Source organism: Melanostigma gelatinosum (genome assembly GCF_949748355.1).
Source record: "Melanostigma gelatinosum genome assembly, chromosome: 19".
Taxonomy (NCBI): Eukaryota; Metazoa; Chordata; class Actinopteri; order Perciformes; family Zoarcidae; genus Melanostigma; species Melanostigma gelatinosum.
Genome location: NC_136652.1, coordinates 248,729 through 315,217, shown reverse-complemented (window position 1 = coordinate 315,217; position 66,489 = coordinate 248,729). Strand labels below are relative to the sequence as shown.

The 66,489-nt window shown below is 42.0% G+C and overlaps 3 protein-coding genes across 6 annotated transcripts; 2 read left to right on the top strand and 1 right to left on the bottom strand.

Moving 5' to 3' along the window:
* Positions 1 to 7,488: 7,488 nt before the first annotated feature.
* LOC306793457 (uncharacterized protein) lies at positions 7,489 to 9,727 on the top strand (the record flags this gene model as incomplete). Its single annotated transcript, XM_079291103.1, has 4 exons — positions 7,489 to 7,545; positions 7,700 to 8,223; positions 8,315 to 9,516; positions 9,645 to 9,727. The coding sequence occupies exons 1-4, from the start codon at positions 7,510 to 7,512 to the stop codon at positions 9,725 to 9,727; spliced, it is 1,845 nt and encodes a 614-aa protein (XP_079147229.1). The 5' UTR covers positions 7,489 to 7,509.
* A 1,796-nt stretch (positions 9,728 to 11,523) lies between these two features.
* On the top strand, positions 11,524 to 25,053 carry ak7b (adenylate kinase 7b). Of its 2 annotated transcripts, XM_079291022.1 has the most exons (18): positions 11,524 to 11,623; positions 11,802 to 11,939; positions 14,427 to 14,535; positions 14,970 to 15,064; positions 15,949 to 16,050; positions 16,143 to 16,226; positions 18,979 to 19,067; positions 19,240 to 19,330; positions 19,875 to 19,952; positions 20,372 to 20,521; positions 20,671 to 20,799; positions 21,483 to 21,588; positions 21,966 to 22,094; positions 22,185 to 22,250; positions 22,430 to 22,627; positions 23,326 to 23,543; positions 24,134 to 24,292; positions 24,384 to 25,053. In XM_079291022.1, the coding sequence occupies exons 1-18, from the start codon at positions 11,525 to 11,527 to the stop codon at positions 24,420 to 24,422; spliced, it is 2,079 nt and encodes a 692-aa protein (XP_079147148.1). In that variant the 5' UTR covers position 11,524; the 3' UTR covers positions 24,423 to 25,053. The 2 variants fall into 2 exon arrangements, with proteins under 2 accessions (XP_079147148.1, XP_079147149.1); XM_079291023.1 differs by lacking the exon at positions 11,524 to 11,623 and having other exon boundaries at positions 11,850 to 11,895.
* Positions 25,054 to 36,186: 11,133 nt separating this feature from the next.
* On the bottom strand, positions 36,187 to 60,269 carry gopc (golgi-associated PDZ and coiled-coil motif containing). Of its 3 annotated transcripts, XM_079291524.1 has the most exons (9): positions 59,750 to 60,269; positions 49,111 to 49,275; positions 47,561 to 47,584; positions 42,567 to 42,742; positions 41,751 to 41,916; positions 41,572 to 41,667; positions 38,379 to 38,543; positions 38,146 to 38,290; positions 36,187 to 38,002 (listed from the first exon to the last, which is right to left on the bottom strand). In XM_079291524.1, exons 1-9 carry the CDS (start codon positions 60,008 to 60,010, stop codon positions 37,887 to 37,889), a joined length of 1,314 nt encoding a protein of 437 aa, XP_079147650.1. In that variant the 5' UTR covers positions 60,011 to 60,269; the 3' UTR covers positions 36,187 to 37,886. The 3 variants fall into 3 exon arrangements, with proteins under 3 accessions (XP_079147650.1, XP_079147651.1, XP_079147652.1); XM_079291525.1 differs by lacking the exon at positions 47,561 to 47,584; XM_079291526.1 differs by lacking the exon at positions 47,561 to 47,584 and having other exon boundaries at positions 42,567 to 42,736.
* Between the last annotated feature and the right edge of the window lie 6,220 nt (positions 60,270 to 66,489).

The window sequence follows — 66,489 nt, the reverse complement described above, 5'->3', positions numbered from 1 at the left end:
TTGAATGTGAATGCAAACAGTGTCTGTGAATTTTTGTCCAGAGGGATGCTGAAGAAGGCGTTAGCGAGGTCAATCACTGTGAAATATGAGTGCTGTGGGCTGAGATTTGTCAAGGCAATATGTGGGTCTGGAACTGGATATGACGCAGGTATAGTGGCATCATTGATTGGTCGAAAATCTTGTACCATCCGCCAGCCTGTGTTGTTTCCGGCCTTCTGCACTGGCAATATTGCTGTATTGTATGGTGATTGAGTTTTCACCAACACTCCAGCTTGTAGCAGACCTGCTATGGTCGGGGCGATGCCTGCAATTTGTTCTGGCTTTAGTTTGTACTGTGGATGCCAGATAGGAGGTGCAAATGGATCCAGCAGCGCCACCTTCACAGGTTTGACCGTTGCCAATTTTCCCACATCATAAGGGCCTGTCGTCCATAGCTTCTTAGGTACGCCGTCCAATAGAGCTTGAGTTGCTGGATGGTCAGTGCATGGTTTACCATGATGTCGTGGCAGTGGTAAATGCTCAGGCAGTGTGTGTTCTTTGGTAGTGATGACCCATCGCCACATATCTTCTTCTGTTGCCTTCAGCAGTCCTGCTGTATCTGTGTGTATCCATGACAAAGTATGTGCTCTTTTTATCATAGGGCCGAGTCCTCTGGCCTCTTGTCCAAATCCAACCGCTAGGGTGACATGTGGAGCCGATTCTTTGCTGAGACCATACCACTTGGTCTGATAATCATCCAATATCACTGCTGCAGCCACTCCTTCTTTTCCACAATACACATCATGACATATGATTATTGGAGTTAGGTGTGCCATATTGTTGTCCCAATCTTCAGCATATGGGCAGTCTGGATCGTCCGTGACATTCATAGTGCAGTGCACATATGGCAGAGGAGTTTTATATGGATGCAGTCTTTGAATTTGTTCTCTGTGTATGTTGAACCAGAATTGAATTGTTGGTGTGCTTGGTCCTGTGACTAGACATCTCAGCCAGTACACTTCTTCATCCAATGATTCCACATTAATGGATGTTTGTGGCATTGATAGTATTCGCACAGGCATTGATAGTGTGCTCGCAGGGGGAGGGTCCAGTGAGACCTGGACCCCGTCGTTGTTTAGCCATATTGTTAGGCCTAATTTTGACATCAGATCTCGGCCCAGTAGGTTTACTGGGCAGTTTGGAGCTGATAGGAAGCTGTGTGACCATTGTTGACTTCCTATTTGGACATTTAGAGGTTTAGTGCACCACTGGCGTTCTGGCGCGCCTGAGACCCCAACCACTGACACATATTTAGATGACAGGACCTGTGGAGACGTGAGGCTAGAATATGTTGCCCCTGTGTCCACCAAAAATGTGTGTTCCTGTCCATTTATTGTGCAAGTGAGAGTTGGCTCACTCGCTAGTCCAAATTTCATGATGCCGGTGCCAGGTGGTTGTGGGGTGTCCTAGTAGGGTTGATTGTTATTCTCCCACTGAGCTTGTAGTGCCTGGTTGACATGTTCTTCAGAGTGAGGATCATTAGGCGTCCATGGCTCAGTGCTTCCCAGTGGCGGCTGATATGCCTGCCCAGCTTGATTCTGGCTTCTTGGATCCTGATAGCCTCTCCCTCTCTGATAATTTCCTCTTCCTCTGGGTCCTCCTCCTCTTCCACGTGGTGGGCCCTGTTGTTGCGGCTGACCACGTGAGCGGCAGTCACGTGAGTAGTGACCTGGTTTTCCACAGTTGTAGCAGTAGAAAGTTCCTCCTTGGCCACCCCCTTGGGCGCCTCCTCTTTGTCCTCCTCGTTGGTTTTGTTGCCATGGTTGCTGCACCATCATTACAGGGACCACTTGTTCTGCCTGTGTTTCCTGTTGAGCCATCTGCTTCTTTTTGTCTTTAGCAGTCTTTTGAGCCGAGTCCAGGTCAGCCAGCTGTCTCTTCATTAGTGCCACTTGCAGTGCCTTGAGCTCCACATCTGATCCTTCTACTGCTGCTCTGTGTTTATCATAGTGATGCAGTACATGTTCTCTCCATGCAGGTTGAGTGAAGGAGGCGATGGCCACGGTGTTTTCAATCGCCTCTCTTACCTTTGCAGGCAACCCTTTGGTCACCATGCTCCTCCAGAGTGCCAATGATGTCTGAGATGCATCTGGGGATTCTCTAAATGTTGTTCTCCATACTTGCTCAGCGCGAGCTAGGAGATCTGCTGCAGCCTCCCCAGGCTTGGCCATGAAGGTTGACATTTGGCTGTGGTCTATTGGGGTAGGGTACTCTCTCCTTATGGCCAGATGTAGTGCCTGCCTGACACCGCCTATGGGCGTGGGGTCCGGCACGTTTGTGGTTCCTGCTACGGCTTCAAGCTTTAGCAGTGTGTGCGGGTCTGATGCTCTGGCCAGCAGGCCTCTGTAGTCACCAAGTGCCAGTTCGTAGGTCGATGTGTATTTATCTAGCTCGTCTAGCCATGGCTCTGCTCCTGAAGTCAGTGAAGGCAGTGCGGCCAGCAGTGTTGTCATGTCCATGAAGGAGAAGGGAGTAAATGCCATCTGGCGAGGGGCTGCAGCTGTTGGAGCTGCTCTGAGGGGCATCTGACGTGATGCAGGCCGATATTGTTTTCCACTGCGCGTTGTTGATGGGTCTGTGGCATATCCTGTGAAATCTCCATTCAGCGTTAGCCTCTGTACTTCATGTGTTTGTGGCCATGCGTGTTCGTGGGCTGTCTGTGCAGCTAGTTCGATCCGCTCCTCCTCTTCCTCTGAACCAGGAACCCACAGGTTCGTTTCTGGTATAGCACGTCCCCTAGCCTCCTTGTAAGGCGCATAGGGCGCTGCTGCTGCACGCTCTCTTTCCAGCTTTGTGAGCTCCTCCAGTTGTTGTTCCAGGATTTCAATTTCGCCTTGTGTGTCTTCTTCTTGTCTTTGTTGTTGACGGTCTCTGATTGAGTTGCTCACTCTGTGCAGAGTTTCGAGTGTTTCTGTCAATTCGAAACCATCGTTGTTTGGCCCGATGTGTGCTTCGACAGTTGGTCTAGGTGTAGTTGCGGGTCCGGGTGTGTTTGCCAGTACTAGGGCGCCAAGGTGAGTCATCAGGTGTCCCACAGTCTTCTCGACTTGCTTCGCCCTTTTTCTTCTCTCCTTTTCCTCTACTGAGACAGGTATCTGCAGCTCTCCTCCTTCTACTGCGAAGATTCCTTTCAGGAACCCCTTTGTTACTGGTCTTACTGGAGCCTGCACGAAAGGGTTCGTGGGCACATAATCTGGAGGTGGAGGTGGCAGGTCAGGGTACAGTTTGCTTTGTTCATGCTCATGCTTGTCTTTGTGTGGAGGTGGCAGGTCAGGGTACAGTTTGCTTTGTTCATGCTCATGCTTGTCTTTGTCGATTGGGGCGAACGGATTGTTGTCATATGGGGGAGGGGCAGAGGGTGAAGGTGCTAGGGCCGGAAACATGCCTCTGCTGTGTTTGGCGGCCTCTAGTGGTGAACTTGCTGCTTCAGCTTCCAGCTTCATCTTGTCCCATGCATCTTTGCCAGCCTGCTCCATCCATTCCTTCTGTTTTTCAATGGGAATCAGCTTCCTGTCCATCCTTTTGTTGTCATAGTCGAAGCACCTTTTGATGTATGGCCACACCCCTTTTTCTTCAGCCGCTTGATTCGACGCCTTTCGTTTTCCCATGTTTACACATTTAGGATTTCTGTCCTCCCAGTCTTTCTTCTTCTCTTCATAGTGTTTCACCACTTCTTTGCTTATCTGTTGCAGCTCCTCTTCAGTGGGAGGACAGTTCAGCCGTTCTCCATCCCAAATATCTTTAGCCTTCCATCTTTTTATCATTCTTTTGTACGCTTGTTGTTCCACCGGCCAATGCTTGCTTCTTCCATTCATCCTGCTCTGATCCTGGACATCATTCTCCAAATTGCACAGATAAGTGCTCACTTTTGTTGCCATGACTTCCTCCTCTGCAATGTCTTCACTGATTTGAAATATGTGATGTTTGGAGGTAGTATTCCCAAATGTCCACCAGATGGAGCCAAAGCTCCTGTCAAATGTTCTGTGTGCAGTTCGTGAAGTACCAACAGAGGGAGCCAAAGCTTCTCCCAAATTTTCTTCAGCTCTCTGACCTCGCAGTGGACACAATCCACCTCGCAGTGGACACAATCCAAGGCCGCACCTGTTCTTCTTATCAGGAAAGCTCACACTCCTTAATTTTCTCAGCGTCTGTCTGGCTGAATGAATGCCTGCTCTGTTTCCGCTTTAAACTTTGCTGACGGTCCCTATGGAACACAATTTCCAATAAATCTGTAGTCTTTGTAACTACACCAGTGAAACAGACACTTATATGAACTCTCAGCTGTCTCTCAGTCTATTCTAGTGTTTTATGTTTGTGTGTAAGTGCAACGCTTGTGTGTCTAATGCGTGTTTTCTGCTCAACTGACCGTCAATTTTGAAAGGCACACGAACATGTGTATCAACTCAGCTCTGGAAAACACACGAACCTGTGTAACAACTCGACTCCAGCTCTCAACTGTCTCTCTCTCATATGTACGCTTCAAACATTCACTTTCATTCAAACAAAATTGAAACATACACTGCCGGCTCTGAACACGCGACAGTTAATCCACTTTCTCAAACTCAGCAAACAGACTGTCGTATCGCTGACCTCTTGACCACGACACAAATGACAAACTGCTTTTTCAGCAAACAAATACAGTCAAATAATAATCAATTCTTTCCCTATCCTACACACAAAACAAACAGCGCTACTTTTAATGCATCAACACAACCGCTGCGTATTGTAAAATACAAGTACAGCTGGGGATCGAACCCAGCGCTACCGCGTGGAAGGCCTATATACTAGCCACTACACCACAAGCGCAGTACATCAACAACACAATTTAACACAGTTAAGTAACCAAGGCCTCTGCTCTGGACCTGTTCTCTGGTTACTTCATTACACAACGTCCGTTATCAACGACACATCGATTAACTTAAATTCTGCGCTCTCGTACAGAAACTACGTCTAGGATACTCTAAGCAGAGATATCATGTTTTTACACTGCACGCCACTCACGAATTTAGTGTCCTGGGATTTGATGGTCTCAATACGGTAATTTTCTCTCTTCGTCTGCTATCAACGATACATCTGTTAACTTAAAACCTGTGCTCCCGTGCAGAAACTATCTAAAGGTTACTCTACGCAGAGTTAACTTGGTTTTACACCACACGTAACACACGGATTTAGTGTCCTGAGACTTGACGTCTTGATACGGTAATACTTCACGGTCAACTCTCTCAATACAGTTTATCAATGACATCAATGACATATACATATATCCCCGTCATGTTATACAATGTCTTCGTAGCCCAAAACGTCTTATAAATTTCGTTAAAGATTACGCTATTTGTGGCATGAATTCGAGTGCTTCGTGCGAAGCGCGTGACCGCGACAGAAGAGGCGCGTGGCACGGCTCACATTACTTCACATCTACGTTGTCACAGGAGCGCAATCTTTCGTCTTTATTTTACGTTTTCTGCTGGACTCATTCACGCATGTGTACAGACCCCCCAAATGGCTGTATAACAACTCTGTTGCAGTGTGATTACTCTTTACAAGTACTCTATGACTATGCAATACTCACAGTTCGGACAGTCTGATCAAATTTGGATTATGTCTATGAATACAATATGCAGAATTCAGTTAAATAGGCTTCTGCTCACCTTTAGATGATGTATGTACCGGTACAATCAGACTCCCCCGAACTGCAGGCACGCACCGATGGCAAATATCGGGCTCCCAGCCCCAGGGGAGAGATACACCTTTGTCTGAAATCACAGAGAGAGGCCTGTTATCATTCCAATCCGATGTGCTCTGTATCAAGTTGCCCGCATTCTCCACCAATTTGTTGTGAAAATAAAGCTATCTTTCACACTTAGAGCGGATTTAAGAATGAAACAGAAGCTCTCAAGAGGCGTATAGTTATATCAAAAGCAATAGTTTATTTATCAACAGAGTTATTCAGCCCAGCAATCAAACATGCATGGGTTAATAGAGCTTCACTCGCATTGAGATCAGCCATAAAAACGCTTGAACATTGCAGCGTGATAATTCATATAGTCACCCCTTATGGAAGCCCATTGGTCAAATTCAAAGATGCAGGCGTGGCACGTTTGTACGTGTATGACACCTGGTTGGAGGCCTGAACGTCCGTTCACATTGGCCCCTCCCAGAAGGCGTTTCTTCTGTCAGTGTGTAATGAGATGTTGAGGCGAGAGGACCTGGGAAAAGTGTGAAGAGGGGAGTCTGCTGGGGCGTTGTCCCTGTATCTCACTGTCTATTGTTCCTCCCTTATCTATCTAAAGATGGCGGCCTATTCCTTGTGGCGCAGTTAAATCAGTAGTCTCCCTCCTGCTTCTTCCTTGCCCTAGCGTGTACTGTGTGTATTGTATGAGTGGTTAATAGAGCTGCATAAGCTAATGGTTATTAAAACTGCAAATAAGCTAGTGATTAATTAAAGCTATATATAAGCTAGTGGCTGATTAAGCTGTATATAAGCTAGCTGCTAATTAAACTGTATATAAGCTAGCTGCTAATTAAAGCTGCATATAAGCTAGTTTTATCAACAATATCAAATAATCTACGTGCCAAATTTCATGAATATATATGGACGTTTATATGTCTAAATACTATAGGAAAGTGACTTTGATGAGAGGAAGCAGAAAGAACGCTCGGGCGACGCTCTTTACTCTGAGAAGTGTCTCTGTATTTTCTCCGTATTGCTAATATAAGTTAGCATACGAGTGTAGTTTGTAGCTAGCTTTACACTACTTTGTCTAGCCAATGAAACTATAGCATTGATGTGTGACATAATCTGTCGTCGAGGGGAGGGAGGCAGAAATGTTGTGTCTGAAAAAAACAGTTGTGGCCGCGGAAAAAAACGATCAAAGAATCATAGCGCGAGTTAAAGGTAGGCTGCTGTTTGTTTGGTCTTAGCTCTAAAACATAACAGCATACATGTCAAATAAAATGCTTTTCTTGTTTATCATAAGCCAGGCTACATCAAGTATAATGATGCACAATGATCTGATCAATTATGCAAATAATGTTGGTGTGTGTGTGTGTGTGTGTGTGTTTGAGAGTGAAAGAGTCTGTACATTTATTGAAAGCCAGCAGTGGCTCTTATGATTAGAACTATTTATCTAGATAAGCCTCCAATATAACACAGTGCTGTTATACAGTATATAAGGTTAACCAAAATGTAATGTTTTTGACTTAAATGTCTCTCTTGTGGTTTATGTTCCTGCCTGAAAAGAACAGAGAACAGCGACAGAGAGAAGGAAGAGAAGACAGGCAAAGGGAGACCGCAATAAGCAGAAGAACAGTAGAAAGCAGACTCAAAGAAGCAGAAAAGAACAGAAAGAAGACAGCAATAAGCAGAAAAAGAGTAGAAAAGACAGGAAGAACCTTTAAAGTAAGAAAGGTAGGTAATGTGTGTCTGTATGAGAGTTTTTTTTCTTTACAGGAGGATCAAGAAAATAAGAGATGGATATAGAAATTGTAAATCTACAATGGTTTAAGGTAAATATATGTATGTCTATGCATGTGTTAAATATGCATGAGTCTATACATGGTAATCTGGCAATTTATAGAACTATTCAATTCATTGAGACATGTACTGTGGCTTTAAAACAAATTTTGTATTTAATTTCTTACTGTAAATGTGTACTTGCAGATGCCAAACATGCGGCAAGTCAGGAAGAGGGAGAGGAAGACGAGGAAGTGGACCCAGGAGGCCATGACACAGGCCCTACTGGAGGTGAAAGCAGGCAGGCTTTCTCTACGGCAGGCAGCCCAGCAGTTTGGGGTCCCTAAGTCCAGCCTGAGTGACCGAGTCAGTGGAAGGGTGTCCTCTGACTGTGTCTATGGTCAGAGGACACTCCTCACCCCTGAAGATGAGGATTCCCTGGTGGAGTACTGTTTGTATTCTGCCAGTCACGGGTTTCCACTGACGAAGCCTCAGGTCCTGGCCCACGCTCTGGCCATCTATAACCTCCGCCACCGGGACGCACAAAGAACCGTGCTTGGCCAGACGTGGTGGATAAACTTCCGGGAGCGGCAACACCATCGCCTTACTGCCCGGACCCCAGACATCATTGACCGTGGGAGGGCATCCTGCGCCAAGAGGGGGCCAATTGAGGAGTATTTCGGGCTCCTCACCCTCAACCCTGGAGGAGCACGGGTTGAGGGAGAAACCTCGTCAGATATACAACTGCGATGAGACGGGGTTTCAGCTGGACTCTACAAAAAGGAAGGTCATCGTGCCCCGGGGGACTAAACATGCTTACAGGCAGGCCCAGGGAACCAGAGACCACATCACCGTCCTGGCCTGCCTCAACGCGGCTGGGGAGGATGTCCCCCCATTCATCATCTACAAGGGGGGATATCCTGGGGGCCCCTATAACAAGGAAGGGGTTCCCGATGCCCTCTACGGGAAGTCGCCAGCAGGGTACATTGACAGTGAGCTGTTTAGGAAGTGGTTTGTCGGGCATTTCCTGAAGTTCGCCGTGCAGGAGCGCCCACTGCTGCTCATCATGGACAGACATCAATCCCACCTGGATCCAGAGCTGGTCCGGGCGGCACAGAGGGAGGGGGTCATTCTCTTGTGCCTGCCACCACATACGTCTCACATCCTTCAACCTCTGGATATGAGTTTCTTCGGACCCTTGAAGGCAGATTTCTCTGGTGTTACAGGAGATCTGTCGGCAGTGAGCCACTCCTTCTTGGTTTCTAAGAAGGAGTTTTCAAGGGTCCTAAGAGACTCCTACCAGAGGGTGAAGGATCGGAGACTGGTGGTGGCTGGGTTCAGGAGGTGTGGCCTCTACCCTCTGGACCCAATGGCTATCGACTGGTCACGGGTCATGCCGTCCGGGCCGCGGCGTGGGGCCTCCTCACCACCTCCGCCAACCTCATCGGCATCTTCCTGGGCTGCGCCTGATGTTGCCCTCCCCTCCCAGCATCCCCTTTCTCCAGCCCCTATCCCCAATCCCCAGAACCAACCCCCACCTGCCCCTCCTCCCAATCCCTACATGACCCATCCCCTGGTAACATCAGGCCGGATAACAGCAGACCTGGCCCACCTCCTGGCCGAAATAAACTACAACCGCAACACCGGCAAGGTCAGGAGGAACATCACCAAGGCCAGGTTACTGACAGCTCAGGAGATGTCTGACGTCATCGTGGAGGCAGAGGACCGTGCTGCAAGACGGGAGGCCCAAGCTCTGGCCAGAAGAGACAGAGAGCAGCAGCGGGCCGGAGACACCGGCCCGGCAGCCACTTCCTCTACCCTGTCTGGCGGCTCTCGCCCCAGCCGCAGAAGACCAGTGTCCCTCGGGGCTACTACAGCCACCACCTCCGGACTTTCCATCGCCGGTCCCTCATCCCGCTCTGCCCCCTCTTGTGCCTCCCACGGTCCCCGGCTGCCTGCCAGCAGCACATCACCACCACTGAACCTGCCTGCTGAGGAACACCGCCACCTTCCCCCGTCTCCTGGTCAGCGCATACCTATTTTGCATTTGAATTCACGTATAAATCAGAATTTATTAACTATTGTTACGCATAAACATTCTTATAAGTATGTATTTTAGAGTTGTAATAATAAAATATGATTATTATTTCAGAGCCTTCAACATCGGCTGCGGGACGTGGCCTCTATGGGTCCCAAACTCCTTCCTCTCCCTCCCACTGTAAATCCTTTAAATAATCTGAAAAAAACCACAATATTATAACACGATGGTGACATTAGCCATGATGAAGAGTAAACAAAGCATGGTTATGCTTTTTCTGTTATTTATACAGCCTCCCAACCTGCAGAGACCCGACCTTCATCCAGCTCCTCGTCTGCTGGACCTACGACATCCACCGGTACTTCATGTTAACTTGCATTGTATGCCAACCCATGAAAATCTGATCATTGTCTTTAATTCAAAGTCATTTTATTTTTATTTTAATAGGTCACATTTCTGAAGAGATGGAGCAGACAGTTTGGGAGTGTGGCCGGTGCCAGGAACCTGACCCTCCAGAGAGCTCGGAGGGATTGGTGTCGTGGGTCCAGTGTGACAGCTGCCACACATGGTATCACACGAGGAGCTGGATGATGAAGATGATTATTTCAAATGCCATGTGTGTCCTGATTTATAATTTCATTTTTGATTGGTTTGTTTTTCAATAAATGTTTGCACAGAACTTTTCAATCATTTGCACAAGTTATTTGTCTTTCACTTTAACAATGTAGCTTTTTAATCATGAATACTCGTGTTTTTAGTTGTAATATAACTCTTACTCTGCACTGTGTGTTATGATAATAATTGTTATATACAATATGTGTACATAATTGTTAAATTCCAGACATCAGCTGGTGTTTTGCCAGTGATTGACATGAGAAGAGTTTAACAAAACATCCAGCAGGTGGTGGTATACGCTCAAACGGAAATTAAGGAGCTTTTATTGCATCATTTGGAGTTGTTGAAGCGTGATATCTTATTGTGAAGGACAGAACTACGGTCCCGGATGTGTTGACAGCATTGATGGTCATTTTTGCGACCCTGTAACATGAGAATATCCCCGAAAAACCAGCAGCAGCCAGTGTTTACAACGAGGATAGAAGTCCGTACGGATTAGGCCAAGAGCAGTGCACGGCTAATTCACCCGTGTTAGCATCGTTTTAACGACTCTGGTAAAGGCAAAGCTAACTGTAATAATTACAACAATATTTCGTTTGAAAGGTACGAAGTTTAACTTCAGTTTAACACCATTAAATCAACTGAAAACATTACACGATCATTTTTATCAACATTGTAAGTGAATTGTATTGAAACATTAGCTAAAAACTGTCCGGTTTGGGGTACAATTCCGTTAAATTGCCTACTTACCGAAAACTGAGACCTGTGGACAGACAGCAGTGCACGAACTGAGCATCAAACACTGCATCAATGCACCGATTAATCTAACGTTAAGAGTTGATTATTGCTGTGTACATAGATAAATGAATATTAAACAGCATATAAGTTAGTCAACTACTGATGCCAACACACTCCCATCGGCCCAGATTAATTAATGAATGTATTAATTTCTTGCATACTTCACTTTTATTTTGAAATATTCTTCTTTCGGGTGACCTGCTGTGATCTGCGTCTCGTTTTAAAGGAAAAAACAAAAAAGGGATTTGCAAAAACGAAAAACGAGAATACCATGGTATTTCCGTATTTCCGACTGAATGGTAAAACAGATGATTTAAACGTACACGGACCTTGGGGGACTTTGGTTCTTGGTTTTTCCGTTTTTGAATTCAGAACGAAAAACGGAAATACGACCGACCATTTCAGTTTTCCCGTTCTTGGTTTGAAACGAAAAACGAGAATACCATGGTATTTCTGTATTTTAGGTTTTCCGAATTAACGGTAAAACAAATGACCAAAACGTACACGGACCCCAGTCGCTGGCGCAAGAGGGCCTTCTCCATGGCAACAGTCCACCAACAACACTTTTGAGACAGGCTAATATGGCGGAGCCCAGGATGGAAAAACTCAAAGTGTCACCTCACGTTAGAAGAGTTTTTATCAACAACATAGACTCGTACGCGTCCAAATGTATTGCTCAGGTGAATATATTCAATGTGGAGTTAGTCAAGCTGGGAACGTTATCTAGCGTTAGATGAATTCAGCAGTTAACGCTAACTTTAACATGGTGTGTAGCCATGTAATTCACGTAGCACACACGTTTGTGGACAACTTTGGCCAGCAGCACTGATTAGTTCACGTATTTGTCTTTCTCTGTAGTGTTTGTCTGAACGTGTGGCCGGACAGACGGAGACTGAGGAAGAGGATGAGAGGGTGAAAACGCGAGCTTTTCACGTTGTAGGAACTGTTTCTGGTAAATATGACGTGGACATTCCATATGTCCTGGAGGAGTATTTAGTAAGTAACAGTTAGGCCTGTCCCTTCTTATAAACTGTGTACGTCTGTCCACTAGTCACTGCCAATCAATATTGTTGATGATAGAAGTAATAATATGTCATTTTGAAACACAGGGGCGCACAGCGAGATGCAGAACGAAAAACATGACAAAACATGTGTTTTTGAATGTAAACAACAACTAGAAAATGCATTTCCTGCTGAAAATGCGTTGAAATGCTGAAAGCTGAAATAAATTGCAAAAACATTGCTGAAAATAGATATCCAATTAAAAAAATTGCAAAAAGCTTAATAATTTAAAAAGTTGAAAGATTACAAATATGACAAGTCATATCACACCTCTCCTGAAAGAGCGGAACATTTTGATATTCGAACGGTTTCTGTGGCTTAAAAAATTTCATCAGTAGTGATATTTGTAGTCGTAGAAGTAGTAATTGTAGTAGAAGTATTATTAGTAGTAGAACTATTAGTAGCATTTGAATAAGTACTAGTTGTAGCAGTAGTGATATTTGTAGTAGTAGTAGTAGTCGTAGAAGTTGTAGTTGTAGTAGAAGTATTAGTAATTAGAAGAAGAAGTAGAAGTAGTAGTATTCATAGTCGTAGTGATAGCTGTAGTATTGGTCGTAGTAGTTAATATAACAGTAGTAGTAGTAGAAGAAGTAGCAGTGGTAGTAATAGTAATGGCAGTAGAATAAGTAGCAGTAATAGCAGTAGTAGTAGTACTAGTAGCAGTCATACTGATAGCTGTAGTAGTATTACTACTGGTAGTAGCATGACTAGCAGTAGTAGTAGTAGCAATTGTAGTATAAGTAATAGTGGTAGTGGTAGTAATAGCAGTAGTAGTAGTAATAATATTGATGGTAGCAGTAATAGCAGTAGCAGTAGTAGTAATACTATATTTGCAGCAGTAGTAGTTGTCGCAGTAAGATCATTCATTTTTTCAACAAAAAAACAAATTTTGAGCTTAATGTTTAAATACAGTTAACCCATGGGGCTTTTATTGTCAAATACATTTACACGACATTTGACCCATCCCTGTATAAAGGGAGCAGTGGGCTGCCATTGATCGGCAGCCGGGGAGCCGGGGGTTCAGTGTATTGCTCAGGTACACTTCGACACATGACACGTCCCAGTCGGGGATCGAACCGTTGACCTTCCGGTTCCCAGACGAACCTCTTAACTCAGGGAGCCACGGTCGCACCTTGAAAGGGGGTGGGGGGGAGAAGGTTGGGGGGGGGGGGAGGTTATTAAATGACAGGCTTCATCACATTTTAGAGTCCTCTAAAAGTCTCCAAGACCTGAATGACTGTATGAGAGAGAGACACACACACACAGTGAGAGAGAGACAGACAGAGAGATAGAGGGAGAGGAGTGTATGTGCGTGTGTGTCTGTGTTTATCAACATCACTAATGAGCTCATATAAACACCTGTGTGCTTGGGTGCACGTGTGTCACTGGTTGGTGATTGGAGCACATGTGTGTTAGAGGCTAATTTAAGAGAGATTAGAGTGAACAGTGATTTTCAACAAAACTACCTGTCAAACATATGCCTAAATACCAAAACCATGAGACTCATCAATAAAATATGGATACTGTGAGAGAGATAAGACTCTGCCAAATGCGGTAATGTGGTTTTTATGTTTGTGTTATTAAAAATCTGAGCTCCAGAGCAATATACAAAACTGGTACCGTCTGCTTTCTTTGAGTGGTCAGATTTAACATGGAGTCTAATGGAGCAGTTGGTTGGAGTTCATGTCGCTCTGCGACTCCTTGAGCCAAATGTGTAAGTCTGTGGGATTCGACAGTCATTTGTCTACGACAAGGACAAGATTAGCTACTTTTCCATCCACAAATTATGCATGAAGAGTGACGATTGTGGAGTCAGTGGCAAAAGACAAATATTTTTTCACAAGGATCTCAAGCTCCCCTTCACTCTAGCGGTGACATCACGCACTCTAAGCTGCGCAATACACACCCATTATAAAGTCAGAAAAGGACTGAAAAAATCATAGAAGTTCAAATGGGACATTTCAAAAACTTTAAAATATATCAAAAAGCTGAATCATGTGGCAATAGCTCAGGGTTTTCTCAACATTTTAAAGTTGAAATGGTGTCTGTACCTGAAAGTATGAGGAAGTAGAAGGATTTGAACATTTTCTCCATAGAAACCCATTAAAAAAACAATGTGCAAAAAGCTTAATAATTCAAAAAGTTAAAAGATTAGAAATATGAAGATATATAACGTAGCCGGCATGAGCTGAAAGAGCTGAACATTTTGATATTTGAACGGTTTCTGTAGCTTAAAAAATGTGGAAGGAGAAGAGTGCCCAAATATGTACGGAAGAAATAGTCGGAAGTTGAATAAAGATTTGAAGAACAATAGTTGGAATGCTTAACAGCTTTCCAACAAGTAAAACCATTCAAAATGTGTGCTTTGTGATGGTGGGCTTCAGAAATAAAATTGCCTTGACTGTCTTGTTTGCATTCAAGCAACCGAACAGGGATGAGCTACTTGCAAAGCTGATGGACTGCGACGTTGTCATCTACAACATTACCCAGTATGCTGAGCAGGTGGACGAAGCCCTCTGGGCCGTTTCAGGTCAGTTCTCAGTCTGGGTTTACAGGCTCGTCATTGTTCGTTATCTTACGAATGTTCACACTTTTTCAATGGGTGACTACAACTGCACCTACAGTATGTAGGCCAACATAGGTTTGGTCTTTAATATTCAATCAAAATTAATATTATCTATCCTTTCATGATTCATTGAGGTACTGTTTGTCTTTATGAGAGTGAAATTTCTTTGACTTTGACTTTTTTAAAGTTCTTAGTTTATATTTTGATACTTACTAAACTGTCTGAATTAAATAACTCTCATACCTGTACAGTGTCATCAATAGTAGGAACTGCAGGCATGGTAGCTACTCTCTTTTTTATTTGCCCATAGTGCTACATGACATGCATATCTGCATGTCGTGACAGAATAGTTCCATAATTAATTATTTCGGTAATGACCTCTTGTGTTGTATTTGTAGCACTCCACAATGAAATGGGCCGTTTTTCTGGATCAAAGATGTTCATCCTCGTCTCCACAGTGATGACCTGGGCTTGCAGCAAGCCAGTCGATCCTGTAAGTGGACACATACAGCACCTCGAGCTACTCTAAAATCGTATCTGTTTGTGTAACATGAATCACGTTTTATTCCTCTTTACAGATTGTAATGGAGGTATTTGTGCATTCATGCATTTATTTGGTTTTATTCCTCTTGATTAAAATTGTGCTATTATCTCCAGTTCCATATCATGTAGCATGTCGTCTTTAAACATGTAAGAGACACCACAGAGTATTTTCCTCACATTTGTTTCTGATCAAACAGCCAAAAAATGTTCACCTTATTTAATTATAGCAGCAGATCTGATTTCTCATGCTATAACAGCTAGTGTTTGGTATTTGTATTTGATAAATTGTTAAATACATTCATATGTTTTTCTGTCAATAAAACGCATGATTATTTTGCAACAATTTGTGTTAAAAATACTAAGTCTGCAAAGTGAAAGTGAAACTACGTGATGTGAACACAAAGACAAACAACAGGTTGTTGGTTTCACATGGGACACAAACAGATGTCTCCTGATTGAAAGTCCTGTGTTTGTTTGATCCTCCCACCCTGTGTGGCTTTTTTGGTCTTTATACTACGTCATCACACTCCCGGCGCATTTTTATCTCCACGTCTAATAATGACCCGGATGGGTTTACATCATAGTTACTTGAAAGCCCAGTGCGCCCCATACAGACGCTAACAGGTCTCTTGTGGGCTGTAACATCTGAGTAACTTCAATATGTTTTTTATATATCTATTATTTTTACAGCAACCCCAATGAATGCATTACAGTTCCTTTTAACAATGTCCCAGCTCTGTTTACTCACTAGCGCTGGTAAAATCAGATGTATGTTGAAGTTGGATACTTTTGGTTTTTAGCAGCATCATTGTTGTTGTCTGCGTTGTGCTGCAGGATGTCCCTTTCACTGATGAGATTTTCTGGGGAAGAAAAGCACATCCCAACTTCAAACCACACATTGACCTGGAGAAGAAGGTGGTCAAAATAGGAAAAACTGTGAGCATCAACTTCCTTGGCATTTTGTGCAGGAGACACATGTGATTGACAGGTATGGCTCTGACTGTCACATATATGGCTGTTGCTTTTAGAACAGGACATTGTTCTCTACATACGTGGTGGCGTCAGGACTTCAGTACGGGATGGGAGAGCATGTCTTCCACTACTTATTCAAGGTGAGATTAGAAGACAGCTGTAGACTGTTGCTTTAGTTATCAACAAGATTTGTTTTATCTCCTCATTATACAGACGTGTCTGTCTATTTATCACTGAAACTGAAACACAATCAGGGAGCTGAGTCTGACCAGATCCAAATTATACTTAGCCTTATTGAGTCAAGTACATTGTTAACTGAGAACTGATTTTAATTTAGATTTAGTCTTTTGATGAAAATTTAGCTTTCCTCACATTTTAGTTATTTTTTGTCTGTGACAATGTGATGTCATTTTTCTAATCTTTTTAATTTACGTCCTGCAACTAAGCCGACAGTGTCAACAGAACAACTACGTGCCCGTGGTGTCCGTTTGGATGTATAACCTAACCGAGGCTCAACACTCGTCAAGTAGGGTCCCGTTGTATTTCCTCAGGTCTGTTGTCAGTACGTCTAATATGAAAAAGCCACTAGTGATGGGAACTACGGCTCTATGAAGGGAGCTGGATCTTATGGCTCCAATCCTTTTCGTTCTTTTCATTTTGCCATAGTGCTACAAAGGGCAGCAATCTTTCATTTAGTCAAGATAGAAAAATAAAACTGAAAATAAAACTTTCGATTTTGATAAGCAGTGTGACATATATCATTTCAATCAGGAGAGACATGTGAATGATTAGTAGTTAACATTTATTATGATAGATGATGCGTTCATGAGTTACACATAAATTCTTTGGCGCTTGAATTCGACGGGGAGATTTGAGATCGAGTTGTGATTGCCCTGAGCGGCAACAATATGAATGCCCCCGAGGAGTCCAGACACTGGTTGGGGTGGCTGAGGGTTCTGGTGGAGTTGGCTGGAGATGCTGATGGAGTGCTGAATCTGCGAAGACAGATGGTGCTGGAGAGGAGGAGGGTTGCACAAAACTGCAGCTGGACAACTGAAAAAGGAGACAGCAGCAAGCTGATAGGCTTGAGGGAGCGCCCAGCTGTTAAACAGCTGATAGCGTGTATGATGCCTCTGACAGTGACAGCCGGAATTGAAAAAGTGCAGCTAGTGATGGAGTCGTATTGAGAGAGAGAGAGAGGATTACAAGTCTAAGCATGCAAGGATAGTCTTCTTGACTGTACTTACACTAGAACTTCATTTCTGGCTATCGTCTTTGTTCTGATTAGGAATTAAAGTCACAACATTTCCTAATGGTGCAAGAGACAGAATATTCTTTACTCAGATGGTGAGAAGAGTCTTTGAAATACCTTCAGAACAGCAGTATACTGCTGGCTATTTATGTTTCATAAAAACAGGCTTAGCTGTGTGACTCAAATATAATGAGAGTAGACACAAACAGTGGTGAAAACGTGTTCTGCTGCTCTTTCATGTTGCTGCCAGTGTTGGCAAACCTAAAACTGTTCAGGTTTATTTTGGATCGGGATCTAATTAGCAGCGGGTCCCTTTCAGATTCGGTCTTTTTCTCTAAGTTGATGTTGCAAATGGAGGTGCTTGGATTCAAGACAAATTCCAGACTTGATCTGAGAGTAAATAATCACCTCCATTATCATTTTTGAAAATTCGGTACATTTACACCGAACATGTTTTCCATAAATATGGCTATTGTGACTCTATAGGGTTATTGTGCTGACTTTGCACTCACCACCTCCATTGTTGAAGTACGGGGAAGCCTCTCACGCAAAACAACGTACATCGGGGAGACCTGTGCAAGCCTCCTACAGCATTAACCTGACTTTTACATGATTCATTTCCCAAATCATTACGAACGTTTGTCTCTGAGTCTGACCAAAAGTAAATACCGAAAGAAGCCCGCTGGAATGCTCATTATGGCTAACTGTGTCACGGGAGTTCACAGGTAGGACCCAAACGCAAGACCACAGGAGACAGAAGTGAATATTAACAGGTTTTATTTAGACTGTGCGTGCAGGTGTGGAGCCCGTGGTCCGACACCCGAGCGGCAGATCGACGGTGTGAGGCCCGTGGCTCGACACTGGAGGGCTGGTGGGTTGACGGCGTGAAGTCCCGTGGCTCGATACCAGAGAGTAGCCAGATCGACGGTGTGAGTCCCGTGGCTCGACACCGGAGGCCTGGCAGCTTGACGGCGAGTGTAGTCCGTTTAACACACGGCGGGTAGAGCGGCGGAGTGTAATCCGTGGACCACAAGGAGGGCAGAGGATGCCACGGGGTTTCAGCGGGTGAAAGACGGTACGACCTGACAACCCCAGACTGCAGGACCAGAGCTTATGTAGTGACATGAGACTCATTAGTGGGCCCTGAGTCTGGTGTGTCAGGCTGCAGGAGGTGATCGGCTGGAGTGTCCTCAGCTGTGCACAATCACGGGTGCGGCCATGGGAGGTGTCTGGAGGCAGAGGACAAACAGAGCACATGGCACACAATAACAAACAGGGGAATGACAGGACACATGAGGAGAGGAGATCACCGGGTCAGACAGGGATCCTGGATCCTGACAAACTGCATAGGGAGCTACATCCAGGGCACGTTACCATTGTAATGTTGGATCAAAGTGGGGCAAGGAAAATGAAAAACCAGATGCTGGTGTTTATTCCAGGTGGGAACAACTTTTAAAATGTTGTTAATTGCTTTATCTCACGACATGGAGGGTCGACCTAACCTCAGTATTTTCATCGCAAATGTTTGTCCCGTGAAGACTTTGAGCCTGAATACCAACTAGCAGGCCCCATCACAAACAATGTGATATGTGTGAATTGGCTTCATATGTGTAACTAATTATAACAATCTGTATTATTAGGCATCATGGCTATGGCAAGAATATGAAATACCTGTCTTTGGAGACGGGACGAACATTGTCCCCACGATTCACATCAGTGACCTGGCAAGGTTGGACATATACGTTTTTTTTCTTGACAGCTTTGAAAAATTATGTATAGATTCCACAGAGCCCTGCTTTGCAAAAAGTTTGAATAACTCTGATCCTTATTGACTTAATTCGGTGACATATACATTAGATATAAAGTAAATATTTATACAATGTGATTTATTTCTGTTTAAGTGTGATTCAGAATGTGATTGAACATCAGCCCGAGCCGTATTACCTTCTAGCTGTGGATTCTTCCAACAATACCTTGGAGGACATTGTGAAGGTGTGTATAGCAACTGATTAGACACGGATTAAAAGCTGGTTATGTAAAAACAGAATTAGTTTATTCCATTCCATTATCCAAACCGCTTATCCTATTCAGGGTCGCGGGGCGCTGGAGCCGATCCCAGCTGACATTGAGCGAAGGCAGGGTTCACCCTGGACAGGTCGCCAGTTTATCGCAGGGCACATGTAGAGACAGACAAACATTCACGCTCACTTTCACACCTATGGGCAATTTCGAGTGTCCAAATAACCTAAGCTGCATGTCTTTGGACTGTGGGAGGAAGCTAGAGGGAACCCATGGGGAGAACGTGCAAACTCCACACAGAAGGACCACCCGGGATCGGGGATCGAACCCTGGCCCCTCTTGCTGTGAGGTGACAGTGCGAATTAGTTTACAATAAACTTTATTGTTTTACACATATGACAAATCTATTTTACACAAATATCAGGTTTTATTACATTTGTGACAGTGATAGAGTAAACTCAAACGCTTGATCTGACTTCATGGTGATATAATGATATGTGAGTTTTCTCTCCAACAGGAAGTTGCCTCAATAATTAGACCAGGGAAGGTCCAGAAAAGGCCATTTGAGGAGGCCTTTCTCACTAAGGACTTGAGTGTATGTCATACTAATTTAAAATACACTTTACTGCAATGCTCAGGAGATTTTGTTTTTATGTAATGTTTGATTGCTATTGACCTAGAAATGAGAGCTGACTTCTTCCCAGCTCAAACTTGTATAAAGCCTTAAAAAAACAGTGCAGCATTTATAGAGATACAAGTATTTGCTTTTGTTTTTCTGGTAGCGAGATGAGAAGATGGATATATATCTCATGTTTACATGTTGCTGGAGGCTGCTTGTTTCAATCTTTATGCTAAGCTAGGCTAACCTCTTCCTGACTCCGGACTAAACACACAGACACTAGGTTGATATACATCTTGTCATCTCACTATGACAAATAAATAGGGAATGAGCTTATTTCCAAAAATGTTGAATTATTCCTTTAAGCTCTCTTGACGTATGTCTTCCCCTGACAGACAATGCAAATTGATTCCTTGCTTGTCAACCTACGCATGGAGGCTGTCCATATCAAGGAACTGTTCTCTATCAACTGGTTGTGTGAGACTGGTCTGGTGGACAACATAGAGCTGGTGGGAGAGGAATACCAGAAAGCCAGGGGACTACTGGTAAAGCAGACACATGTCCCAGTCCCAAGAATTCACAAGTGTTAAACATATGAACTGTTTAAATCATAATGAAATGGATAAACTACATCAAAACTTCATAGATATACAGTTGCTACTTGTTCTAGATAACCCGTCTGTGTTCTCTCTAGCCCATCCGCCTGTGTGTATTGGGGCCTCCTGCAGTGGGGAAAAGCACGGTGTCTAGACAGATCAGTGAATACTATAAACTCCAATACATCACACTGAAGGAGACCATCTCTGAAACCATCTCACAACTGGTGAGCTTCTCCAAGGCACATACACACACACACACACATGCACTAGTGTCGGTGTTAACTTTGGCAGTTATTTTAAGTTGCCTTAGTCTTTAGACCAAAATGCTAAGTTTGGTCATTTTCATCCCTAAAACGTTTTAGTGCAATTTTAGCAGACAAAAAGTAATTACATTTTCGTCAACTTTTCAGTTATTAAGAATGCAGTCCTCCTGACTGTGCTCAGTAGTGATGGGCGGTTCAGTCGCACCCACCTGGCTGTTATGACAGCCAATCAGCCAACATGCTGAAATCAACCACCCGAAACAGATCCAACCCGCAGAATTTATGCATTACACTAGCATAATAGTCAGTACTGTGGACTGAGACAAGAATGACAGAGCTTGTGTACGTGCATGTGTCTGTGTTTGAGAGAGAGAGAGTGACAGAAAGAGGGGAAGAGAAGGTGGCTGATGACGAAAATAAAGAGCTCATAGAGAGATCTTAAAATGTAATTTTAGTCTCGTCAACTTTTTTCATCAACAGTTTTGCATGTTGATATCACAATTTGTGCCATCTCCTCATCGTCTCGTCTTAGTTATGAACAAAGAAAATTTGTTAACAAAATTTACAGTGGCTATTGTTAACTAAACACCAAACTATACATTTCCTGTACATGTCTTTCAATGTCCTAACAATTCCATCTCTAGGAAGATAATGTGAGGAATGCTGATCCAGATGCAGAGAATGAGGACTCTGCAGCAGAGGCCAAGGAGCTTCTGAACAGCTTGATGGACAGTATGGAGCAGAACGGAGGTACACACTGTGACAACCAGGGTTCACCCGCCCGGTACCAACTGCATACACCCCCAGAAAAAATCACTTTGTCTGCTGTCCTCACTGATTAGTCATTGGTTCACGTCAGCGTTCAATCACCGTCTTTATCTACAGTGTCAGTTTGCAGAGAGCAGTGCAGAGACAACCTGAGCTGAACTTAGTTGTATTTGAGGGGAGAAAGTTCTCTTATGATATCTTAGTTTCATTATGGGAAGTGTTTGCTTTGGTCTTTTTTTTTCTTTTTCTTTTTTACTGTCTTTAACAAGTCTCCCAACTTTATGAAAGTGCAATACTAAATCATTGGAATGCCACTTTAATTATTCTTCATGTGTAATGTCAACTTCTTTGTCCTTTAGGTTTTTTGGATGACCAGCTGTTGATGAAGGTGGTGAAGAACAAGCTGGTGTCTAATCCATGCAGAAAACAAGGTTTTGTTCTGGACGGCTTCCCCAAGACATATGAACAAGCTCAAGAGCTCTTCTATGGTGAGACACTGACACATAGCTCCTACTACAGTACTGCATATACTCAGTATTACTATACATACATAAACATCTGTGTGTTTTCATGTTTAGCTGAAGAACATGAATCAGAAGACGGAGCATCCCAGATGTCTTCATATGGCAAGAAGATGATGCCAGGTCTGTGTGGTGGTATTTTCCATTTTGAACGTGAGATTGAAGCTTGTAGACCATGTAGCAAACACAAGGACAAGCTACGAATATGTCACTGCAAACAAAGACCAAGGTGCTCTTTGCGATATTGATACAAAGTGTCCAGAGTTGTAGTATTTTAAATGGTTTCCTTGTGTGTACCACAGAGTTTGTGTTGTGCCTGGACGCATCGGACGTCTTCCTGAAGGATCGGGTGATGATGCTGCCTGAGAGGCTGGTACAGGAGCACAACTACGAGCAGGAGCACTTCCTGCGACGACTGGCCAGATACAGAGGGAACAACGAGGAGGAGGAAAGTGTTGTAAACTACTTTGATGAGCTGGACATCACCCCTCTGTACCTGGGTAATCCATGACGCATGACTACGTTTTGCATTTTTGAAGCCTTGAATGCATCTCATATCAACTGCTGCCAATATGATTGTAAATGTGAGCACTACATTAAAGCCACCTACGAAAAATCGTGTTGAGCTGGATTCAATGTCACAAGAGCAAAACAGCACATTTTCTTGGGCCTTTGCACAACACCGTGAGCCACCTGAGCTTTCATATCTCCTACCAGTCACTTATTAATAAGTTATGTCAATAAATAAATAATACACAATGAAGAAATATTAGATCATATTTTCACATTTTCATATTTTCATATTTTCATATTTTCATATTTCAATTATAATTTCACTTTAAAATGATAGCAGACAACCTCAGAGAGTCACTCAGACAATATCAAATTGTCTAAAATGTCATACACATGCTTTGTTCCCTCTAAATTCAGATGAGTTTACTACACAGATCAGCTGAATGTGTATGAACATAAGCATTAAATGGTTAAATCAAGTTGTCATGTTATTTTAGAGAAAATAGTGAGATATAATATCTTACAGCATTGTTTAAAAATCTCGAGACAGTATTTATATGCCATATCGACCAGCTCGACCTTAACCGTGATGAGACCAAATAAAACACGTTTGAAGTAAATCATCAGAAAAGCCTATTTTCATTATATCATCAAACCCCACTGTTTTCCTTGTCGTCCTCTCCAGAGATCACCAGTAGCGATGAACCTGACTGCCTGCTGCTGATGCAGAAGATCTTCGACATGGTGGGCCAGCCCAGGAACTACGGCCTCGCCAGTCAGGAGGTGGAGGAAGAGGAGAGGAGAAGGGCTGAGGAGAAGATGAGGAGAGAGGCCCAGGAGAAAGCTGAGGAGAGGAAGGAGGCAGAGGAGGCCAAACACAGGGCTGCATACTGGGAGGAGTGGGTAGGTACTGGGAGGAGAGCTGGGGTCTGGTTATTGGGATGTTGTTTGAAGCATGTTTCGGCAGAGGACAGTGGAGTCAGGAGAAGTGAGGTTCAAGCTGCTAGAGGTCAGCCAGCTCAGGAGAGACATTGATGACCTGAGGAAAAGCATTTCAGACCGCTACGTTCAGTGTAAGTCTCCGAGTGACACCCAGTACCCGCCAGCCCAGTGTGTGTTTCAACTCGTTTACTTCCACATAAAGAAACATACCAAAGCTGATATTACACAAGTTGCAGGCATTAGATGCAAGTCAGGCCGCGTGTCGTATAAAAGGACTCTCAACTTATTAGGTTTTACCAAGGCGTGGTCTTCCTCATTGGATGGAGTTTGCTCTGTTGTGAACTTGGGTCTAGATGTTCACAATGTGTATTCACCAGACAGAGCAGCAGTGTCCATGTCACGTTAAGCGTTTGCAGTTTGAGTCTCTGTCCTCATCTATATCCATTTAAGGGAGGTTGTGGCTCATAATAGGGGGAGACATGTTAACAGAGGCTGATAATGTATTCTGCTGGAATTGTTGAGGTGATTAATGATGCATTAATATGTGTCAGACTAAGAGTTTGGAGGAGGTGATGAAGCAGGAGGAGGAGGTGCTGGAGGCCAAGTCGCTCCCCATGAGGAACTACCTGATGGAGCATGTCATGCCCACTCTGACTCAGGGCCTGATGGAATGCTGCACAGCTGGACCACAGGACCCCGTGGACTTCCTGGTATTACCCTCAGCACTGGTATTAACTCATCCTTATCATCTGTCTTCTTGGTTTTGATCACAATCATCTCTTTTGGTTTGACTTGTTCCAGGCGGAGTTCTTGATGAAGAACAATCCCTTCAACTACTGAAAGTGGAGGTCATTTCCTCTCGTTTTACCTGATGCAAATACAAAACAAACAAAATAAACTGGGAAAAAAACCTCCTTCAGCCGTCACACACCAAGTGTCCCTCTGTTCATGCTGGGATTTTGATTAGATCTGATTTGTAAGTGGCCCATTCCCCTGCCCCTCTTGTATTTACACACAGCTTTGTTTGGGCTCATGTGTGCCGGCCATTACTTAAAAGTCCCTGAAAAAAGGAGATGAAAGTGTGCATAAAGCCAAAAGCTAAATAGGAAGTTAATTTGCGTAATGAACTTGGTAAACTCCAAAGTAGACACGCTCGGGCCATCTGTGATACAAACGCGACATGGAGTGTTTCCTGAAAATGAAATATGGTCATACAATATTTTCATAGTCTCATGAGTTCTGAAACATGGAGCAGATATTTCATTTTCTATCTCAGTGAGCATACATTTGACAACACCTCTATGTTCAGTGGGGGAGGAAGAACTGAGATCGTTTACTGAAGTCAATGTAATACCACAATGAAAAAAATACTCCAATTCAATTTTTTTTCTGACTGAAACTGATATTAACATTGTAGTTGTTGTGAGAGCAGCGATGGGGTGCGGAGCTGGACTGGGTCGGCTGGGGGGTGTCGGCGTCAACACAAAATGTCATTTCCTTGTAGCTTTAAAGATTGTTTTATAGATGTCTTCAAAGAAACTTGAGACTACTTTTTTTCAACAAGATTGATTAAAAGAAGGAAAAAAAAATTAAAACTTGTAACTTATTTCATTTTTCGATCTTCCGTGTTGTATGGGCTCTACAGAGTGACTGCACTTTTGCGCAACTTGAAAGTGATACATTTCTTTTTGATCTTTTTGTCTACATCTTGATAACAGGAATGACTCGAACATATGCTTCTCTACTTAAGATGTATGTGACAGCAGCACACTTGGTCAGGATAAACATCACTCTTACTGTGGTGGCCTGTTCTTTGTTCTTCTTACATACTGGGCCACGTTACGGGGCTCCGTTTCTCGACTCACATGTTAAACAGTCCAAATGATAACTCTGCAGACGCTGACTCCATTGCCATCATTTGATCGATTTATTTTCACTTTCGACAAACTTAACAAACACATAAGTCTAACGTGAGGTCAAAGACTGTGCCGATGGCCCGTTCTACACGAAGGAAACAACCCAAGACTCAGTCCCACCCCTTCCTCTTATCACAGCTGATCCTCATCTGATAAATAACAACAGTTACCAAAGAAAAAATAATTATTCAGAATACAAATTTAACATCCATTCATCAGTCAAAGGAATGCATTTCGATCACACAAATATATTAGCAAATTTAGAAAATATGATTTGTACCCAAAACAAAAAATATGTCTCTCACACTTACAGTACATTATACCTGCTGAGTAGAGAAAGAAAAGTTGGTGGGACATGTAGACTTTCCACACATTCCCCACCAGATGACACAAGACTCAACCGCAGCACTGGCTACGAGCTGTGCATTGGAGTCATTTAACAGCATAATCTTGTACACATTTCTGTCATATTTTCTGTCAGTGAATTGAAATCTGAATGCAGAAGAGGTTACATTTCTTCAGTGTTCCCAGATACAGATGCAAGCTTAAGTTTCTTGTCTGGCGTCATGTCACTGAAAAGAGCCTGTGACTTTAAGTCAAATCTTACATTGTCTTTGTTATAAAAAGAGTGTTTAAAAAACAGTTTCACAGGTATTTGGGGAACGATGCCCACTAGACTAGAGCTAATGTTGATGACCTGTACTTGCTGAGGTTTAATACCTTGGAAAACAAAAAAGGCAAGAATAATATGACGACCCAAAACTGAAATATTTCACAAACACAGTATATACATTACTGAAAGTATGCCTACTGAACCATACTAAAATAAGAACACTATTTCACAGTTTTTCACTGTTTCATTTGAAGCCCTGTATGATATTACTGAAATATTCCTATCACACATTATGCACTACCTAAGATACCAAATTCTAGCATGTAATGTCTGATATCACTTTAAAACGTTCATACGTTAACTTTTTCTTGCTGTTGTACATCTTAGTACTACTTAATCATATGATATGATGACATAAGTTCTTTTGTTGCTACTCAACACTGAGTTCAAATTATTCCAAACTTTTCATGCAAGCAAACCTGCTGTGACCCTTGTAGACTGTAGCACAGTATCCATGTCAAATCTATTGTGCAACTTGATCTTATACAACTCAATTACATGTATAACTGACTCATTTATAGTAAGAATTTTTGAAAACTATATTCCCTCAGTGTTTTATTTAAAACCCGGAATTATCAGGGTGGTATGATTCTGACCCTTTGCTGCATGCCTCTCTCTTTTCCATCACTCTTAGCTGCTCTAATAAAAGCAATAAAAGTCCGAAAAATAATAACAAAGTACTTGAGATCGGTCTTGGACCGGCCTCAATACAACTTTTTCAAGGTCTCAGTCAACCTCGGAATCGACCGCATTTTTACTCGGCCTTAGTTCCAAGAGAACTGTGGATTTTATTTCAAGACTGGTCAAATCCACACCTGCCGGTAATCACTAAATTGCCTTGTCTGATATAATTGTTAAAATAATTACTGTTACTGCTCATAGAAAGCTTTGCTTTTAATAATTTTAGTTCATTACAGAGCAAGAAAAAGGAGGACCATGCAGGAGGGGACTCTGATATTTTGTTTTGACTCCCTCTCATTCATTTTAAACACGTGAGATCTTAAGTTTATCCCTTTTCTAATACTTTCATTAGAATGTTTCTCACGGTTGTCTGCCTCCGCTAGCCAGTAACGTTGCCTGTTCAATGTCTGTCCAAAATGTTATCACTTCATAATTTTATCCTGTCAGACAATTACAAGTTACAAGGTTAATTTATTGTCTTTTATTTATCGTCAGGGTTGCCAACAAAATGGTGTTTGTGAAATTCTCATAATTGGCATAAGAATTCTTGAGTTTTGGCCAAAAAAAACGCGATTTGTGAGGTCAAAGTGACTTTTGACCACCAAATTCTAATCGGTCATCTATGAGTCCAAGTGGATGATTTGAAGAAATTCCCTCAAGGCGATATCACTTTCATGAGAATGGGACAGATGTTAGTTTGACCTTTGACCACCAAATTTGAACCTCCTATTTGCAGCTCCTATAATAAGTCTATAATAAACTGTGTAGCCAAAATACAGACACTTAGACACTTAGAAAAATGTCCCAATGTATCCCACAGCCATTACGGCATATAAGCATACATTCTGTTACTTCAGGACTTTAATTTAGGTCCCCGGCTTTAAAATTGCAGTTTTTACTGTTTTCCACCAGATTGAGTCATTTTCTCATGTTTGCCCTATGAAGCAAATACATGCTATTTTCCTGGTGTCCACGAGCAGATTGCTGCTGAATTATGTGCAGTGCATCAAAAACAATGTCATCGCTAATCTTTGACATATCTTAAAACAATAAAAATTATCCTTAACATTTAGTCAAGGGGCGACCGTGGCTCACTGGGTTAAGAGGGTCGTCTGGGAACCGGAAGGTCAACGGTTCGATCCCTGACTGGGAAGTGTCACGTGTCGAAGTGTACCTGAGTAATACACTGAACATTGCTCCCCGGGTGCCGATCAATGGCACCACTGCTACCTATATACAGGGATGGGTCAAATGCAGAAGTCAAATTTTGTGTATATGACAATAAAATCCTAACTTCCTTTAGTACACAGAATATGTATATTTTTTCATAAAAAACAACAATGGCAGTATGTATTATCACAGTCCTGTGGTGTGACTGAATGAAGTTGCAGCACCATTATTTTATTATTGTTTGTGTTTACTGAAACCCACTCAATAATGTAGATTTCTTTACACTAAATATTTTCTTACACTATTTGCTATGATATTGATTTTACTCTTTATTTCGTATATGTGGTAAAGAACTCATAAATTGATTGACTTGATAATATATGATGATAAGACACCCTTCATGCAGTTTTTAGACATATGTCAATGTCAATCAATGTCTACAGTGTATGGATTTGCCTCTTGGTGTTTCTGTATTGTGTGTGAGTCAGTGAGTCTCCTCTCTGCTGCTGGAAGACTGTGACCTTTGAGTTAAGTTAAAGCCTTTGGTGACACTGACCAGCACTGAACCAGTGTGAAACCATCCAACTGGCCATGAAACACTGTGTATTTAATGAGCAATTTGATTCATATTTTTTAATCAGATGTTCCCACCTGCCTCAAAACCACTGAATAAGACAGCTGTTATCTATTATGTTATCTATGAATGACTGCAGGCCTGTTGCACTCATCTCTGTTATGAAGTACCTCCAAAGGCTTTTCTCAACACAAATCAATGACATTACCCTTGATTACCCCTGGGAACATTCTCTGGTTAAACTGCACCCCCATTGAGTTACTCCCTCTTATCAAAGCAAAGGCAGAGATAACCCATATTAACAGATAACTGTTACCACTCTCCTAGGTACACAATCATATGTCACATAGTTTTGTTAGTGAGTAAGGCACAAAAACTAAATCACAGTAGAAATGTACTAGCACAGGGAAAATTCTCTGTCACAATCCCCCATTTTGATCATTATCAAATAGATCACTCATAAGTATATTAAATACACTAGTGCCCACTTGGAACATCTGCATTAACAATTCATGAGGCTAGTACATTTGAAGAGCATTTTTTACTGTTCAGTAGACAACACATTTGATGGGTGTCCTATCGTCATCCAACGGTGGTGAATTTGCTTTTCACGCTCTTGTAGGTGTGTATCACTGTCAAAAGGTACAGTAAGTTAAAGTAGATTTTCACCTACTTAAGTAACTTGTGTGTTTTCAGATAGCTTGTTCTGGCACTTTTACAGTCGTGTGGGTGGTGAGGAGAATCTACAACTGTCTATGCCACCGCTTATCTTGCCAGTGCCTTGTCCTGAAGTCCTTTACCTTTGTCTCAGTGAGTGCAACCAGCTCTGCTGCCTGTGCTAAGAGGTGATGAGGAAACGTGCCAGACCTTCATCATGTTTTCATGACAATTTGATATAGTATAAAAAGGTGTTACATGTTCTAAAACATTTATACTACACTAATTGTATTAGTATAGTGGTGTTCTTCTATGCTTTGATGATACATCAAGATTTTGATAACCATTTGAAGAAAGGGATTACTTACAAAGGCACTTACTTTTTGTATTGTTTGTGCTCTTTTTCAGTTTTACAAAAATATTACATATTTTCCACCATTAAACCTTGCCAAATACAACAACCTGTCTGTTCCTTGGAGGATACAGTGCTGGGAAATATATTGTCAAGCTGGCGTATAGCTGAAAACTACGTTTTACTAAAACAAATTTGCATGGTTTACTTGATTTTCTTCAACGAAGTGCCTCAGGGCTGATGGCTTCACCACTTTATGGCCAAAATATGCATTTTCACTTTGTATGCTCTTAAAAGACGTGTCAGGCTGGAAAGAGGCCAAAAGTGGATTTTCTGAAAATAAACACAGTTTCAGACCTTCTCAACAAAGTGCCTCAGGACTGATGCTTTCACGACTTTACTGCCTAAAAGATGCATTTTAACTTTTTATGCTCTTTAAAGACTTTTCAGGCTGGGAAGAGGCCAAAAGTGGATTTTCTGAAAGTAAACATAGTTTCAAAGATTTTCTTCAAAAAAGTGCCTCGGAACAGTTGATTTCACAGTTTCATGATGTTTTCATGAGAAGCTTGATGCTTACACACCTTTACCGGTTTAAGGTACATTCTATAGAGCAGTGGTTCTCAAACTGTGGGGCACGTTACGCTGTTAACAGGTTACGCTTGCGCATGCGCGACGGCCATGATCCATGGCGACTCATATGTGTGGCTTAGTGTTCAAAATGAAGAGACATTTGGCAGGCGGGAACAGAAAAGCAACCGCAAGCGATGCATCCGAGATGAACAGCAAGCAGCCAAGAAGAACATATGATGACGCCTATCTTGCTCTGGGTTTCACAGTGAACGCGGTAGGAGATGAGGAGAGACCAGTCTGTGTTTTATGTCTGACGCTATTTTTTGCCAAATTGTAGTTATTTTTTGCACAGATATAACTTTATTTGCATTGTTCTAACAAAGTGATTACACATTTTATTTGTTAAACGCTCCCATAATTTCTATAATTACAAAGGCACTTACTTTAACAAGTAATTTCTTTGACTAGCCATACATTAACGTAGAAACATGATTCAAAGTTTAAAACGTAGACAAAACGCTGCACTTTATTCAGCCAAATGGACATTTTGATAACTAGCACAGTTTTCATGAAGTCACAGAATTCAGTCATTCAAGTCATGCAAATATAACAGGAGCACCGAGATGCTGTTTGCTTGGCAGCACAGTTGGGGCTGCATTTCACCCTTTATGGTGCTTTATGGTGCCTTGAGAATTACACAGTTGCTTTTCGTATTGCACGGCTTCAAAAGCCGTGCAATACTTAGTCACTCATTGTTTTGTTCATTATCAAGCATTACTCTATTTTATAGGCCCAGATGTGGTGATGGCAATTACAACACTGGTAAAACTCACTGATTTACGTTGCGGTTTGTGACAGCATGCGTCTGTCTGTCAGTCTGTCCCCATTTGAAGGTGTTTTTTCTGATACACTGGATCGATATTTGCGCCAGAACAGACTTTTTAACATTGAATAAGATCAACACAATATATCTGGAGAAGGAAAGTTAGACTGGTGTATCCCTGAGGGTCAGGTTTCCTGCTGTATGCAACTAAAACATGTCCTTTTGTTTCCCACTGAGAAGCAGCAGCAGGTGTATGAAGGGCTGTTGGTGCATCCGCGGTCCCATGTGGACACGTAACGTAAGCTAGCAAGCGCGAGTAAATGGTAATGATACTAACTAATGTAAGAAATTTGAGCATAGAACTGTGTTTAGTAGATATAATAAGTGTTTAATAATTAAGAATTAAGAATTCATAATTAGTCATAATCATACGTTTATTGGAAATGCATAATTAAGATCAGCATAAAGTGTTGTAGGATTAGTAGCTAATAAGACATGAAGCTTCTGCCAAAGTTGCAGAAGTTTAACAGTTATACTGAATCGGACTATACGGAATCGGGATAAACAGGAAGAGGAGGTTTTTCGAACGGATGTGGGTGGTTTCATTTCAAGTCTTTTGCTCTCTCGCGTGATGGCTCTCAGAGGACGGACGGGTTTTATATCTGAGGAGCTGAGTTGAGTTTTTTGCAAACGGGGTTTTATTGATTTAATATTTCATGAAATAGTGTACTTCACTGTAAATAATGTGCTTGCATCAGTGGGATTAAATTCCTTTTAATTGTAAACCAGTCTTGGTAGATTTCTTATTGCAGCGTGTGGACTGTAAAAAGCAGCCAGACACGTGCGCTGGCCTCCTCGCTGTGGAACAGACTCAAACTTCCACACTAACTGTGATCAAAGATGTTGGGAAAAATCGAAATGACTAATTAGTATGCGTTTAAATGATTAAAGAATGTTATACATTTAACAGAAGCTCATCTCCTCTGTAGTGTTTAAGGCCTATGTCCTTGTGCGGACTTTCACTGACACTAGGTCTTCAGCAAAATGTTTAATCTATTAAGAAGCAGTTGATTGCCTCAAGAACACTGCAGCTGTTTGTCCAGAATAAGAATGATAACAAACGTGTAGAAAGCGTCTATACTTACGCAGGGCTGATTTGCGATCATGACTTACGAGAAAGTGACCTTTGTACTAGAACAAATAGTTAAAGTGTCCAGATACGTAGACGCCTGTGTGAAACGCGAAATGTGTGTGTGTTACCTTGTGCCAGCCCACTGCATGTTGTTTACTTAGTATAAATACCAGAGGCTCGGAGACAGATCTCCGAGCGGTCTTGATGTACATTCTGTATGTGAATCAACCCTCCAATACCTCCACTTCTCTTCAGCTTTGAACCTGAAACCGTGCACGGGAGAGTCCAGGACTCTTGACAAAGACCTCTGCCAGATTCTCACACGAGAATCCTTTGGTAAATTGAGAGGCCAGGATTTTGCTGAAGAGAACGGAGTGACGAGATCCTTTTTGGTGAACCAGACTGGTGAGAATCATTTACTTTGGGAAATCCGGAATTGGTCCTCCCTTAAGCCATTAGAACTAAGGGAGCGACGTACCTCCCTTAAGCCATAAGAACTAAGGGAGAGGGTTTATACCTCCTTTAAGCTGCAGAACCGAGGGGAGAGGACCTCCTTTAAGCCATTAGAACTAAAAGAGAGGTATTCTTTTTTACTAAAAAGAGAGTGCTATAAAATGAGTAAAACTGGGGGAGGTCTAAGGATGAATGCTTCTCCTTCTTTTTACTCAATTTTTACACAAAAATTAGTAAAATAAGGGAGGTCTAAGGATGAATGCTTCTTCTCCTTCTTCTTTATACTACAAAAATCAAATACATTTTTTTAAATATTAGTAAACAAAGGGAGGTCTAAGGATGAATGCTTCTTCTCCTTCTTCTTTTTACTACAAAATAAATAAAAATAAAAGGGGGGAGGATAAGATTTGAGATTCTTCTTACAAAAATTAAAAAATAATAATAATTAAAGATTTTGAGAAAAATGGGGTCAGGGGCTAGCAAAGACAGTGAAGATGAGACTTATAAGGGAGAGACTAAGTACATGAAGATGAAAAATGCGGACAGCATTAAATATATAAAGAGATGGAAAGAGCAATATGGCTTCAACGAGAAGTTGACAGTCGCGGGACGCCAACTCTTGGTTGATCAGATAGAGCGAAAAAGCAAGGGAAAGAAAATAAAGGAAAGAAAAGAAGGTTTAACCGAAGCAAAAATGTAGTTATCAGAGGCGCAAGAGCGCAAAAAGGGAACAGAAAAGACAAAGACTGAAACGACTACAATGACAAGAGACAAGACAATATACAAGAGACAAGACAATGACAGAAAACAAGAAAATGACAAAGAATGTGAAGATAACGTGACTAATTCTCCTGATTTGTATCCAAGCGTACATCTTTGTGAAGTGGTGTGAGGGAGACGGCCTCCTCCGGATGTTCCCCCACCCTCTGCTTCTCCCCCAGATCTTCCACAGGCGGCGGAGCTTGCTCAGACTTCACTCTCCCAACCATCCGAAGACTCCTCTCCTCTATCTCCCGCCTCCCACTGTCCCGGAGGCTCTCAGACAAAACAAGGAAACAACAACTGAGCTCGCGACGGTGCTGAGAAAAGTCATGAGCGAGACTTTTGGCAGACCGCTCTACGAGCCAGAATCCAACTGATGCACAGACACAAACTGACGGTAAAGAATAATAGATAGAAATATTAGAACTATATCAAATACAATTGTGGGGTTAGAGCTATTGAAGGGTGTGAAGTAGTATTTTTTGGGTGATTTTGGGGCAGGTACAAACAGAATATCTATCGGTACCATTAAGAGAATGAAAGTGGTTTGAATAAACGATTGACTGTTATGTGCAAGAGGTTTCTAACTCACCAAATTATTACTGCAGTGTTGATAAACTAGGTCACGGTCACAGCAAAGGCCGTGCTCTTATCTAAATTTAAACAAACTAAGTGAGACATTTTCTCTCTCCTCTGCTGAGGAAGAGGCTTTGAAAACAATTAATGCAACTAAAATAGCTAAATTCGACCCATAAGGGGAAAACTCTTACTGTGTATGGATGAACATGATCATAAAGTAAGCAAGAACAAACTCCAGCTGTGGAAAGAAAAAGTAAAATATTTGGGTTATGATTTATATAAGAATGGCCGATACAAAAGAAAAGAAGCCATTCTCAAAGCAATCAAAAAGACAAATGATGTCATTCTTAGGAATGACTAATTTCTGGAAATGTTGGGTTCCTAATTACGCTGAATTAGCTAAACCTTTATCAAAATTGATTTATGATAAACCTAGGGCAGCACACAACAAAATGTGCTGGACTCTTGAAGCAGCCGAAGCTTTAATGGTATTAAAATAAGATGTTAACAAGTCCATCAGTGTTGGGACTGCCAAATTATGACAAGTCATTTACACAAACAGTAGACTGCAGAGGGGGTTTACATTCCATTTGAAGATGCAGATCTGACTATGTTTGTTGATGATTCGTGTAAGAAGAAATTAGATGGTAAAATGCAACGGGATATGTAGTAGTGACAAATAATAAAGTGTTCAAATTTGAGTCTCAAACATTTTTTTCAGCACAAAGCTGCAGAACTAATTACTCTCACAGAGGCAAACTGAGAAAAGACAAGGTCATCACTATCGATACAGATAGTGACTATGCATACTCATGCAAACAAATGCTGCAGAGCAAGAATAAAAAACCTATTGGATAAAACAAAACTGCAAAATAAGCAAAATTTCTGGGAATGACCTGAGGGCAAACTAATATTACCTAAGACCTTATATAGATATACGGCTCTTTTGAGCCATGGGTTGGACCATGTCTCAACAGGTGGGACGGTATCTATGATAAAGAGGGTCTTTGCAGCATATGGTTTCAAAAACTACTAAAACAAAATTTAATTGGGTCTAGCATGCACTGTATGTGCAAAATATAATCCATTTCAACATATTTGCATGGATTTCATTGAACTAAACTAATATGCAGAGAAGAAATATTGTTTGACAATAATTGACAGATACTCTAAATTGATCGAGATGCTATTACGGAAGCAAAAGCTTTGAAGCCAGAGGCTCGGAGACAGATCTCCGAGCGGTCTTGATGTACATTCTGTATGTGAATCAACCCTGTCTCCTTCTTTGCAAAGAATAAATGTCCAATGATGAATGATTTTTTACACCAGTCTCGAGTGAATTTTTCTAACAAAAGAGAAGTGAAAAAAAGCCCAAAAGGCACTGTCCCCTCAATATCAACCATTACAAGTAACCCATCCAACCTCTTTATTGCTTGTGTTCATATTTGTTCCTGGCTGGATCACATCCTGGCAGTGTGCACTGTCTGAGGGCCCTCAGCCAGTGATGCTGATAGTTTTTAAGAGTCTCATTTATAAAACAGTGCATAGGATCTACGCTAGATATTTATTTACAAATGTACGTAACCCAAAAAAATTCAGATTTATAAAACCTTGCGTACAGACAACCATTCATGCTCACATCCACACCTACGGGAAATTTACAGTCATCAATGAACCTAAGCCGCATGTCTTTGGACTGTAGGAGGATGCCGGAGAACCTGGAGAGATTAGGACTGATGAGGATATAGAGTGATTGGGCGAGAGCCATCACTGGCCTTATTTCCACACTTTGCTATTTTACACAATCCTCATGTGCAGGTAGTGAAGATGAAAGTGAGGTGACTGGAGAAGGCAGAGTGAGTGACAATCACCATGGCGACTCCAGTGTGCTCTGATAATTGCATCGGAGAAGTTTGTCTGTGTACATTATGTTGCATCTGTCCCTATGGAATAAACCATGAATGTATAAATAGTCGTTTTCACAAGACAAGAAATATCTGAAAACTAAGATTGTACTTGCTGATATATGCCCAGAATTAGAAGATTATTTGAAACTATTTACACAATTTAACGTTATTTTAGAGATGATAATTTCATCAGCTGCTCCACAGCTGAACACGAGTCCCAGTAGTTTGGGGGAGCTTGGTCCCAGTCATGCTTGCTTGCAAGTCTAGTTAGAATTAGAATTAAATTCCAAACTGAGATCAAAGAAACTGATGACAAAAAAGGCAAGATAATACTCCAAATGTATTACAAATAAACCAAACTGGAACCAAACTTTATTTAAGGGCTCAATAAATGGAATACATTACCTATAAAGATGCACATCAGATGTGTGAAGAGTTAGGTGAGACAAAGAAAGTATCAAGGAAGCTGAATAACAAAAAGCAGGTGAAGAAAGTGACTGCTGGAAGGTCACAGAGTCGTGGCGTACTCAGGGTTCCCTCACTGTCACTGGTGACAACACAGACAAAAGCTGGGCACCATAATGGATCTGTGTCAGACACTCTCAATCCACTTTACAGTAGTTTGTGCTTTGTTGTATTCTACTGCATTAAATGATGCGAGGTGCGACAGACTGCAATGTGACACAATGAAAAAAGCAACAACTAAATACAGTATTGAGCAACACGTTGCTAAGAATGATTGCATATCATACTTGAGTACACCCCCCCCCCCCCCATATTCAACATACAGCGACATGGCAAAATATGTTAGTGATGGAACAAGGTTAAAGAACTATGGCGGAATAACGGGTCTACTTTGACCTACAGTCCCCGACTCAGAAATAGGACACCATACCAGGATGAGGTTTTCAGGGCAATGTCAAGGACTTGGAACACTATTTGTCACTTTTAATAAAACTATCTAGAAGATGAAAGATAACTTGCTCCCTTCAGCCTAAAACGGACAAACAGCATAGTTTTCATTGTTTTGCTTAATGCTGGCTCTGAAGGGCTTTATGTCTCGACAAGGACCCACTGAACAAATAACATACCACACACTATTGACCACGACCATTTAGATACTACTGGAGTCTTAAAGGACTCCGGTTGTTCTCTAAAACATTAGAGGCAGGCAGGCAGCAGTTCTGGAGGGGATTATTAAGCGCCTTTGAAATGGTTCTTCAAAGCTTTACGACGCACGTTGGAAACCGCTTGGGAGTCACATCACGGTGTTCAAATGACAAGAGCAGTCACCAGACAGTAAATTCCATCAGCTCTCTATTAAAGATTTTTATGTGGAATACGAGTAAAGATTGTTGGTTAATTGAGTCAAAATGAACTGCCTTTCACACTGTTCAACATCTTTGTCTATCATTCCTCTTAGCTTTCCAATATCATATTTGTTCATGTGGTTGTTAAAATGTTTAGACCCTGGATATAACAGACTATCCACCTATCTACCTGGCTTAGGTTTCAAATGCGTCTCCAAAAGTTTGATACAGTGTATCAGTGACAACAGGCAAAATTTACAGCATTTTTCAACTTGAGATTTATTTCGCAGGGTTTTTCTAAAGATATTTGTTGGCATTTCTGCTTTATCTAATAGTAAGAGAGAGACAAGAAGGGCAGGTGAGAGAGGGGGGGATGACATGCAGCAAAGGGCCCGGGGCCGGAATCGAACCCAAGCTCTACCCGGTGAGCTACCAGGGCTCTCGTTTGCAGGGTTTCTCAGGCCGATTGAACATGTCATGTGATGGAGCATGGGTGGCCTCACTTTTGCTCGCTACAATGACAGTGAATGTTGACAGATTTTTTCTTTTTTGTAAAAGATGATTCCCTGGCCTTTACCAGGTCCCTGTAGGACATAAAGTGTCCTCATATTGTTGTCAAGACCGTCTCGGTTTATTTTCCATGTCCTCATGCTTGTTATACAATTTTCTGCTTCAGTTCTTTGAGAGGGATTTTACAACCAATCCTCTCGTTAAATCTCCAAATGCCAACGGCGAGGGTGAGCCTCTAGGAGGAGCAGTCAGTCTCAGGAGGCTTTGAAGGAGTTTCCTCTGCAGTCGTCTCACTGGAGATCCCAGTGTCTCTGTTCTCTCCTCCATTGCTCAAGGACATCTTTTCCAGAGCTACAGGGTGGACACAGACTCATATGTATAAGAATTAAGTGAGTATTGATTGTCAAACTTAAAGAAACTTTAAAGATATTAACCCAACTAAGTCCTTACTATTGAACAAAAGAAATGGTCATGCTTGAGACATACAAACTTACCCTGCAGGGATGCTGAGCTGCTGTCGTCCAGTTCATCCAGGTAGAGTCGGTAACGATGGCCACTGTCGTCTTCATACTCTACATTGTCATCATCGCTGTCCACCTCTGGAGCCACATACACCACCTCAAACTCTATCTGTCCTCGCTGACACAGACACCATGAATGAGCACTTTGAGGGAATAGGTGTTGTGTTAGTAGTGTGTTTCTTTGTGTGTGTGTGTGCTTGCTATACCTGCTGGGACAGAATGGTGACAGCCTCCTTGTGTTTGGAATCTCGCAAATTAATGCTGTTGACAGCAAGGATGGCATCTCCGACGTGCAGACCTCCACATCTGTCTGCAGGCTGGCTTGGATGGATCTCTGAGATTAGAATGGGAACTCCGTGCTCCTTTCCACCCTGGTCACAGAACACATGCAACTCTTTTTAGCCAGATGTATTGTATGGTGATGCCAGGAATGTTTTTATTAATGTGAGAGATGTGCTGACCAACCAGTAGCAGTGCCTTGCTGCCACTCTTATGTTATTGTTTACTATCAAACACTCAGTTCAGTTTATTCATAAGACACAATGGAGTAACGTGATTAGTTATGTAAAATTTGAGAATATGTTTCCAAACACTCAGCAGATTGCATTTACAATACAAGTCTACTAACACCTTGTCTATATTTGTTATGTTGTTCATTCTGTACACATGACATCTGTCACACTTCTGTCCATCCTGATCGAGGATCCTCCTCTGTAGCTCTCCCTCAGGTCTCTTCCTTTGTTTCCTCCCTGTTAAAGGTTTTTTTGGAGAAGTTTTTCCTGTTCTGATGTGAGGGTCCTGGGACAGAGGAAGTCGTATGTGTACAGATTGTAAAGCCCTCTGAGGCTAATTTGTGATTTTGGGTTATACAAAATAAATTGAATTGAATTTGAAAAAGTGAATGTTTTATACAGCAACATTCACAACCTACAGAAAAACTTCAAAATAACTAAAGCCTGACTACTAATATTTATTCCATCAGTCTACATAGATACGACACAGTAATAAGTGGAGACAAAATCAGGCAACATATCTTTGTAGCAACTGCTACCTTAATTAAACACTAGCCCTATGGCTAGGCCTCTGCTCGAAAATGGCATACCCATACTAAAGAGACCACAATTCTGTAACTACAAGGTTTTTAATGCTATAATTCAGATAACACTTGTGAGACTGTTCAGATGGGTAAATATTGTGTATATGTTGCTGGTTAATATAGTACATTAAGATATTACACAGCTCAAATTGACAATCAGGTTCGCCTGAAAGAAAAAGCACTTTTATTGACAACATGTTTTTGAAATAATGCAGCTGAGAGCCTAAAAACTCTCCCAAATCATAGCACAACCGATCAGTAGTCCTAGAATAACGTTTGGCTGTGATGAAGTGAAGAATAAGAGGCTTTTAGTACAGAGAGGTCATGCGAGGTCGTCATTTTGGAACTAGCTATTGCAGCTCTTACATTGTACTTTTATATACTATATATTTCACTTTTTTATCACTCATATTATTCTATACATCCAAATACAGCCATCTGGAATCATTTTGAGAGCCAGGGTCCTCTCAGAGCCTGTCGCTGGCTCTCATCCATAGGATTTTCTCAGTTGCTGTGTGTGTATGGGGCTCTAGCTCAGCCTATCATCGGTCGATTTCAGTCAATGAGCCCCCCTTCGACGCGTCAGAGTCTCAGGAAGGCGGGCGTGGAAGCCGGGTGTTGATTGACAGAATTTTCAGCGAGTAAAGATGCAAAGAGTGCGCGCATCCCCGAGCGTAAAATTCCATTCGCTAAAAGTCTGACCACACAACCCCGGGTCCCACAAGTTAGATTGACCCCCCTTCTACAGGAAACAGATGAAAACCAGACAGGCTGCAGTTGCCAACAATCATTGTAGCTTTGAACCGGATCATTTCTGCTGTTATTTTTCTGATTCTTCATAAAGGATTTTTTCCGGTGTAGGGAAGTGTTATGTTGCCGTTGTTCACTCACAGCTTTGTAGTGGTTCCACGGAGAGGAAAACCAAAGGCATGCATGCGTACTGCGTCGAATTCTAAGCGATGTATGGATCTTTCCTAAGCTTCGTGTTGCAATATCGATGTGCAGTAAATATAACGCAGATTTTCGCACAGGAATTTTCTAGTTGCTTATATTAGTAGTGTATAGTTGTGTTTGGAGTGTGTAAAAAGTGACTTATATGATCGTGTTGCCCATACGTTGCTGTTTAATCCGGTATATAAAATGTACACATGGACAATAATGGCTATCAATATGACCATTTTTTGGACGATACTTGCAATCCCCCCTAAGCCCGAGAGCCCCCAAATTTGCACACAAACAGCTTCTTCCCATCGGCAGTCGGGCTCATTAACAGAGCCCGGGTGCCCCACTGAGTCTGGCATCCCCAGGACATTTCCTTCTGGTCTCTCCCCCGCACATCCCTGTCTCTCTATTTAAACACACTCGTCACTTTTAACATTCATACACTTCACTTGGTTTACGGTCCTGTTATCTGTTTTTGTGTGCACTTTATTCCATATCCTATATTACATATCTTATTGTACATTTCAAATATGTTTCTATTTCCTGCACTGTGCTGACTGTTTTTGATAGTTAAGTGTTATTTCATAGTTAAATGTTATTTTGATAGTTCAATGTTATTGTTTATTGTTGAATGTCATGCACCTTCCACCACGACAAATTCCTTGCAGGTGAAAACTTGCTTGGCAATAAACAGTTCTGATTCTGATTTGGGGGCGTCGTGTGTCGAAGGCTAAGCCCCTCTGCAAACCACGAAGACATTTTTTACCCTTAATAAGATGCTCTTTCCGAGTCTCGTATGTATTTGAGAGAAAGCAAGCCACAAAAAGGTCACCGAGTCTGTTGTTGAGCATATATACAACAGTACATTACACAGACGTTGTGAAAGATATCACTTTCACTCTCGGTGGGAGCTGTCAATCTGCTGTAAAATCTGTGAGATACCTAGGGACCATATATCATTACAGTAATGTATATGAGGGTGCTCAAAAGTGCTTAAAATTTAAGGAAAAAAAACACAACCTGTAAAACAAGCCGGAATATTTGGACAATTTTGTTGTCAGTTCATCGACATGACTGTATATGGTTTATAATTTCATCAATGTGTACAACCAGGTACTTGATGGACTTCACTCTCTCAATAACAAGACCAGATAATTCACTTTGTCCACTGCTGGGGCAGAGGTAGTTCGCTGCTTTTTGGGCTTTTTGGACTATGAGTTAGAAGCACACCGTCCCTGCGATCTATTCACATTAGTGTCATATTGTGATATTTATTCCCTGTTGCGTGAACATCTCATCAAATGTATTGAATTGCTGGGTGGGTCCATTTTCAACTTTTAAGGAAGACAAACCCTTCTTACTGTAATGGAGATTCCAAGTCCCTCATGATCATCTTTGACTAGCACCACCTTTCTGATAGGGCCAACTCCCTGGCTCTTCTTCAAAATATCTGGGTCCTAAAATTACATAAACACATTAAACTTGGGAAACACAAAGAAAGGTATCCATAGCTTCATCTGTTTTGTAGTGTTACACTGACATGCCCCACTGGCGAGAGAAGAGGTTTCTTCGGATCATTGCGCCCCCTACATGCTCGGATGACAGTCTTATGACGGTGAAGGTGAATCTCTGCCTCCAGTTGGTTCCACAGCTTGTCATGTGCTGGCCCTTTCATGTCACGGCCCAGTAACTGGATCTGCTGAACCCTGGAGGACCAATCATAACATTAAGGCTGTCAAAATGTCAAAGTGCTTGTCCAAGTGACAAAAACATATTTCATGTAGTTATGTGCTGATGCCTGCTACATCCTTCTAAAAATAATCTGCATTAGTTATTTATTTTTATCAACACACCTAAGAAATATATTCGCCATGGCCTCTGCCTTATTACACTTGAGTGCTCTGGACTCAAGTAAGTTGTTGTGAAGTAAGTGAACCAAATAAGAAGATTACTCACTCACATCCTTATTTTCCTGTGATTTAAACATATTGCTTCCAAAATAAGCTGTAGTTGAAAAGCAGACAGAGCCATCACGTGCAGACAGAGCTATCATGTGACAGCATTTCCACCTGCAAGCAGACCTCGTCTTTTAAATGGATCCTACCAGTGTGTGCACTAATGGGTATTTAACACTCAGCAGATGAACTAGGCTATCCAATAAATTGTCAAGAATTGGAAGCCCGCTATTACTGAGCTTGTGTACCGGTAGTATGTTTGATTATTACACATGTATTTGTGTACATGATGAGCCCCCCCTAGTCATTACAGTGCTGTATTTGTTGATAGTTTAATTCTGCCGTGTTCTCAGAAAACCCTCAACTTTAGCCTGAAGGTGTTGTGATCTCAAACTCCTTACCTGCCAGCGAGTTCCTTGTCCAAGTATTTGGCAGCCAGTCTGGCTCCATACACTTCGGCCTGAAGTACTGCCATGTGTCTGCGAAGAGCCTCATTTTCCTTCTTAAATAGTCTCACTTCTGCCTCCAGCCTGGCCTCTGCTAATTTCTCCTTCTTGCTGACCTCGAGCTCCTGCTCCTGGAACAAGCACATCACATGTGAACACCACACACCTACACAACACACCAAGCATTATAAGCAAGATGAGTGAAAATTCTGTTCCAATCGCTAGTAGCCAAATACACAAGCACTTAGCTGTTATAATTAATTTCATGTTGAGTTTTATCTTACCAATATCCAAGTTGAGCAATGTCAATTAATATATTACTAGTTGTTGTAGAGTAAGTGAACCAAATAAGAAGATTACTCTCTCACATCCTTGTTTTCTTGTGATTTAAACATATTGCTTCCAAAATAAGCTGTAGTTGAAAAGCCAATCCACTGCTATTACTGAAATAATGATCAGTAGCTGGCTTTGGCAGTCGGAAAAGGGAATCGATTTGGCCAGAATTCCCAGTATAACAGGATCTCAACTTATTGAGTCCTCGTTCCGATTCCATTTATCTGCTTTTAGAATTTCATCTAAAGCTTAATAGTAATGTATATGTGTATACTTGTTAAAGCTGAATTAACCGTTTTTTGTCCAAGTTAGAGTGCAAGTAGCAATAAACAACAATAACATAAAATCGCCATAACGTTTTCATGGTAAATTTGTTTGCATGCCTATACACATCCAGCTGACATGGAGCGACATTGGCATTAATTCATGGGATCACTCATTTTCATTATCCAACACAGTATTGCAGAAGGAAATGCATCTCTAGCCCATTGCTACACAAGAAAAACAGTACAAAAACAAAACAAAAGCAGTAGTGCATTTTTTTAATTTTCATCAGGAGGAATTTAAACAGCAGCAACAAAACAATTATCTGGCAAGATAATATGGCCGGCATCGACACGGAATGGACAACTTTGATTATGTTTGAGCACCAAGTGCATCTGGAGACATGCTTCTGTCTGCAAAAAGAATTATGTAGATAAATAAGCAATATTCACTAGAATTCACAGTATTCAAGTCCAACATTCACACAGTTTTAAGCTGTGGTTTGGTCCTCACCAACTCACGTCCACAGCCGACTACCAAGCCAGATATGCTGGACCGAACGCCACTGAAAGCGTAGTCGAAAGGGGGAAGAGCCGAGATAAGCCAGTGGTCACCAACCTTTTTAAGCCCAAGATCCCCGACCTCTGCCTTGAAGACAGGCAAGATCTACCTATTGAGGCGTTGAGAAAAAGACTGTCCAGACCAGGGCCATTTCTCGGATTCAAAGAAAGGGGGGGCTTTTTTGGGGCCACGAAAATCCATTGTTTCAGATAGTCCATAGATTGGTTTAGTCAGAAAGAGTGTGATTTTGCTCTGTAGTTTTGCTTGCATTCAGTATATGAAGTATACACAAGAGACAGAATTTCAGGGTCATAGTGAAATTTGACAACACAAATATGAACTTTTCTCAAATAAAGAGAAATAATTTTCCTGCTTGTAAAGGAAAGACGGATAAACTAGCTTTCATATCCGCGTCACTCCTAAATCCTGATTCTTAAGGACCGCACACAATGGATGGAGACTGGAGCTGACAGTGTCAACTTTTGAGTTGTTTCCTTGTTTTATTATGAGCAGGAGGGAATAAGATTTTGATCAACATTTACATCTATTTTGTTGTCCGTGTAGTTTTTACATACCAGTGATATTTTATGCTAATTTGGACACTATCACTGAGATAATGATGAACTAGTTCAGTGTCAAATATACCATTCAATGGAGAAAAACAAATGAATAACAAAAATAAAAGAACACATTTCAAGTACATCTTAATTTATCGAATGATAAATGTTGTATGATGGGCTGAAATGGAAGGCACCCAATGCATTCACTATAACCAAGTCAAACTAGGATTACAATGTACAGAGAAAAACACTATAGGACCAGATCCGGACAGGACTTTCCGCTTTGACATGATTTTAATCAGTCTGAAGTTGCTTTCGCGTTGCCTGTGGAGTCTGTCGATTGTGCACACGGCTCTTCAGTTGCATGCCCTTATAAGGAGCTGGCGGGGCGTTTCTGTATGCAAATCCAGGTGCACACGATTTAAGAATCCTCATTCGGGGGAGCACAGCTGCGAACTATGCTCCCCCGAATGAGGAAGTGCACTTCGGCTGTCTAATGCTGCGTTCACACCAAACGCGTAGATTTTTTGACGCGCCGCAAAATCGCGTCCAACGCGCCGCCGGTCGTGTTCACACCAAACGCCGCAAAATCGCGCAGCGCCGGAGAGGGGGCGTGGTTTATCGACTGGAAGCCGTTCACCTGGCCGCCATTTCTTTCCGCTATCAACCATGAAAGGAATTAGGACAATTGCTGCTTTGTTGAGTTGTACCCCAAACCGGACAGTTTTTAGCTAATGTTTCAATACAATTCACGTACAATGTTGATAAAAATTATCGTGTAATGTTTTCAGTTGATTTAATGGTGTTAAACTGAAGTTAAACTTCGTACCTTTCAAACGAAATATTGTTGTAATTATTACAGTTAGCTTTGCCTTTACCAGAGTCGTTAAAACGATGCTAACACGGGTGAATTAGCCGTGCACTGCTCTTGGCCTAATCCGTACGGACTTCTATCCTCGTTGTAAACACTGGCTGCTGCTGGTTTTTCGGGGATATTCGCTTGTTCCAGGGTCGCAAAAATGACCATCAATGCTGTCAACACATCCGGGACCGTAGTTCTGTCCTTCACAATATGATATCACGCTTCAACAACTCCAAATGATGCAATAAAAGCTCCTTAATTTCCGTTTGAGCTGTTTTAGCGTCGCCCGAGCGTTCTTTCTGCTTTCTCTCATCAAAGTCACTTTCCTATAGTATTTAGACATATAAACGTCCATATATATTCATGAAATTTGACACAGATTATTTGATATGTATGAATTAATATTATTTACGTTTGGTTGGCCATCGCCGAAGAAAATGACAGCGTAATGACCGGAAAGGGCGTCACGACGGAATCGTTCGAGACAGGCCAATAGCAGCTAGCGCCGACCGAGGCAGGCCATCGTTACGTTACGTGTTGTGGAAGTCCCTCAAACGTCGGAATGCCAAACGCCGTCATGTCTGGTTCATAATATTGTTCAGAGGAGCTCCGTGAATTGTATCGAGCTGTATTCACTGTGTCTAGCAAGCCACAGGTCGCTGTTTACTACAGCTGTCGGAACACAAAATAAACTGATTTGGCTGTGATTTAACAGAAAATAAACCGACAAAAAGGGACTCTGAAATAACTTCGAAATGATGCCGATTTGTAGGCTACTTGTCTTCTCAATGGAGCTCTGATGGATCGGTGCTAGGCTATGCTAACATTGTAGCAGCTCCACCAGCACTCAATAACTTCACGTAGACTTAAATACGGCAGCGTCCATTCATTGTTTGTACCATATGGTTTACACACACACACACACATGTAGTTATACACATAGTTTGGTCCGGTCTCTATTGATATGAGGTATCGTAGAGCTCTGGGTGAACACAGACTGCTACAGGATTTATTTCCTGATTCAACAACGGCAGGAAGTCAGTGATGACAGGGGGAGCAACTACATTTTTCCATTTCCAGGTGCTGTACTACGAACTCCTCCTAGGGAATTAATCCGATCAATTTAGAATTTGGTCAGAACAATCTGAAGACCGTAGCAATTAAAACTTACTAAAAGCTTTAGGTTTCATCGAACGACGTGGATATGGTGTGATGGCCATTTTACATGGTTCACCATCATCCATCAAGCTGTTGTAACTCGACTGTACTTTGTCAAAACTGTCCCAAACTTGACATACTTGTTGACTGTCATGGCTTTAGGACTTCTGCATGCCAATATTAACTCATTGTCATAGCGCCACCTACTGATAAGCATGGACGTAAGCAGGATTCTATAATTACAGCGGCCCAAACACTGAACTTATTGAAAGGGTTTGTGGGCACACCATGAGAAAAAGACTTCTCTGAGCTAAATATGTGCAAACTAAGATGCTTGGAGAGCAAGTTAGATAACAGTGGATTTTCAAACCATGTCAGTGGACATTAGTATAAATGATCTGTCCAGAGCTTCTTCATGACAATCAGGTTAAACGTTATAATGAATGCTTCACACTACAGTCTAAAGTTACAGAATAACTTAAAATGAAAACAGTGTTAAATTAAAGTGTTCAAGTAACAGCAAATGGCACTACTGTTCTGTTAACTTTCATGCAAGTCCAAATACAATCAGCAGGACACTGCAGGGAGTTGAACCCCATCCCAGTAAACATCCCATAACTGTCTGTTATGTTACAAACACTGAAGCACATTCACACACATTCATTTTCTTAATGATCTTTAAAGGCTTACATTTATGATTGTATCGGATGTACACTCAAAACATTTGAGGCTTAAGACCTGGCAACATGATCTTGCTACCCTGCTGGTCTATGCAGGAAATATCTCACTCATGCACGCAGAGTGTGATGGTCACACAAATGCATGGCCGCGTCACCCAGAGTCCTGCTAGTACCCTCGACGTGCGTGAAGTTGCGAGGGCCCGATCAATGCTGCTCGCAGCTTTAATGTTAATTGTAATTCTGTATGATAGATTTTCTGGCTGTTCGTATGCAGGAATACGTCTTAACGCACTCTTAAATGAGTGCTTCGAGCTGTAAAGTTAATAATATGACTCTACTGTGATTAATGTTGACATTCTCACCACATTTATTAAAATTCTACAAATCTCCCCTCCCCCTTTTTCTAAATGATGCAGTGGTTGGAGTTAGACTCAGCGGACTCAGGAGGTATAGCTACACATTCTATATTTAATCCAAACTACTTATTTGAAAATCGGATTACCTGCAAAATACATCAACACACAAACTTACCATCTCTTCCAAAGTTGGTGCAGGCTTGAGGAAAAAGAGGCAGAGAAAGAAGAGAAAGATGTCAAAGATTATTTGTTTCAGGAAACAGAGATTGTGAGGAAGTTCACCATTGAATACAAGTGTCAGATATGCAACATGCATATCTGTTGAAAAGAAAGAATAGAGGCAGTGGAAGCAATAGAAAAGCAGCAGGGAACAGCAAAGCAGTAGCAGCCACACTGGCCCGCATTGCAACTGAAAAGTCTATTTTCCTCAGACTACCATGTGTAACTTCATTAATTACACTTTGGTGACAAAGGCTTCTAGTCCCTTCGGCAGACAAAGTGTAGGCTCAGCAGCAGGCATGTCTAAATGTTGAATGCCTTTTGTAATTATAATCTCAATAACGGAAGAAATTATATTGGTAAAATAAATTATTGAGATCATTTTCAATAATCTTCCATGAACATCCTCAAATCCCCTGCTGGTGTGTAAATGGCATTAATACTAACTGCATGACATATATATTTATAGAAAATGGCCATTGTGACAGACACACTCATACAATGAGCAGAAGATGCACGGAACCCTTTCAGTAACTATCACAGAGATTTATGGACATCAGCAGTTAAAAGCATTGTGGTGGAAGAACAGTGCTGTTGTGGTTCAATTTAGAGCCCAGAGTTCACACGGCTCACTGATCATGTTAGAAATAATGGCTTTCATATTTTGATCAGTTCCCTGTAGAGAGAAACCTTTTTTGGCACTTTGTAACATATGTGTAGCACAGTAAGACTTTGTTTATTACATACAACAGGGCTTGTTTGATGAGATGAACATCAACTAGTATACAGACAAGAAGTGCAGACATGTCAGTAGCCGCTCTGTCCTTTTATATACCACGGCAGCGTACAATGTTCACCACATCAATGAATCCAAATGTTGTAAAGTTAAGATGAGGTTTCATGCAGACACATCCCAAACAACACATGACGTACAACAAGCAACTAAATATAGAGAAGTGAGGAAGTCTATATGTGTTAGAGCTACGGCTATATATTGTTCAAGCAGTTATTTTCACAGTGTAGGTGTTCTTCCTCCTTCAGATAATGTTACATGTTGTCCTAAAAAGCAGGAATATTCCTACTGGACTGGGTTCTCTCTCGTTGGCCTACACTGGACCTCCAATGACTTATCTGGAAATTGGAGACCTCTTTCAGAAACTTTTTCTTTAGCTTCCCAACATCATTAATTCAGTATTAAGCAGCATCTACGCATCACACTGAATCACAGACAGCAGGAGCTTGTTGACAACATGATGATTTTTTTATCCTTTCAATTAACCACAAAAAACAATTAAAAAAAACTTAGTTTGCCTAAGTGGCTGCACGCATCTGACTGTTGTTTTATTACATACCACCCTTTCCCTCCGTGTATTTTCATTCTGTATCTATACTGTCACTACAAATAAAGCCAACATGACAAAAAATAGTAAAAATGGTTTGCCATGTTGTAAAACTTAGATGGATTCAGTGTGAAGGTTGTGGCCAACATCTCTTGCTCCTACCTACCAGTCTGTCTTTGATGGAGTCAGAGTCCTCAGCGTGGCCTTGCTTGGCATGGAGCTGCAGCTGGAGAGCATGAAGCTGCAGGAGCTGGTCATGGACCTCCCTTTCTATCACGTTTTGCTCAGCCTTAGCCTCAGTCAGCTCAGAACGCAGGTCCACCAGCTGAGCCTAGAGTGGAGAGTAAAGAGTTTGGAAGAAGGATTGTCAGAACATCGAGCAAAGTCACACGGCGACAGCTCTTAACACAAACCATTCAACACTGTAAGGACAGCTATGTCCTTTGGGTGTGCCAGAGGGTGGACAAGTTTAGAAATAATGTCTCCTTTCTATAGCTTGTCTATCAAAAACAAAATTTAAATCAAGTGTATAAACTAGCCTTTGATTTTCGAGAATGCTGTGTTGAGTGCAAATGAAAATTGTATAAAAATGTACAAATAATTTAATACAAATCAGTAAAACTGGCTAAACACATTAACAAACAATGTTTTGTTCCTATATTCTGTCCTTCAGCTCATTGTTTCTACCCTGGGTTTGTTCTAGAAAACCATGTCTACACCCCTTTCTCACCACACTTCCCACTTTGATAATTGTCAGTTTTGTGTGTAAATTGTGTAGTTGTTGTATGTACACATTATTTACACATCTGGCCAACATTTTTTTATTTTCAATACGGTTGGTTGTATGGTAAATAATTCCGGCAACATTCTAAATGAAATATGAATCAAAAAATGATGTATTAATTCTAACGCTAAATACATAGACACAACTGTAAATACCAACATCAATCTATAACTGTGTCGACAAAAATGTGTTCATATATGCATTCACTGTCAGACAGAAATCTCTCCTTTCAGACCACCAACAAATACATATTTTCTTAAAACTCTCAGGTTAAATGAGGGACACAAAGAACCCATAAGCTGTATAAATAAAAACTTCCTTTCATCATGGCCTTGAACTCACCTGATCTAATGAATGACATATACCAGATAGTGCTGTAATGTACGATTGTTGATACATAATCCGTACTGATCCCCCTTCGCGGTTCGGCACGCGTGTGGGTCACAGAATAATTACACAGTTCAACGTTAATCATCACAGTGTGAAATTAAGTTTCACTGACGATCGTTATCAACCAATATTCAGTAAAATATGCCATTCGGACATCAGCATTTATGTTTTCTAGTCGCTTATCTTCGATAATGTTACACTATCAACAACTAATCCGTGTTTAAATTTACACGAGGAGAAAGGCGGTTCACTTCAGTTACAATATGATCGGGCGAAGGTAAATTATAACGTTATCATGATGTGTTTACATGTTATCTGTAAAATGTTGTTCGTGAGAAACTTCACTAACTAGTTAGCTAAATCCAGTTGTTTGAAGGAGATGTTTTTACAACATAAATAGATGACTTGTTTAATAGCTATAAACTTATGAAGCTTATAATTTGTGCTGGGCAACGATTAAAATATTTAATTAATCCATGCGATTAATCGCATGGATTTTTGCGATTAATCGCATTGTTATGGCAAAGTTCAATAATGAATTCAAAAGTAGTATATTGCGCACTTTTATTTTAAAAGTACTGCTATATGAACAAAAGGGCAATCACATTTGGTTTGCAAACACTTTAAACAAATCAGGTGCTTTTTAACAGTAGTGTTCCCTTTACACAGTAGCAGTTCTATCTCTTCACTATCTGTGCTCAGTGTGTGACTGTATGTGAAACGTTCCACTGCTGTGCAACAGGAATAAAATGTTTCTGCACGTTTCAGCAAAAATGTCTGTCTTCATGACTAGCGTTGGGTATCGTTTGGGTTTTTTCCGATACCGGTGCCTAAACGGTGCCTGAACCGATACTTTTTTCTTCAAATTGAACAATATATTAACTGTTTAAAGTATACTATAAACATAAATAAATACAAAACACTTGGCTTCAAACTACAGCTTCAAACTTTTTAACTATGAACAACACATCAACTGTTAACAGTTTACAGTATACTTAAATAAATATAAATGAATACAAAACACACACACTCTGTACACACACTACAGCTTCAAACTTCAGCAATTATTTTGCAGAAATATGAGCATATTTGCCTTCTCTGGCAAAATACGACACGTCTCATGACTTATTTTATTTGACCAGTTGGTGGCGGTAATGCGCCACTTCGTCGTTTGCCAACCGCCAGTACACCTCAAAGGAGGAGAAGAAGAAGAAGCTTTCGCGTGGCTGTGTTGTTGTGCTTATGAGCGACAGCGCTAAGTACCCCGTTGGAATAATACTATGAGTGAGGAGCGGAGGACCGAGTCCTCCTGCCAGGACGGAGTCATCAGAGTAGTGTAAAAAAAGTATTTCAATCGGCTCAGGCACCGAAAGGAAGCACCGAAATCTGCGTTACGTTTCGGTCCGGTAGATCCCGGACGTGTAGGAACCGGTTCCATATTGGCACCGAGTTTCGGTACCCAACCCTATTCATGACAGTCAGAGCATGTGAATGCAGCTCTACTGTTCATCAATATAATGCTGTAACTCCGAGGTGATGATGGTTACCCAGCGATCAAAGAATAAAGACACTTTAATCACGAGATGCAGGCAGCATGTTTTATACTTAATGTGAATATAATTCACACTTTGTTGGAATCTTATTCTGAAAACCAGATGTTCGTCTGAAGAAACCGGATGTTGTCTCACGTTAATCTTTCCGCTAACAAAGTCCTTTGCTCGCTCCCGATCTGTGCCGTTTAAATGTGTTTACCGTGAATGTCAGCATATAGGTGCACTAAAGTGTAAGTGTCTGCTGAGTTGACCACGGAGATCTGAGTGTCTGCTGACTTTACCGCAGCGATGTCCACTTGTCTCCATTCCTCCACCGCTGCCAGTGAGCAACGGACTTTCAAAATAAAAAAATTAGTTAACGCGCTATAAAATAATTGTCGGCGTTAATTAATTAATGCGTTAATAACGCGTTAACTTGCCCAGCACTACTTATAATACATCATTAAAACTACATGACAAGATTTTTAATCACTAAAAATACAATCTTTTATTTTCGTATCATTTGAATTGTGTTTTTATGAAGAAAATAACACTATAGATGACTATAACATGCTGGTTTAGCTGTAGAAAAGATTTTTGGGATGGTGGCAAAACAAAAATGTCTTGAGCCTTGTAGACCAGGTGCTATAATAAAAAAACAAAAGGATCAGCTAGGGCTGGGCGATAAATCGATTTAATCGATTAATTCGAATGTGTGCTTTAAGGCGATGTGTTTTATTGAAAATCGAGAAAATCGCCCCCACCCCTTTTTCCCGTAGTAGAGTGCGCGCGCATTGTTTACAAACTAAAACAATGGCGGCCAGCAGCTTCACTGCTGCCGCCGCCACCTCACAAAAACAACCCAGCATTTTGGAGACATTCACCAACTGTACTCCGCATGAGAAGAAGAGTGCCCGGTGGAAAGCCATCACGGATGCAGTCGCGATGTATATCGCAAAAGATATGGTGCCCATATACACCGTGGAAAAGCCGGGGTTTATTCACCGTCTCAAAGCTTTGGACCCCAGGTACGTGCTACCAAGCCGTAAACATTTTTCTGACGTTGCCTTGCCTCGGCTGTACAATAGTACACGCCAAAGGATCTCTGCGGAGCTGGAGGGGATGTCATTCTACTCCGCAACAACTGACCTGTGGTCCAGCAGGTTGACCCAGACACCGATCCACTTGACTGGTGGAAGCGTCACCAACTTAACTTTCCAAGGCTAAGTACTTTAGCAAAGAAATACCTCTCTGTGCCAGCTACAAGTGCCCCCTCTGAGAGGCTTTTCAGTGTGTGGGGGGGGGGCATTGTTACATGCCACCGTGCATGCCTGAAGCCAGAGGTAGTAGACAGGCTTGTCTTCCTGGCAAAAAATATTTAGAAAAAACATGCACTACTGTTTAATACTGTTGGTTATGTTGTGAATGCACTTGATTTTGTTTACATGCACTTATTTACTGTGCAAAATATGTTATGTTGATGTTAGATCAGATGTTGCACTTTTGAAAATGTGAATGTTAAAGGGTCATATACATTTTATTTCATGCTGTGTTTGTATCAGTGTATTCAGTTAGAAAAGCTTACTGTAAAAAGTTACATTTGCACAGTTGTTTACAATGGAAGGCTACTATTTAATGCCATTTAATGTTATGTTTAATTTAATTTTATATTTAAATGATTCAGGCAAACAAAAGAGTGACCAAATACTTTTTGTATACTACAGGCACCTTTCTACAATGTTCAGGTTTTGTTTGCACTTTATTTTTATCAACCTACTTGGGAAAATCATCACAAAATAAAAGAAAAAATTGTTTTCAACAGCTTCTGTCATCTGCAAAAAATTTTGGGGGAAAAAAATCGATTTAAATCGTGAATCGGATTTTTTGTAAAAAAATCGGAGATTTTTTTTTTAGGCCATATCGCCCAGCCCTAGGATCAGCCAATATTTTACAATATATAAGTTATATTTGCTCCCACTCTTTAGTGCTAATTCAATCAGTCCCCTTTCTCAGTTGGTGCTGAGGCTAACTGCCCCTCTCAGACACACTGGGACCTGTCTTACAACAACACTGCTCTCCAAACACCAACACAATGTCAAGAAAACTATATACAACATTGGAAAGAAGAAACTAAAAGTAAAAGGTTAGATTAGAATGTTATCTGGAACTAAAGAGATGATGAACTGTCAGAATGTCGGTCCACGCCTTTATATCCTCAAGACTGGACTACTGCAACTCACTATTCACTGGGATCACTGCCAAGAACATCCAGAAGCCGCAATACATCCAAAACAGCGCTGCCAGGATCCTGATGAGAGTCCGGAAGTATGAGCACATAACACCCATTCTGCCCTCCCTACACTGGCTCCCTGTCTCATTCCGGATTGACTACAAAGTCCTACTACTCACACATAAATGCATAAATGGACATGCACCTCCCTACCTACAAGATCTCATCACTCCCCAAATCTCCACCTGCACCCTCAGATCATCAAACAGCTCGCTCCTCCGGGTCCCCAGCACCAAGCTCCGCACCATGGCGACCGGGCCTTTGGCTCGGCAGCTCCACGCCTATGAAACAGTCTCCCTGACCACCTAAGGGCAACACAGACACTGGTCTCTTTTAAGACTGGCCTAAAAACCTTTTTATTCAGGAAAGCCTTTCTGACCTAAATCAGTGTCAGTTATTTCTTTTGTGTTTCTGTTCATGCACTGGTTTTTATTTTATTATAGTTTTTTTTTAAACTATGTTTTAACTATGCTTTTTACTATGTTTTTACTATGTACTGGCTCTGTGGCACTCTGAGATTTTTTTTAAAATGAAAAGTGCGTTACAAATAAAATGCATTATTATTATTATTACTGTCAGAGATAGAAAGCAGAGACAGATCCTCACCAAGTAAAGGCTGAGAGACCACATACTGGAAATCGAAAGGAAGACACAAAACCACGAACACCAAAAGAATTTAGCTGTGATTTAACGGCAAATAAACCGACAAAAAGGGACTCCGAAATAACTACATAATGATGCCGATTTGTACTCGTCTTCTCCGACAAAAAGGGACTGGGAAATAACTATGTAATAATGCCGATTTGTAGGCTACTTGTCTTCTCAATGGAGCTCTGATGGATCGGTGCTAGGCTATGCTAACATTGTAGCAGCTCCACCAGCACTCAATAACGTCATGTAGACGTAAATATGCAGCGTCTATTCATTGTTTGTACCATATGGTTTACACACACACACACACACACACACAAACTATGTGTATACACATAGTTTGGTCCAGTCTCCATTGATATGAGGTATCGTAGAGCTCTGGGTGAACACAGACGGCTACAGGATTTATTTCCTGATTCAACAGCGGCAGGAAGTCAGTGATGACAGGGGGACAACTCAACGCTGATAGGCTATCGCGGCACAGCGTCACGCGATTATTTCGCAGAAGTTGAAAAATTTCAAATCACGCGTTGGCGATTTTGCGGCGCGATGGAAAAAGCCTCTCTGGTGCAGCTCCCTCCCCAACTGGTGCACCGTATCCGGACCTAGGAACTAAAAAACGATAGATAATTCGGAATTATACATATTGGGCACAGACCGTAAAATTTAACCGGCGCCTCTTATTCAGCTGTTACGGCACTTGGTCGGCGGTGCAGGAAACACACCGACCAATGCATTGCAAATCACATCACGTGATGCAGCTCAGCCAATCAAATACGAGTATTCTGACAAGTTTCATGACTCGAGCGAGGTTTACACACACGCGACACACGGGGGAGACACGAGGAAATAGAAATTAGAAAAGGAACATTGCGCTGATCAAAGAACTTATCTCACATGACACAAACGTGTTCAGAGAGAATATCATTTATAAGCAAGAATGAACAGAATCTTATATGTCAATTATTCCCACAGGCAGTTAAATCTACCCCTGTCAAGCGCTTTTCCCTGCAGGTGGCTGATCATGATTGTCAGACCCCCGCCCCCTGTAAACCATCAATGGATAAATCCAAAAAAAGAAAAGTCACGGAGGAAAATAGAGAGTTTAACTCTGCGTGGACATCTTCATTTGCTTTCACTGCCAACGATGCTGGCTTACCTCTATGCTTCCAGAACAAGCACACAGCATTTGCTGAAAAGTGTCACGCTGGAGATGAGCGACAAAGAGCTATTTCTCAGCTGCTGCAGAAAACTCTCCTCTTCATAAGAGTTTGATATTATTATAACAGGTAAAATTGCAAAAATATGTAAGAATTGTCTTTATTCTTGTTCTATATTTTCATAGATACAACTATATACAAATACAAATACATTTATAATACAAATAGTGTTTGTATATATAATATAACTGTATGTACAACTTTATAAGCTGTGGTATCAAGTAGCTTTTGCGGTCCAGACGAATTTTATTTGGTGGAAAATAAGGCAAAATGGCTCTTTGGATAGAAAAGGTTGTTAATCGTTACCCAGCACTAATTATTATATAAGAATAGTAATGTGTTAATTTTATGAATATTATTGTTTACTTTTTTATTTTGATGCTTTGGCAACATTGTTTTTTGAAACGTTCATGTTAATGACGCCAAATTTAATTGATATTATAATAATATATAATTATCTGAAGAGCTGGACATACATCGGTCCAGTGGTGAGCCATCAGGGCCAGCAAGGCCTTCTCTGCTGGCCTAGACACAAAGTTATAGCTATTTTATGATTTAATTATCTTTTCAGAAATACACTACATGCAGTCTAAATATTTTTCCCATTAGCTCATTACATAGCTACTGTCTTCCTCAGTTGTGCTTCCTCAGAAGCTTGTTGTAAGTAGAGCTTTTATCCAATCAGATTTCGCCCTTATGCTGTCTCTAAGTAAAATAATCTGCCCAGAGGTCTACAGACTTACAAGTGAATCCATTTGCAGTTTAAGTAAATGAGGACGATATTGTTGATTATCATAGTCTTCAACCAATCACATTTTTAGTTTGACATGTTGGGCGTATTCTTTAACATGTCAGAGCCTTCTAGCTGGCCTACAACTAAGTCAGCATTAACGTGTGGCTATGAAGGCAAATCAATGACAAAATCCGAGAGCACAAATGATATCCACACGAACGTGTGTCGAGGTCCTGCGTGTGCAAATCTAACAGCCGCGCACATATATTACTTTTGCGAGCGCTCTCGCATCACTTCGCGCAGAATATCTCTGCTCGCGCAGGCAAAATTACAGCCTGCGAGGAGAAAACCATGGTTTGAGTTGCGAGGGGCAATGCTGACGTACTTAGAAGGCTACCTCGGTGCCAGTGGCACGTCAAAGAATACGCCCAACATGTCAAACTAAAGATCTGATTGAAGACTATGACAATCAACAATATCGTCCCCACACACTTAAATCTGCAAAGTCTACCTAGAGGACCTCGTTGCCTCTCTCCTTACATGGAGAAATAGGGGCTGAATCTGATTGGATAAAAGCTCTCCTTGAACTGAGGAAGACAGCAGCTGTGCAATGAGAAAAATAATTAACGGGAAAAAAAATTATAATACATGGTGTATTTGTGAAAAATTATTAAATAGCTATAACTTTGTGATTATTTTTAGGCCAGCAGAGAAGGCCTAGCTGGCCCACCACTGCTCAAATGTCAATTTTTCGTGATATGTCACTGGTGTTCCACTGCCACATGGCACCAGCCACCACCATTATCAGTGTTTTCCCTACCATTATATTAAACCGGATGTTCGTCTTAAGAAACCGGATGTTGTCTCACGTTAATCTTTCCGTTAACTTTCAAAGTCCTTCACTTGCTCCCGATCTGCTGTGAATTTCAGGATATAGGTGTACTCAAATTTAAGTGTCTGCTGAGTTGACCGCAGTCACAGGTCTGATTAAGAAGCGCTCCATTTTTTTATTCGTTTAGAAACTTCGGGGGCATTTTTTGCCCCTCTCCTAGTGATGTCAGGGGCAAAATGATATTTCTTAGGGTCAGTTTTGCCCTTTGCCCTCGTGTATTTCCGACGATGAGAACAGGTCTACACCTTGTCCTTTTATTAAACAAACTAAATAGCCTGATGTTATCTATCTTATTTACACGACGGCATGTCATTTCTGTCTCTACATGGTTGCGCCAATTCTCCTCTGCTCTCTGTACCGCCAGAAGGCGTCAATGAATGCTGTTAGGGGAGGCTCAACAGTGAAGACAGTTGAGCCTCCCCTAACAGCAGAGCAACTGAGGAAGACAGGAGCTGTGCAATGAGAAAATAAGCTAATGGGAAAAAAAATACTACATGTCGTGTATTTATAAAAAATTATTAAATTATAAAATATCTATAACTTTGTGATTCTGTCTAGGCCAGCAGAGAAGGCCTTTTTATTTATTGCAAAGATATTTACAATTAAAACTCCGTCGGGTCACTTTTGACCCATGTTGTGTATCAAAGGGTTAAAACATATTTCCTCATTTCCTCTCTCCTTTCTGGGGTATGTTTTGACCAAAGACTGTAAATGAGAAGGCTTGACACTGTATTGCAAAACTAAACAATGCGGCATTCATGAGGACAGCTAGGTAAGTGCTCTCTTCTCGTTTTCAACAGCTGCCGTAACTACGACAACAACAGACGCATTCGGCTGAAGGTCGCCAGTTAACAGGGTCGCTGGTTAATATCAATATGGCGGCGCAAAACAACTTGCGTTTCAAGCGAAGCTCGAGGAGCGAGGAAATAACAAATAAGGACTTGGGATATACCCATGGTCAGCAGTGGCATATGCCAGTACATGAACGCCTGTGACATAAAGTTACCGGGGTAATGTGCCATGAACGAGAGCGGCATGATGTTATCAATCCTGTCGTTGGCAGCCCACTGCTCCCTATATACAGAGATGGGCAAAGATACATGAAAATGTATTTTGATACAAAATACTCCTCAAATAAATGTATCAAAATAAAATACAAAATACTGGTGCCAGAAAATGTAACAAAATCCAATACATGTATTTTGTATTTAAAATACAGGAAATACTTTTTTCTGGATTTTCCATTTTCTCACAATTTGGTATAGCGGAGCATTCAGGTTTGGGCTATAATGTACACAAAGCTCTAGTGAACCCCACTAACAGGAAGAACAGTCACAGAATGTCAGTGTAACTAAGCACATCTGTGCTTGTTGATGGTCCTTTTTGAACATCATCTTGCTGAGACATGTTGTCCACCTGGCCAACTGTAAAATGTATGAAATAATAAAACTAAGAATAGTTTCATAATATGCCTTTTAAATAAAATGGATATTTAATGCTTTTTAGTTTTTTTTAACAAATGGACATCTATTGTCATAGCCTGGCTAACTGTGAACTATATTATCTGCCAGTAATTGATATAACATTATGGCATTCACATTGAGAAGATACAGCATAACTTGTAATTCAGTGCACGATTAGATGGTCAGACGTCTCGTGATAAGATTATCATGAACATACAAGCTCCCAATCTCCCTCTTCCCATAGCTAGCTACTCGACTGATAAGTTAACTTGCTAAACACTGGCTTTGCACAGCCGAGACAGCATGCTAGCGTCATTAGCATGTTAGCATCGAGCTTGATATTATAACCATCACCATGTACATACAATAGGCTATGTAGCCAGACCCAGACATCAATTATACATCAAGCTAGTTGACATCTGTCACACTCAGGTAAAATATTTAACTTGACAGACAATCTGTTGAACTTGAAGATCTGAAGACTGAACTCGTGAACTGTTTTTTTATTTGTGGAGAAAGTATTTTGAGTATTTTAAATAAACAATTACTCCACTGTAAAGTATTTTGTTACAAATTACGTTCGATTTGTATCGGCCCTATAAAATACAAATTACAAAATACTCAAAAGTAATTGAAATACGTATTTCAAATACAATAGAAATACTGCCCATCTCTGCCTATATATACAGGGATGGGTCAAATGAAGAGAAACATTTCCCCCTTAAAGGGATAAAGATAGTATAAATTCTATTCTATTCTATTCAGTCTCGGCAGGGGAGTCCAAACGATGAATAACCTCACTTAACGATACAATAAAATGTAAGGTGTCAATCATACAAGAGTTACTCACTTCTAGTTTGTGGTTCAGTTGGAAAACCGTCTGTGTTTTGTGACAGAGCTGAGCAAAACACGAGCTTAGGCTGGTCATCTTCTGCCGACCCTCGTACGTAATGTCGACTTGATCTGGGTCTATTTCTCCAAGCAGCAGATCCACGTCCACGAAGGCCTTATCAAACTCTTTCTCCAGCACTTCTAGCCAGCGAAACATAGACATACCTGGGCCAAGGCCTGAGCTCTGAGCAGCCGGGGAGCATCCAGCCGAAGCGGACATGGCTAGAGCACACAGAGCCCTTTCGTTGACGTTAGCTTACTTGCTAGCTAGCTAACTTTGATGTTGAGTAACCTTAACTAACGAACTCTGTTTACCACTGCGAAATAACAGTCGAGATAACGTTGGAACCAGGTTGGAACCCGATGTCTAGACTGCGTAGTGGGTTAGCGGAGAGAAGTCCGAGAAATTAGCGTACGTTTTCTGATTATTGTGTAAATCGTCTGCCTGACCAGGAAGTCCCACATCAGACTAGCGATTGTATCTGTGAGGCGACTACTACGGTCTGCCTTACTGCAGTGAAAAGTAATGGATAGCAGAGTGAGCTTCAGACGCCCGATGACAGCACTCCGTGGGTGCGTCCGTCTCTTAATTGCATCCCCATTTCCCTCACTTGCGTCCTTTCCTTGCGTCTTAGTCCCTCCCCCCAGGGATGCATGGATAGACGCAAGGAAACCATGCGAGGATAGAGGAAACGAGGAAATGTGTTTTAAGAGATATGAGACTTCCTTTCCTCAGTTGCGTCACGTGAAGTGACGTCAGTTTCTGATGACGGCGGACCAGCTGATTACAGCTGATCACACAGCTGTCAGTCGGCTTTAACATCTGGAGAGACTTTTGAGAAGTTTGTGTATGTTCACATGATCACTGTACTTAATAATAGTAACTAATAATACTAATAACTAATAAAGACACACAGTAATCATCACTGCGAGAGTAGAGGTGTTTTATCTCTGTAGTCTGTTACCTCTTTAACAAACCGTGTTCTGTTTGTAAGAGCAGGATTGATTTCTACTGACTGAATGCATATATATATATATATATATATATATATATATATATATATATATATATATATATATATATATATATATATATATATATATATATATATATATATATATATATATATATATATATATATATATATATATGTGTCTCTCCAACTCTCTCTGACTTTAATTGTACCCATAATAAAAGTTATTGAGAGAAATATCAGATCATGAAAAGACAAATCTTTCCAACAAATGAAGAAAGTTGTTTGTGGTCCTTTTCTTGTTCAGTCTACAATAAACATATATTTAAACCAGACGGTGAATCAGAAAACGAATCAAAAATAAAGCTTCCGTTTAATCTGTGAGCTGTCTTCACTCTGGTATGAAACTCCAGTCAGTCAGTCCGATCAGCTGCAGCGTCCAATCACATAACTGATGAACAGTGAGGGGGCGTGTCAGCAGTTAAAACACTCCCTGGAAGGCTGTTCTCGTGCGTAGTAGGTGGCGGTAATGCACCTTTTACTGGATGCCATCCGCCAAAAAACAAAAAAGAAGGAGATGATGTTCTCGTGCGTCCTCGCTCATGGCTCCTCGGAGATCCCTCCTCACTCCTTGTGATCGTCCTTGGTCGTCCTTGGGGGCTGTCCTACGCCACAACATGACCCACGGAGGCCTGTCCACCCAACCACTGTCTTTGAGGCTGGCCCGGAGAGCAGCTGTCATAGAACGGTGGAACCGCTCGCATAAACCATTAGCCTGCGGGTGGTAGGCATGTGCGATGGAGCATCACCCCTAGACTTCCTGCAACTGCATTCCAGAGCTCTGATGTAAACTGTGGGCCTCGGTCCGAGGAAACGTCAGCTGGGGCTCCGAACCTGGCGACCCAAGTCTGAATAAAAACCAGAGCCACCTCATCTGCCGTTCTTGACGACAACGGGACAGCTTCTGGCCAGCGAGTGGTTCGGTCTACCATTGTGAGATGTGTGAAACCCCGGGATGGGGGCAAAGGTCCTACTAAGTCCACATTCACGTGATCGAACCTCCTTTCTGGAACCGAGAACTGTGCTAAAGGGGTCTTTATGTGACGGTGGACCTTGGAGCGCTGCCACACCACACAAGTCCCGGCCCACTTTCGTACATCGTTTTTCAGCCCGTGCCAGACGAACTTCGCTGCCACCAACTTATGAGACGCCCTCTTGCCAGGGTGTGACGGACCATGAATCGCGTCGAAGACCTGTTGTCTCCATTCGTCGGGAACAACCGGCCGTGGCTGGCCTGTGGAGACATCACACAGGAGCGTAGTGCCAGTTTTGCCAAGCGGGACCTCCTCCAACCGCAGTCCCGTAACTGCCGTCCTCAATTCCTGAAAGCCCGGGTCTGTAACTTGATCCCCCTCTGCAGGATTTTCAAAGATGCTTACCACTCTGCCTGCTGTCGAACTGCCGAGGCCCGCCACGACATAATAATATTTTGTAGCGTCCGCTGTAATGTCTCTGAGGGCGAACTGTGCTTCAGTTTGAGCAAACCAAAATGAGCGTCTCCCAAAAATCCGGCGGCTTGAGTGAAACTGTGTGCGGCGTCATCTTCTCTCTGGAAACGTCTAGTAGAGTCAGGGTCATCAATGTAGGATTTTTTACAATTTTTAATAGATCATGTTATACTGTTATATCACCACTATGTTACGTTACTTTGAGGAAACTGTACTGTTAGACTAAGCACAACAATGGTATTATTTTTCCACCAGGTAAACCTGAACACGCACACCTCTCTTGAGTGTAACAGCATTTACAACCGCACAACTATCTAGAGATTCTAAAGGAACTGAAAAACCCTTTTTTTCTACACGTAGATCTTAAACCCTTGAATATTCCTATAACAGCACCCATTGAAATCAGATGGAAAATGTAACTCAGCAACGGTCCGAATAAGTCAATTTATGTAGCTGGCTTAAAACCGCCATTATGATTTAGGCCGTTTTGAAACAAAAATAAACAAAAATACAGTCTTTACTGATAATTAGGCCTACTTTAATAGTCAAAGACAATCAGCTGCAATAATAATAACAAAGTTTTTCACGTTTTTGTGTTTCACTTTTTCATGGCATCCAAGCATCTACAGAGTGCCAACTGACAATGTTCAAATTAGTTTAAAAAAAAGATACAAGTCTGAAACTATCTTGACTCTTCCTCTGCTTATATGTAGGATATTACATATAAGACCAGTCAGGTCAATAAAAAAAACTGATTTGATCGAATGTAAGCAGAAGTTGTGTTTTCAATTACTGAAAGAAAGGTGAAAAGAAGAAGAGGGGACCCAGGGGGGCACACTCCCCTGATTAGCGGCAATCGTCTGACGCCTAGCGGCACTCCTCTGACTAGTGGTGGCAATCGTCTGACTACTGGTGGTACTCCTCTGACTAGTGGTGGCAATCGTCTGACTACTGGTGGCACTCCTCTGACTAGTGGTGGCAATCGTCTGACTACTGGTGGCACTCCTCTGACTAGTGGTGGCAATCGTCTGACTACTGGTGGTACTCCTCTGACTAGTGGTGGCAATCGTCTGACTATTGGCGGCACTGTAAAATCGAATTACTTAACCTTACTTAAAAAAAACATGCAAACCGATTGCCTTGAAAAAAGCAAATAAAGGTACTCATTTCATTCAAGTATTGTTGAATAGGTATTGTATGTTGTACTAGCAAATGTTTTTTAAGTGTAGTACACTTACACTTGAGTTTCAGTAACTAAAAAAAGCAAGTGAAGGGTACTTGAAACTTTACTTAAGATGTACTCTTGACTTAGTAAAGCCTACTCAGAATTACTATTTCAAACAACTAAATAATTTCAAGTGAAATATACTTTGTGTATTCCAAGCAACACATTTATTTAAGTCAGGCTAACTAATGTGACATTTACTGCGACTTAATATTTCTCAGTTGTATTTACTTGAACACTAAAATCATTTACTTGGTAAAACTGTCAGGACTGCGCCGTAGGACCCCAGGACATCCAGCAGATGGTGGCAGAGTGCGCCTTAACACCCCCAGTGGACTGATTGGACTTGGCTCACCTTAAGTGGGTTCACCTGTGTAATTGCCTCAAGTGTATTTAAGGCGTGTCTGTACCTTGCCCTTCGTTCGAGCCTCATGTTTTCTTGACACGTCTGTTCCTGTGTTTTCCCTCTGTGGGATAGCTTATTAAAGTCTACCTCTTTTTGGCTCCTGAACTCGGCGTTTTGTATCTACACTCAGTACCTTCAAGTTGCACGTGACAGTAGGCTCGAACCACCAACATGAGTGTAACAGGCGCCGAAGGAGGAGACGTCAGCCTAGCCCAGGTGCTCGGCGCTGTGGAATCCCAGGGAACCTCGATCCAGCAGATCCAAGCCTGGATAACCCAGCAAATGCACCAGCCGAACCCCCCGGCTGCCAAGACGTTCCTACAGAAACCAGAGCGGTATGCCGGCACTCCAGAGACCTGTCAGGGATTTTTGACACAGTGTGACCTGTGTTTTGTCATGCAGCCTGATCAGTTCCCCTCAGAAAAAGCTAAGGTCGCTTTTATGATTTCGCTGCTAACCAGTAGAGCTCTAGTATGGGCTACTGCCCTATGGGAGGCAAATTCCCCACTTTGTGCTAATGCAGTAGAGTTCTCCAAGACACTACGCCAGGTTTTTAACCACCCAGTGAGTGGCAGAGAAGCAGCACGCCGCATCAGCTCGCTCCGCCAAGGAGCTAGACCTGTGTCTGAATATGCCATAGAATTCCGCACCTTGGCAGCTGAGTGCAAATGGAACAATGAAGCACTTTTGACCACTTTTTACAATGGCCTGTCGGAGGCGGTCAAAGATGATTTGGCTAGTCGGGAGTGGGGGGTCACTGTAGATGAGCTCATAACCACCTCTATCTGCCTCGATCAGCGCATACGCGAAAGGAGGCGTGAGCGCAGGCTTCCCAATTCGGCACCTCCCCAAGCGCATTCACCACTGGGCGCGTCGGGCCCCACTGCTCAGCCCGCTCAAGCGGAGGCAATGGAGGTAGGCAGGTACCGCATTACACCTGCAGAACGAGAGCGACGCCGCAGAGAGAGATGCTGCCTTTACTGTGGAGGAGCTGGACATTACCGGGACCAATGTCCCCAGCGGCAGGGAAACGAGGATGCTCATTAGGAGGAGGGGACAGCGTAGTGAGCAATTTTGTCCAATCTCAGTACCCCAACCCAGTTAAGCGCCTCTGCCTGAGGGCTCGACTCACCTGGACCCCAGAGAACCCGGAGAACATCCCTATCACGGTGCTGATCGATTCAGGCTCAGAGGAAAACCTGATGGACTCTGCTCTGGCCACACGCCTCGGTCTACCTACCAAGGCCCTTCCCAATCCGGTGAGAATCCAGGCGCTCGACGGACGACCCCTAGGCTCCGGTAAAATTGACTTCATGACACACCCCTTACTACTGCAGATTGGGTCACATACAGAGACTGTTTCTTTGGCTTTAGTCCAATCCCAACATGATAGAGTAGTACTAGGGTTTCCCTGGCTTCAGAAACACAATCCCCAGTTCAACTGGTCCACTGGCGAATTGTTATCATGGAGCCCAGAGTGTATCTCAGCCAAACATGTTACACCTGTGATGAAGTGTTCTGTTGCCTGTTCATCCTCTGAGCTCTCTTCAGTCCCTGCAGAGTATCATGACCTAGCTGAAGTATTTAGTAAGACTAGAGCTACAGCACTTCCTCCTCACAGACCTTTTGACTGTGCCATTGACCTGTTGCCTAACACTATTCCCCCCCGGGGACGACTATACCCTCTCTCCAGGCCCGAGACTCAGGCCATGGAGGACTACATTAGCGAGTCTCTTAAGAACGGGCTTATTACACCTTCAACTTCACCAGTGTCAGCAGGATTCTTTTTTGTACCCAAGAAAGATGGTGGTCTACGACCATGCATAGATTACCGAGCACTGAACAACATCACAGTAAAGAACAAATATCCGTTGCCACTCATGTCTTCCGCTTTTGATCTTCTTGGAGGAGCTACAGTGTTCACTAAACTAGACCTGCGGAATGCTTACCATCTGGTCCGCATCAGAGAGAATGATGAGTGGAAGACTGCTTTTAGCACCCCCAGTGGACATTATGAATACCGGGTAATGCCATTTGGTCTGACCAATGCTCCTGCTGTGTTCCAAGCCTTTGTAAATGAAGTGCTCAGGGAGTTCCTCAACCGCAGTGTGTTCGTTTACCTCGATGATGTGCTAATTTTTTCCAAGTCCCTCACAGAACATCGCCAGCACGTCCGGCAGGTCCTCCAGCGGTTGCTGGACAACCAGCTCTTCGTCAAACTGGAGAAGTGTGAGTTCCACGTTACCCGCACCTCCTTTTTGGGGTATGTCATCTCCCCCGATGGAGTAATCATGGACGAATCCAGGGTGCAGGCTGTACTGGACTGGCCGGTTCCCGCCACTCTCAAGCAGGTACAGCGTTTTGTGGGGTTTGCTAACTTTTATCGCCGTTTCATTCGAGGCTTCAGCTCCATAGTAGCACCTATCACAGCAGTGGCCCGGGGAGCCCCAACCAAACTCAGATGGACCCCGGAGGCGCAAGCGGCGTTCGAGCATCTCAAGGCTCAGTTCACGTCAGCCCCACTGCTGAGGCACCCGGACCCTGCCCTTCCGTTTGTGTTGGAGGTGGATGCGTCCAGGTCTGGTG

What these genes read in the sequence shown, in the direction of transcription:
- ak7b (XM_079291022.1), top strand. Translation starts at nt 11,525, where the DNA reads ATGGCGGAGCCCAGGATGGAAAAACTCAAAGTGTCACCTCACGTTAGA. An exon ending in CACATCAGTGACCTGGCAAG is followed by an intron (nt 19,068 to 19,239) that starts GTTGGACATATA and finishes TTTCTGTTTAAG; the next exon opens with TGTGATTCAGAATGTGATTG. An exon ending in AGAAAGCCAGGGGACTACTG is followed by an intron (nt 20,522 to 20,670) that starts GTAAAGCAGACA and finishes TGTTCTCTCTAG; the next exon opens with CCCATCCGCCTGTGTGTATT.
- gopc (XM_079291524.1), bottom strand. Translation starts at nt 60,010, where the DNA reads ATGTCCGCTTCGGCTGGATGCTCCCCGGCTGCTCAGAGCTCAGGCCTT. An exon ending in ACTCCATCAAAGACAGACTG is followed by an intron (nt 47,585 to 49,110) that starts GTAGGTAGGAGC and finishes TTTTTCCTCAAG; the next exon opens with CCTGCACCAACTTTGGAAGA. An exon ending in TCACCATTCTGTCCCAGCAG is followed by an intron (nt 38,291 to 38,378) that starts GTATAGCAAGCA and finishes TGTCTGTGTCAG; the next exon opens with CGAGGACAGATAGAGTTTGA.